The sequence below is a fragment of the Hydractinia symbiolongicarpus genome, chromosome 11, assembly GCF_029227915.1.
Source record: "Hydractinia symbiolongicarpus strain clone_291-10 chromosome 11, HSymV2.1, whole genome shotgun sequence".
In the NCBI taxonomy this organism is placed as follows: Eukaryota; Metazoa; Cnidaria; class Hydrozoa; order Anthoathecata; family Hydractiniidae; genus Hydractinia; species Hydractinia symbiolongicarpus.
Genome location: NC_079885.1, coordinates 26904704 through 26965997, shown reverse-complemented (window position 1 = coordinate 26965997; position 61294 = coordinate 26904704). Strand labels below are relative to the sequence as shown.

The 61294-nt window shown below is 34.3% G+C and overlaps 5 protein-coding genes across 6 annotated transcripts; 4 read left to right on the top strand and 1 right to left on the bottom strand.

Annotated features, from left to right (window-relative positions):
- Positions 1-31287: 31287 nt before the first annotated feature.
- LOC130614447 (thioredoxin-like protein 4A) lies at positions 31288-34416 on the top strand. Its single transcript, XM_057435878.1, has 2 exons — positions 31288-31311; positions 33836-34416. The coding sequence occupies exon 2, from the start codon at positions 33858-33860 to the stop codon at positions 34284-34286; it is 429 nt and encodes a 142-aa protein (XP_057291861.1). The 5' UTR covers positions 31288-31311; positions 33836-33857; the 3' UTR covers positions 34287-34416.
- A 474-nt stretch (positions 34417-34890) lies between these two features.
- LOC130614446 (cytochrome b-245 light chain-like) lies at positions 34891-40074 on the top strand. Its single transcript, XM_057435877.1, has 5 exons — positions 34891-35179; positions 36446-36536; positions 38230-38304; positions 38387-38470; positions 39388-40074. The coding sequence occupies exons 1-5, from the start codon at positions 35122-35124 to the stop codon at positions 39650-39652; spliced, it is 573 nt and encodes a 190-aa protein (XP_057291860.1). The 5' UTR covers positions 34891-35121; the 3' UTR covers positions 39653-40074.
- Positions 40075-40567: 493 nt separating this feature from the next.
- Positions 40568-42427, top strand: LOC130614445 (uncharacterized). The gene is made up of 3 exons (XM_057435876.1): positions 40568-40769; positions 41011-41263; positions 42019-42427. Exons 1-3 carry the CDS (start codon positions 40611-40613, stop codon positions 42288-42290), a joined length of 684 nt encoding a protein of 227 aa, XP_057291859.1. The 5' UTR covers positions 40568-40610; the 3' UTR covers positions 42291-42427.
- Positions 42428-46548: 4121 nt separating this feature from the next.
- LOC130614442 (zinc metalloproteinase nas-14-like) lies at positions 46549-51401 on the top strand. The gene is made up of 15 exons (XM_057435873.1): positions 46549-46632; positions 46717-46786; positions 46860-47048; positions 47417-47540; positions 47818-47914; positions 48189-48257; positions 48336-48549; positions 48707-48781; positions 48868-48981; positions 49160-49276; positions 49349-49438; positions 49607-49846; positions 50659-50829; positions 50933-51030; positions 51234-51401. Exons 2-15 carry the CDS (start codon positions 46717-46719, stop codon positions 51366-51368), a joined length of 1803 nt encoding a protein of 600 aa, XP_057291856.1. The 5' UTR covers positions 46549-46632; the 3' UTR covers positions 51369-51401.
- Positions 51402-52220: 819 nt separating this feature from the next.
- On the bottom strand, positions 52221-60997 carry LOC130613884 (myb-like protein AA). 2 transcript variants are annotated; one of them, XM_057435238.1, is made up of 8 exons: positions 59713-60996; positions 57578-59124; positions 56584-56650; positions 56306-56374; positions 55747-55824; positions 55036-55665; positions 54273-54382; positions 52221-53109 (listed from the first exon to the last, which is right to left on the bottom strand). In XM_057435238.1, exons 2-8 carry the CDS (start codon positions 59122-59124, stop codon positions 53055-53057), a joined length of 2556 nt encoding a protein of 851 aa, XP_057291221.1. In that variant the 5' UTR covers positions 59713-60996; the 3' UTR covers positions 52221-53054. The 2 variants fall into 2 exon arrangements, with proteins under 2 accessions (XP_057291221.1, XP_057291222.1); XM_057435239.1 differs by lacking the exon at positions 55747-55824 and having other exon boundaries at positions 59713-60997.
- Between the last annotated feature and the right edge of the window lie 297 nt (positions 60998-61294).

Here is a 61294-nt window from a genome sequence, read left to right as displayed (position 1 = left end):
AGCTTGACAGTAAGAGTATGAGTCTTTTCTCAGAGCATGGAGTTAATGTAATGTTAGATCATCCTGATTCAACCGTTTTATCAAGTATTTTGATGATAATAAATAGATCACAGAAAGAATGATATTTTGCTTTACTACCTATTGCTGCTCGTCTTGTCTTGACACAGGTCAGTCTTTAGAATCAAAGCTAACGAAGTAAGTAAGTAATCATCTATTTCGTAGCTTGTTTAAAACTATTTTATGTATTGGTAAGGACAAAAAAAAATTTAACAATTAAAATCTCTTTAATAGTGAAAGTATAAAATGCAGTTTGGCTACAACAATGATATTCTTAAGCAATAATTTTTATGCTAAATGCAGTTACTAGGTAGCTAGCTAGCTACATATTTTATTATTTTTCTGCAAACTTTTTCTGACAAATGAAATGACCGAGCAATTTTTTTTGGTGGACGAATAGTGACAGCTGTTCCCTGTGTTTTTATTTAAACCGAAGTTGCAATGAAGATTTTAGGGTATTATGGCTCTATGCACCTGTTCAACTAGGTATGTTTAACTGTACTAAGCACTTAGCCCAGTGTTAACAACAGATTGTTTTTTAGAAAAGGCTGTCACGCCTTTCGCATGTGCAATGTGCCCACTGTAACAATTATTTTTTAAACTGTAATCCACCCTGTACGGATGCGCAACACTGTTTACCTGGACTAACCGCTCAGCCCTGTGTTAGCAATGGACTGTTTATTGTTTTTTTATTAAACAGAGTCTCTGTACAACACCGTTTTAATGTACTAAGTGCTTAGCCCAGCCCAGCCTTGATTTATGACATACTGTATACCAGTACTAAAGCACTTCACCTGACCGTGTGGCACAGTTTGCGGCTCTTATTAAGCGCTCCACAGAGTCTTCGATGTCGGGTCGCACCTTGACAATTTAGGGATTTGGTATGTAAAAAAGGTACATAGCTATATAAAAAACAAAAAAAAACAAAAAGAGGCAGAAACGAATTAGCACACACAAATACACAACATAATCATACAACAAACAGTAACACAAAACAAACAGTAATATGGTACAGATGAATCCAAAAGTACTTAATATAATGTAGCAAGGTTTTAACAATTAACACATTAAACAGGGTGGAAATAAAACTTTCACAAATGCTGCCTTTAAAACGTAAGAACCATTTAAGATTTCTGAACAAAGTGGAAAGATTCATAAACAACTTTCCAAGTTCCTTTATATGAAATCAACTTGTTTTTAAGTAGGAGGTACGCTTGGAGGTAATGTGGAATTAATGGAAACTCTGGAACTTACCACGGGCCACCGACTAATATATATTCATTGTCGTATTTACACCACTTATCGACAATTTATCACATACACTCCCTGCATTTAGCATGCAGAATAATAATTATATATACCAGATGATAAAATGATTTTTTTCCACAAGTAAGAATTACTAGTCGTTAACCTGTGGAAAAATCCACGGGTTCGCCCGTCCTTTTATACCGTATTGCGTGCTTCTCGCTACTTACGCAGCTAAGCTACCATTTTGCGTGACAGACTGACGGACAGACGTATACAGGTATTATATAATAGATTAGATTTTTTGATAATTTGTTAATTTGTCATTCTAAATATATATAGCTCTACTGTCAGGAATCCTGTAGTAATATTTTAGCAATTCTGAGGTGTAGTATGTCAATAAATGTGGTATACAATTATTGAGATACTACATATGATTGCTATAATTGTTCTTTTACGGGTGTATATGTAGTGTATATATATTTAGTCATCTTCAGTTTAACATAAACATTTGACTTTTCGTCTACCATAGTGTCAAAGATTGGTGGTGGTACAAAATGGTCTTCATGTTAGGTTAATGTGTTTTTTAAAGGTTATGATTGTTTTTCTTGACAATATAAAATAAATTTTAAAAAATGATCATGTGCTTATAGTAAAGCTAAGAGGGCTAGACTGATATTTTCATGTGCGTGCTATGCAACATTGCTCCATTGCACACAAATGGCTCATGTCTTATATCTACTTTTTACTGCAATAGAGGAAAAAAAATGTTGCATGGAGCAAAAATTAGATCTGATGATATTTTTGTGCCTGTGCTCCGGTGACAAAATTTGATGAACATTTTGTTGCATAGCAAATATTGCTTGTGTCGCCACCCTCTGCAACATGTCCCAGGACAAAATTATTGTTCTACACATTTGTGCCTCGTGTCCCCATATCATGCAACAAATATTTTGCAACATCTTTTGAGGCAGTCAATTACACTATGTAATGTAATCGACCAATGGAAATGCAAGAAACATTGCTTTTCTTACGTCGAACATCAAGTGAAAAGAGAAAATAGGAAAAAAAGCAAAAATGTCGGATGAAAAGACAAAGCTATCTGATGAGAAAAGACAATTTTAATCAACTTTTATAAAACAAACCCTGTGTTACGGGATAGTTAGGATATACATTTGTAGTATACCACAAAAGTAATAATATCTGGTTAGTAACTTCAATGGTGCATACAGCTCCGATAACCTAGAAATACTTTCCACTCTCTCCACATCCATCCTTCAGGAGGTAGAAACAATTAAATTAAAGTTTTTCATGAGACCATGCTAAAGGACATGTTGCATAGCATGCGCATGAAAATGTCCCTCGTGTCGTACCTTAATGAGCTATAAGCACATTTTCAAATGCATTCTAATTAAAAATTGATGTCATTGATGTAAGAATTTTAAAGTAAAGTATGATACTTGCTTAGAAAAAAACACTAGCTACATAGTAACTAGTGTAGATATGTAACTAGTTATTAAGCTGCATTTTGTTTTAGGTTGGAGCTATTTAGCAAATTCAGGACTCTGGGATATTTGATCCATGTTATTTTCTTCTTTTTAGATCCCGATTTTCTAGATTAAGCAGCACACCCAAAAACACACCTAAAATACTTGAGGCGTGCTTTTTGGCACACACGTATTAAAATTTTCCTGAAAAGGCCTGAGGATATAATTCAATCGCGATAGCGTGATGGTTTGGTTTTGTTTCGGCGCATCATCAATTCGACGTTTTTAAGGTAGTTTAAAATAATAATTTTTATAACCATTTCCTTCACAAAGTGCAGAAAAAAGGTGCAAATTGATCTCTTATTTTAACTGTTCTTTAATAAATCATGAAATATACTAATAAAGTTTGTTTCTAAACAAAAGCATTGTTTTTCCTTCGCGATTGTTAATATGCACACCATTTTCTTCTTTATACATTTCGTTTCGTTTCCAGAATGTGTGTTTTTACATAGTTCGTACTCTAGGAAACTGTATCAGTAACACTACCAGTAAACAAAGCACTCCAATTTAGTGTGTGTGTGTGTGTTTCATGTACTTTTTGGTACAAAAAAATAAATTGTGCCAATCTCTGTTGCAAACAAAGCTGGGGGAGAAGTCATTTGCTATTTTGTGTTTTAAAATGTATGGAATCACCCATAAAGGATGTCTGAATCTTTGAGAGTAAGGTGTCTTGATTGTATTTTTACTGATTTTGTTGTCGTCTTTGGAGGGAAGAGTATTGTATACTATTTTGTTTGTTGGGTGAGGATGTTATTTCAGAAGCCCTGGTTACAAAGTTTTTCTCTAATTAAAGAAGCACGATTATCAGGAACAAATACCAAGAATATATTTCCCTGTCAATAAATGCCCAGAATACATTCAAGCTTTTTTCCAATGGGAAGAAATCCTTATAGCCTTTTTAAAATGAAAATAAAGTATACAATTTATGGAGTACTCAAAGTTGCTATTTTTGACATATTTAGAAACAGTTTTTAATTTTATGCTCACAACAAGGTAAGCATTTGCAAAAATCTTGCATTGATTTTCGGTCTTTAATTTTGCATTGTTTCCTCAGAGAATTATTTTTTTATTTCCATTGTTTCTCTAGAAAATAATTTTTATTATTTTTCAGATTTTTTTTTTTTAATTTGGCTCTTTCCTCAGAAACTTATTTTTAATTTAGCTTTTTTTCCACACAGGTTAAAATTGTCTATCTTGCTGTTATAGAAAATGATTGCGGAAGTAACATATCACTGTGGCAGAAAAACTACCAAAGACAATGACCAAAAGCACTGAAAAGCTTTTATATTTTTTAATTTTTAAAAATTAAAAAATATATATTATCGAAGTGGGCAGTGGGAGGTTTTTTGTCATTGTGATGGGATCTAGAAGTATGAAAAATGTGAATATATATTCATAAAAAGAGGGAAACTACAACAGTCAACAATCATGTTCATGCTTCGGCAATATTTTTGCCTTATAGCCATATAACCTTATAACTGCCAATACTTCTGCATTTGCCGAAGAAAAAGGCTGAAACAATTAAAATTTGTAGGTAATGATCTGTACTTACATTTTTACACTATATCAAATTAAAATTATGATAATAGAGAAAAGAAAAATTTAATGTAATGACCCCATTATTTGCCAATAATGGGGTCATTATGATTTCACTTTCAAGTAATTAACTTTGTAAAAAAAATCTGAAAAAAATTATGAGGGGATCCATAGAAAAGACCAGACTCTAACTGAAAGCTAACTTTACAAATTGTGTGATCAAAAAAAAAAGTTTATTTAGATATATTACTATAGGTACAATGCAGGAGTAGACCATGAAAACCATTAAGCTTTTAGTAGCAAGCAAAACTTATCTTCACCAAGTAGCACCATAATTCTAAATTTAGAGGAATATGCAATGTAAATTTGACATAAGGGTTGTGTAATTTAACAAGTGTGAGTAAAATTAGTTACAGAAAGACAAGCTATATTGTGTCAGTGCCTGAAGATTTTTTTATATTTTATAAAATTGTAATATCAAAAAAAGCATATTCAAGGCATGGTCAGCGTTTTTTTCGGGGCGTTTTTACTACCTTTAAACAGTAATAAAAAAATAGTCTTGAAATTGGGTTTTAACTCAATCTTATAAAATGAAAAATATTTGAGGTAACAAAAAAATTAATTTTTAAATTAAAAAGTCTGTAAAGACAGAAAAATAAAACATCCAGATGCGAAAAAGATTGAATGATGGATAAACACAAAATAAAAACATCAACACGTGTACCAATGTACAGCTTTTTAAAAAAGACGCTCCAACCTTCTCTACCATTTTCCTTACGGTAAATTTATTTTTAAAGAAAAGAGCTTAGGCAAAAGGTATGTTACAGAAGAATGTTAGTTGTTCCCTAATTTAGCTACATAACTTGTTTTAGTGCTTTTTTTTTAGATGGATAAACTAACTAATTCAAAAATGCCTCTTTCCTGACTAAATTTATAGCAAATTTAATGATCACAACTAAAGCCATTCCAAAAAAATATGCTAGGCTAGCTATTGTCCATTTTTTGTTTTAAAACACTGTTTTGCACTTGTTTCCTGTGTAATTAGTTGTGAAATTTACGTATCAGCAATATAGCGCTGTTGCCGATATTGGCAGAGAAAACAAATCAACTAATTGATAAATATTGCTTAGCATTGCTTATAGCGATGTAGCAAATCAAGTGGCCATACAGTGGTTAATTTTTATTAAGCAATAAATTCATTATTTTGTATCTAATTATCGCTAAATAGTTATCGTTAATTATTGCTTGTTATCAAATTCCCTGCAATTATCGCATAGCTGCAATCATCGCATTTTCCTTCTTTAAAGGTCCTTGTGCTAATCACAGATAAAATTGATCTACATTGTATATCAATGACAAAATCCAATTGTGTTGGCAGTTTTCCTCAAATAATTATTTTTATTTAACTTTGCATGCAACTCACTTATTATTTCAAATTAAGAAACAATTCAGGTTAACAGACGAGAAAATATTTATATATAATGGATTTTACAAAATATGTTTTCATACAAATATTCTATCCACTTTACTGAGATAGGGCCATAATGATAATAACAAAGAAATTTATTTTTTAGAAACACTATCTACAGAGTCGATATCATCAAAATACCAGCATTTGACAAACTTGTTAAAAATTTGTTTGTTCCACGGTTGCAGTTTTTATCCATATTTATACTAGATTTGCACAATTTAAACTTGTCAAAGCTCATTTGCCATAGTTGGAGTAAAGATATTAAGTAATTTAGCTACACTCGTAAAATGTGCTAATTGTTGCTGAATCAGCATGGTCATGTATTTACATGTACTGATGAATTAGTGTGATAAATGCTTTTTAAATTCTGCTTTCCTAAACTATCATCATCATCATTCTTGGCTTAATGTCGGTTTTCTGCTGGCGTTAGATCTAAACTCACCATTTCTCTTCGTTTAGTCTCTCCTTATTACCTCCTGCCAAGACTTTCCTGGTCTACCTGTCGGCTTTGTCCCAAGAACTATTAAATTTCCACACTTTCTTACCCAATTATCCTACTCCATTCTTTCCTAATGCCCCATCCAACTCAATCTTCTTATTTGGATAATATCTAATAGCTATGGATACCTAGCCTTTTTCTTGGCTCATCTGAACTCTTTCTGTCTCTAAAACTGGTGTTACACACCCATGCAACTAATTTCATATCATTCCTTGCTAAACAATCTTACATGTCGAACTACCGTACAACATGTACCATGCTTCCATTATCAAAAGTATCAATTTTGTGCCCTTTACTGCAGCCTACATGTAATGTAGAATTTTGCAAGTTGATGTGTTTTACCAAATTGTAAGCTATTAAAGGTGAATAACTGCTATGACTTTGAAAAGAATACCTTATGAACTTTTATAAAAACATTAATTGTATTACTTCTTTTTTCATTTCGAATTCAAATTTTTAAAATTTAGCAGCTCCGCAATTTTTCGATAGAATTCTACAAAACGCACGATGGTTTCTGATATGTGGAGGTTATTTTCTGTTCGGTTCCAATTTGTTAAGGGTGACCTAAAATTTATATTTCCCAGCGTCCTTCCAGATTATAATTTGAATGTCTATTCCATGTAGTTTAAAAGCTGTTTCTGTTGTTGCAAAACCATGAAAGCTATTGGTTCGAATCCAATCCATCTTTACAAGGTGGTAGTTCAAGTGGAAGAACAACATGGTGTGCAAAATTAAAACTGTTTCATGCTGAACTACAACTTTCAATATTGTGAATCAATCCTAAACCAATTGCAAAGAAAATGGGTTGGGTTAAAAGGTAGATCCAGCGATGGGAAAATAAAATAAAGATAGATCCTTAATTTGATATACATAGAATTTTTTTTACATTTTTCTCCTGGGTTGTAGCTGGGTTGTAACTCAGACGGTTTTGTTAAAACTTAAAATTAGGGAAATGCCACCCTTTGTACGTGGAACATTGTTAAAACTAACACTTTTTGTTATTTTTAGGAAGTTATTCTCTTAAAAGAGGTTTGATTAAAGAAATCATATTGTTTTGCGCCTTTGCAATCCTTTCACAGCTTTCCTCATTGTGTAACAGCAAGGATATTGCTTGATATGTCAAGGAAAAGGCATTTACATGATAAAATTTGAAATAACCGTTTTCTAAATGAAAATTTGCAGTAAAGTAATAAGAGTGAAATGAATATAATGTATGCTGATGTCCGAATTTATCCGGGACAAATGAAGCTGTCGGCTTTAGAGGATGTCTGTTTTAAAGAGGTCTCTTAGCATGCTGTTGTGTTTTATGAAGCTGCGCTCTCCGTATTTGAACGATGAACGAAATTAGAACAATGAAGGAAACAATGCGATAAATATTTTGTAAAAAGTCTAATAACGTAACAAAATCTTTCTAATAATACATACAATTTAATTATATTCCCACCGGATTTACGCATTTTTTTTCACAGTTTCTTAAATTTTAGAAGTAGTTTACCACTGTACGTTTGATAATCGTCCAGCGTGAAACTGACAGTTATGTACTTTTAACTTATTTTCAAATGCATTGACTTTTAACACTGCTCTACTTCATCTTTGTTGCACTTTCTCAACAGAAATAACTTTTAAAAACTAATAATATATACATAAAAATATTCTCTCCCGGGGTCTTCTCATACTACTGAGAATAAACAAGACAGAACAGAATTACACTTCTTTTAAGATTACTTCAATTTAGAGTTTTGGAACGTTGGCAAATCTTAGATACTAAATGTTCCGCATAAAGCTGAAGTGTTTTTGACTTCTGTAGTAAAAAGCACTTTCTTCTAAATTTAAATATGTGCTATTTATTTTATCCAAATTGAAAATATATCTTGGTTTAGGGATGTGTGTTGAATGCCTCAGTTAAAAAAGAATAATCTCTTGCGTGTTGGGTTACTAGTATGGGACGCTTGTGCTACCATTACTTCCCCGAAACTGACCATGCTGAGGTTTTAGTATTAGAGGATGGCTGGATCCCTCAGTGGTATGTAGAAAAGAACTGAATACGGTATGTCCGTTTGAGCCCTGATGATTTAAATTTGGGTTGCCTTTGCAGATAGCGATGTTGTAATCGTGCCGATAGAACACCTGGTATTGTGAAACTAATTTTAGATTAGTTGTTTCTGATGATGGAAGTAGAAGGACACTAACTCTGACTTTTTAACTTTTTTTTCTTCTGGAAGAGCCAGTGTCATGTCCACAGAATCTATAACTACCCCTAGAAACGTTATCTGTTGCGTTGGTTGCAATTGAGATTTCTTTTGGTTTATCACAAACCCCAAATTTTGTAAAACATAAATCGTCCCATGTTTCCCTATTACAACGTATTGTCCAAAAACATTTTTACTTTCAAATTTATCGTTCTTAGTACAGATATTGAAATTTTGCAAAACTTAGTGAGCCTGACCTATTCAAAGGCAACTTTACCCGATAAGATTGCTGTGGGAAAGGTATTTTGTATCCTCCCACAGTTGATAAACGTTTAGATCCTTGGTCAGATGTTCCCAGCTGTATAGAAAATATTTTATTCTGCCAGACAGGGTGCATGAGTCCTCTTTTGTCCCAATACACTGGATAAACTGCTCCTATCCACAAATCTATGCGGATTCCTACTTTCGCCGGAGCCAGAATTTCATCGTCTGACACTGGAATAGAACTCCGCATGACCATTTTTGACGCATTTGACCGTTACGCAAACAGCCTGGATGTCTTAGTATCTTCGCTATTGAGCGTTATCACAATAATTTTGCTTGCACCAATAAAGGGGTGTCATATAATTCAGATACGGAGGCCTGAAATATGTGGCACCCCTTTCGGTGTTGAGAGGTTATGTGTCTGTTAGGAGGTATTGGTCAACGGCCTAGGTGTAGGCATATCATTCAGTACCGTGTTATTTGTCTATTCGCATTATATTTTAACATGTTGTATTCTGACCAGTCGTTAGCGGAAAAAATAAAACCATCCAGCTTTAGCCTTCAAGATTTAAATTTAACAATCGTATTTTTATCACAAGTCGCTTTGCTAATTCAAATTAAAGTGCAGGAAAAAATAGTCAATAAACAAATAATCAACTTAAATTCTAAAAAGTATTCTCCCTCTGTTCTCTATCCGGCGAATTAAAAGGCGCGAACAATTAAAATTATTGAATTAGGAAAAGGTGTGCTTGCTATGAAACTATAATTAAACAACAAAATAAATTAGATCTAGGAGGATGGAAAGAGAGATTAGATATTGCATTTCGTGTTCTGCAACACAGCTCTTTCTTCGCACACAAACAGACAGACACGACGGCTACTATTATAGAGACTAGTCGTCAGCCTGTGGAATATGCACGGAGTCGCCCGTCAACCGGGTGGGGGATGCAGACAAAACACAGCTATTATTAAAGAGACTAGTCGCTTACCCGTAAAAAAATCCACGGAGTCGCCCGTCCTTAATATGTCACGTGTTTTCGTGGCACGCCTGTTTTCTCGCGCACGAACAGACAAACAGACGGACGACGGCTATTGTTATAGTGATGTCCATTACCTATCTTTTTTATACATTTTATGTCGTTACCTCGTGTTAACGGGTAGAAAAAAATGCACGAAATATCGATGCAGGAAATACAGTAGACTCTCGGCAACTCGAACACCGGTTAACTCAAACTTTTATTAGGTCGAACTGTTTTTTACGGTCCCTTGGACATTTCCTAATATTTGAAATAAAAACTACTCGTTAACTCCAACCCCGCATAACCCGGCAATTCGTTTTCTCGAACTATTTCTTGGTCCTCCTTAAATTAATTTCTTCGGATAACTCAAAATTTTTAGTGTCTAAGTAGAAAATGTTCGAAAAATGAATACTGGTATGTAATGTAGCCAGAAATTTCGAAAACGCTATTCCAAAATGGTTCTCTTTACAAAGAAGGCAAAATGTTCCTTTTGATGTCAATATGATAAAAGATAAGGCTCTTCAATTTACTGAAAGTTTTTATTCTACAAATTTTAAAGCGTCGGATGGATGGCTGAAGAACCTTTTATTTTCTAACCTTTGTTTCCACACAAAGGTTAGAAAATAAATACATTCTTGCACGTAACAAAAGTTACTTCCTTACAAGTTACAGTCCTCTTTTAAATTACAAGTTCCATTTTTTAAATGTCCACCATACACTTTTGTCCTGACAGTTGGATAATGCAAGGCACTTGCATGCCATCGCCATCCCTAAGATTTACTGCTTATGCAGTAATAGTGATAACGCATTTTCTATAGGCATCGGCACGTAGAAAATAAAATATCGTTTTAGCAAACTTTCAGTTTTTCCCTAATGGTAAATGGCTAATAAAGTGCTGAACAAGAACTATTAACAAGGTTAAGTCAAACCATCATACGCAGTTTTTTTCAGTGAATACTTAGTAGATTGTAACATTTGTAAAGAAAAAGAAAGAATCACCTTAACTCGAACTACTATCTCAGTTTTGTCTAAGTTCGAATTAACGGGAACTTCGCTTAAGTCGAACATTCGTTAAGTCAAACTGCTTTCCTGGTCCCTTGGAGGTTCAAATTACCGGGAGTTAACTGTATTCAGGACGGCAAATTCCCAAGGCTAACGAGTATTATGATTTTGTGCTAAAGATGCACAAAATAAAGATGTGTGGAATATGAACGACTGGCGGAAATTTAATCCTTAAAGTCATGAGCTAACAACTAGTGCTATAATAATATCTCTAAATATAATACTGTAGCCGCCGCTTAACGCAAACCTCCAGGACAAATAAGGTCAATTTGTAGGATTGCGAGGGATGATCTTGTTCTTATCTTATTGTAAGAAACAGATAAGAAAAACTGTTCGGAAGTAATTTTTTCTTGGTAAGTTTAGACTCATATTATTTTGTTCTTATAATATGTGAAGGAATTCATGCTAAGTGCGTTCTAATATGACCTTAATTTTTAGCAAAATCTCAGCCTCATTGTTTTTATAAAGTAGGTTGCAAAAAATTGTAGACGTTTTACAGCTTGTTTTTTGACATACGTCTAACAGAACAGCAATAATTACCTCAATTTAACAGTTTTTTAAAGTATTTAAAATTTATTCACTTAACCTTCATTCTTTCAAAAAAAAAAAGAAGAAGTACATTCATCCTAGGCCAGACGTTTCTATAAACAGGCTTAATTCCCCAGATCATCAATTCTCCCGATTATGGACATCATTTCACATAATTTGACGCCTTAATTTGCACACCGTTTTGATTTCCATAACCTTCGCACTTTTACACAAATTTTAACGCAACGCATTACGTCTTTATTGACCTGCCTTGATCTTTATACACCTTTATGTGAATAACTAACGATGGCCAGGTGTGTTTCTGTATCTAAAAAGAAAGGGGATTTTTAGTGTACGTGAAAAATCTCAAAACGTTAATTTAAGCTGAAACATGGATTTCGAGAAAAAGGTTGACTATTTGATACAGTATTTAAAGGAAGGAATATATCCAAAACAATTCACTAAGAAACAAAAAAATGCAATGCGTAAAATATCTAAGCATTACTGCATTCTAGAAGGTAAGAAGTCATTTAATTATACATAAAGAGTATTTCTTAGAGTAGGGATAAATATTTACACACTTTTCAATAAAAAACATACTTTAGGTTGAGCCTGATTGTTTAAGTGAGAGCAACAAGATAATTAAATCGTAGCAACAGTTGCTACGAGTTTTTTTTATTAGAAACCACTTTTATTCGGAATATTATTTTATCTTTTCTTTTTTTAATTTACCTCGCAAAAATTGACAAATTGTTAAGAAATCTTTGCTACTAAAATGACCTCAGACTTTAAGAACTTTTACCAGTTGACCTTAGCTTAGTTTTTTTTTAAAAAAAACAAATTAATTACAGCAAAATAAAGGCTGTAGTCATGCTACGCATGTTATTAAGAATATATGAGTTTGATATTGGTTAAAAAAATATTGCAACTGAGACAAAAAGCATTATTCGCGTAAAATGTTCTTTTAAACTTCAACAAGATCAAGCTATGACGAAAATAAGGAACAACTTAAAACCTTTTAAGGCTTTAAAGAACATTTAAAGGTTTCCTCAAATTGACTGATCTTACAAAAAAACATGTTAGCGAGGAAAATAATGCGTTTAACTTAATTTCAATATTAGAAACATATATCAAAACATGGACATTTTTTTCAATAATGAAATTTCAAATTTCAAAAATTCGAAATAAAAAAGGAAATAACATTAGATGACGCGCTTGACATGTGGAAGGTTTCCGTTTACCACTCTTTCGCAATCAAACCATTACACGCACAATAAATCCACAGTAGGTAACAAGATTTTTACAACTAGCATTTTCATAATTTTAATTTTTATAGCCTTTTTTTACTATGAGAAAATCTTAAGAGATTTTCGGATGGAAATAATCTTTTTGTTATTAATAGCGCTACAACTATTAGCTGTTGTTGAATGCGCATTATTTTTGGACTTCTTGCTTTCAAAATGTCCTGGAAAAAACCTTTAGAAGTCATATGACAGTCCAGAATAGAACAACATCGAGTCGTTAGTTTCTCACCCAAGTGTATTTCACAATATGCTCTAACAAAACGGTAAAATATGTTTGACATCAACCTTGTACCCAGGGATTCTTATTTCTATATTGATAATATTTTTTACAAAAACCTTTAAGAAGCCCCGATACGAGGTTAATTATTATTTGTTTTTTTTTATTATTAATTTTTGATTTTCAATTTCACAATTTATTTGTTATTATTACTAACTTATTTTTACTTTTGATTTTCAAATTAAATTGAAAACACAAAACATCAACCGATTTTAATTTTTGATTTTTAATCTAAAAGTCAAAAATCAAACTTAATCAAAATTAGTTTAGTGACGATTTTGATTTTCATTTTATACGAAAAACAAAATATGAAAATTCAAATTGTGCTTTCAAATTAAATTCTATTACGAAAGTGATTCATGGGGTTAAACGTCAAACCAGTTTAATCCTCAGGCGTCTTCGCTTCGATTCTCTGGCAACGAGATTTATGTCAAATCTAATTTTCTAGGTTAAACTTAATTAAACCCCGATCTAAAATATTAAGCCAAAAATAACGCCTTTTAATTCGACGTCAACGTTTTTTCTGAACCAAAGAGAAGACTATGACCAAATAATTTCACTTTTGATTGATGCAATTAAATTTATTTCATTTATCTTATGAAATTAAGGGACTCTGGATTATTATGCATTTATATTATTCTTGTTCTTATCTTATTGTAAGAAAGAGATAAGAAAAACTGTTCGGAAGGGATTTAGTAATTATGCATGATGTCATAAGTATGCTCTGCGAGGGTGTTATATTAAACAATTTTAACAAGCCATATAGGGTTAAAATGTTTTCTGGCCGTTCACTTTGACGCGTTTTAAACATTTTACATAAATTTCAATATTAAGTCACCATAATTATGCTCAATGCTAACTCATGACGTCATAATTTTGCACAATTAGCGCAACTTCTAAGAGAAATATCTCGAGAACGAAAAAAGATTTTTCAAAAAAAAAAAAAAAAATTTCTAGAGAACTTTCAAAGATCTTTCATATGTGCTCAACTTTATTTATCGTAGGAGGTAACCTTTAATGTAATCATGTGTACTCATTGTTGATGCTCAACTCAAAAAAAACTCAATTTTTGGCGGGAAACTAGTCAGTTTTTTATAAAAAACACTGTGTATCACATTTTTTGAACAGTTATCGATAAATATCGATTATTTTAAAAACACGGAATTATCACCCGATTTTTCTGGATGCACGCAATTAGAGAAATATGTGCAAAAGATATTTTTCTAATTTAATAGAGAGCGTTCAATCAAGAATGTACAATATATATTTTCACCTTTTCTAATTGTGCTTTATTAAACAGGAAGGCTTGTTCGACAAGTTATGGTGTGTCGACAAAGATGTTTCGCGGAAATTGTGACATCAAAAGAAAAAAAGGGGCAAATTTTTAGAGAATCTCACAACAGCCCGATAGGTGGGCATTCGGGTGAAATAAAAACGGTCGACAAAATCAGAGAAAAATATTACTGGCCTGGGATGTGCGCTGATATCAAATCTTGGGTAAGTTTTAATTTTACAAAGGAGCGTGGGATATTGTGATCAAAATTATAAATTAACCCTTTTTGTAAAAGTGAATTAACCTTGCAAAGGTTATACTTTCCCTACTTATCAGTACTTGTGACTGAGTAATATATCCTTTTCTTTCGTAGGTTAAACGATGTGCCACTTGCCAACAACATGGGTCATTGCCATCATTAAGAAAGGAAATGACACCTGTTCAGGTTCGATTTTTTCTTTTAGTTTTTTCTACAAAAAGAAATTGAGGTTCGTCACGCTTTGTGTATTAATGTTATTATTTAGACGAGCCAAGTGTGGGAATTGGTGGGTATAGACTTTGTTGGGCCATTGCAAGAAACCAAACGAGGAAACAAGTACATACTTACTTGCACAGATTTGTTTTCCAAATGGCCTCTTGCATACGCATTGCCAAATAAGAATGCTGAAACAGTGGCTATTAGCATGCTAAAAGTTTTAACCACATTTGGTATACCAAAAGCCATACTCTCAGATAATGGGAGTGAATTTAATAACAAGGTAAGAAGTTATAAAAATCAAGTTAGTGTTGTTTAGAAAGTTTGCTCTGGTGTTTCCATGATCATCATATTCACTCCTTATTTAGTTAAACGACGAAATTTATATACGAATGGGCATTCAAAGAAGGAAAACAGCGGTATATCACCCTCAGTCGAACGGACAGGACGAAAACACAAATAAAACTCTAAAAATGTAGACTCTTTGTTTCCCATTTGTTACCCCTTGCATTTAAGTGCCGTAAATTAATTTCACATGCTATTTAGAAAATTGAAAAAAATGGTCAGTGAAACAGGAGCAGAGTGGGATGATTATCTTGACGTCTGTCTTTTCTCCATGAGAACGGAACGGCAAACCTCTACGAAGGTTTCGCCGTTTGAAATTATGTTTGGTGGGCGACCACCAAAATTTGAGGAAGATTTCAATGAGGCATGAATATTTGTATACGCGCCGCCTTTATAAGCGCGATAGGCTCAAATATAAGGAGGAGATTGGTGTGACGTAAACAAAAAGAAGTATTGTAGCTATTTAGAGAAACATATACCCTCTACACCTATATATACCTTCGGTCTTCGCAAGCTAAATTTAATTGTGTGTTACTTTTAAATATACTAGAGTATAGTTTTGGATGGATTACCTTCTGCTGAAGCTGTCGAAACTGCAATGAGTTTAGCTGTTGCCAATATCGAGAAAGCTACTAAACTTGTTAAAAGAGTAAGTATATCGTTTTTATAGCATGTTAATGCTACAATTCGTGTAGTGGGTACGTTTTTTTTTACTTTACTTTTGTAGGTCATGTTAATCTTAACGTCACACATTTGTTATTTTAGACGCTAAAAACGACGAACTTTTGTAATTTGTAAGACTAGATAGAAACAATGGCAGATGATCTTTGTTCGAACCGCGAATAATTTAATCATTTTGCTAATAGAACGATTTTTCAATCCTCAAACCCTAATCCGTATTTTTTTCACGGATAAGCCCAGCTGCATATTAACCCACCTGTGTTTAAGCACATGTGGGTTAATAAGCACATTATTTTCAGTAAAGAAACCAATTTTCATACGCTTATTATCCTACAATTTTTTTCCTATTCGCGTATAATCTCAACCGTGTGTAGTCACAGTCGTTTTAAGCCCATTTTTGAGATTTGCCAGGAGATAAGCGCATAAATTATCTGCAAAAAAGGTGTGTCTGTTAAATATAAATATAAATTTTTTATTATCAAAGACACAATGCGTTAATAAAAAAAGGCGCTTGCAAAGTAGACATTTGAAAGCTTTCCCTATCGCCAAGGTTTATCGGCCCTGTAACTATAGCTTAACTCAAGTTCTGTTTATTTTATTTGTTTAAATTAGTTAACATCCACTAATTCATGCAAAGAGTTCGTTTTTTTGCTAAATATTTAATAAATATTACTAATTATTCCATATTTAGAACATAGAAGTTGCTCAAGAAAAGCAAAAAAACGCTTATGATAAGCGTATGAGAGCAACCGCTGTCAAAGGGGATTTTAACGAAGGTGAAATGGTTCTTTTGGCCAATCAATCAAAAAGAAAAGGTCTCAAACCCAGATTTAAAGGTCCGTTTATTGTTGAGTCAGTGACACCACATGGAAACATCAAACTAAGAGATGACAAACACAAAAATTTGTTGAAGGTAGGCTTGTAACGCAACACATATTTTAAAGTAAAAAAAGGAAAGGAGGGAGGGAGGGAGGGAGGGAGGGAGGGGAAACTTGTGGTTCTCCTTTGTAAGGTCATTTCACATTACGAATAACACATTTGTTGTCAGAACGAGACTCTTACATATATTAACAGTACTCAGTTATTGCGACTGGACTATAAGTAACTATAAAATGTTAGTAATTATGTTATCATTGTATTCTTCTCAATCTTAGCACCTGAACCAACCATCATACCCACCGAAGATATACGACTTGATGATATTGATAACGGTACTATTAAATCAGTAGTTCATTCTCTAAAGCAACTTAAACACTTTTGGAAATCACTGTATAGTTATGTTATCATTGTATTCTTTTCAATCGTAGCTCCTAAAACAACCATCATAACCACCGAAGAGATACGACTTGATGATATTGATAACGGTACTATTAAATCAGTAGTTCATTCTCTAAAGCAACTTAAACACTTTTGGAAATCACTGTGTAGTTATGTTATCATTGTATTCTTTTCAATCGTAGCTCCTGAACCAACCATCATACCCACCGAAGATATACGACTTGATGATATTGATAACGGTACTATTAAATCAGTAGTTCATTCTCTAAAGCAACTTAAACACTTTTGGAAATCACTGTATAGTTATGTTATCATTGTATTCTTTTCAATCTTAGCTCCTGAACCAACCATCATACCCACCGAAGAGATAAGACTTGATGATATTGATAACGGTACTATTAAATCAGTAGTTCATTCTCTAAAGCAACTTAAACACTTTTGGAAATCACTGTATAGTTATGTTATCATTGTATTCTTTTTAATCTAAGCTCCCAAATTAACCATTAAAAGCAGAATTTTTCACATAATCAATTGTTGAGAATTTGTAAAACTTGTATAAATACTTTGGTTTTAAATGCGCACAAGTAATTGGAACAGACAGACGTGTAGTATTCGTATTATATAAAAGACATTATTAAAAATTGCCGAAAGTTAGTTTAACATGTCAAAACTGCAACACACAAGCAGCAGAATATGTAAAGAAATACAAAAAGTACATGAACCCGGAAATATAGTTATCAAATACATTTTCTATCGAAATAACATTCACCTGCATACAATATTTTAGCTAATATTCTTGACCATGACTACGCTTGCAAATATCAAGGTACAAAAAATATACAAAAAGGTGAAATGTTTACTTGATTTTTTTGTCTTCAGTATATATGGTTGAAATTCCATATATATACTTTTATATTATATATGCTATTGGTTTTATCCAATAGGTTTTTAAATAAATTGTTGGAACGCCAATATTTATTTGTCACTATCTTGTTTAAAGAACTAATTTAGCCAACTTTCATTTCTTTTCTAATAGAAGTCTTCTTAATTGATGAAGTTACAGAAGGAATATCTGACACAGACATACTAAAATATTGTGGTTAGTGTGACAAATTTTCCATCAAGAGATTCATTATAAATTAACTGTGCAATTTCAATTGTTTTCTTTTTAATCTTAGTTCCTGAAACAACAACTAGAGTTTCTAAGACGAAGAAGGCTGATGGTATTAATGACGTTATTACGCTGTTATTAGTTCTTGATCTGTAAAAACAATGCACTGTCTAGAGATATTTTTATTTGGGCTGGAGAGGCCAGGCGTAAAGCATCTCCCTCACACGTTTTGTTAGAAGTTGTAGTTGTGCGCTGTTTTTGCAATTTGCAAGAATAAAGATAAGGCAACCTTAGGGTATTATAGACAGCCTGGAATCAAACACTTTTTAAGAAACCTATTATGGAAGGATCCATTTTGCGCCACCCTTTCTTGCGTTTTCACCGTGTTTTTTGTATTGCAGTGCCTGAATCAATTATCAAAACAAATTGGGAAGAGACCAATAGCACTGATAACGGTAGCCTACTTCTTTTTCTATAGCAACTTTCGATTGTTAGGAGTAGTTGACATCGTGTTTTGTATTTCTTTATTAGCTTCTGATACAACTATCAAGATGGGCAGGGAACAGACAAACGACATTGAAGACGGTACTGCTCAATTAAGAGCTTTGTATTTATAGCAAATATAAATCCTTTTTGGAATAGTTTTTTTTATTTTATTTTCTAATCAATTATTGGTCCGTCATCCATAGCCATTATAAACTATGCAATGTTTGGTTTGGTTCCTGATACGTAAAATCTTAATAATATGTAAATGTGCTAAAAACTAACGCAAAGCACGTCATATCGACAATCTATAAAGGGGATGCTACAAAAAACTGTTTCACATGGACTTTGAGAAGTAAAACGTATAAAGAAGATAAGTGGATCTAGATAAAAATTAGTGCGTTAAAATGAAGTTTTCAAATCTTTTTCGAGACAGATATAAGTCATCTGTATATTTCTAGATATAAACACAAAAAAAAGATAAATGATACAATTGTGTTTAGAAACAACTCAAAACCAGCACCACGTCGGGAAATTTTCAGATGTTGTGCAGAAAGGTAAAGTGTTTTGACTTGTTTATTAAAAAAAACTCTTGCATCTCTCTTTTATATTATATATTCTATTGATTTTATTCTATAGGTTTTTGAATTGTTGGAACGCCAATATTTATTTGTCACTATCTTGTTTAAAGAACTAATCTAGCCAACTTTCATTTTTTTGATAGAATTCTTCTTAATTGATGAAGTTACAGAAGGAATATCTGACACAGACATACTAAAATATTGTGGTTAGTGTGACAAATTTTCCATCAAGAGATTCATTATAAATTAACTGTGCAATTTCAATTGTTTTCTTTTTAATCTTAGTTCCTGAAACAACAACTAGAGTTTCTAAGACGAAGAAGGCTGATGGTATTAATGACGTTATTACGCTGTTATTAGTTCTTGATCTGTAAAAACAATGCACTGTCTAGAGATATTTTAGCCGTGCCTGTGATCCTGGGGGAGCCTCTACTTATTGTCAATGCCTGAAACAATTCTAGGGTGTTACAGGCGCTTTAGAATCAAAACACTCAATGGCCTTATTTTGCACCATCCTTCATCCGCCAGCAAAACTCTATCACAGTTCCTGAATCAACTATCAAATAGCATGGTGGCACTATAGCAACTTTCGATTGTTAAGAGTAATTGACATCGTGTTTTGTATTTCTTTATTAGCTCCTGACACAACTATCAAGATAGACGAGGAACAGACAAACAACATTGAAGACGGTACTACTCAATTAAGAGTTTTGTATTTATAGCAAATATAAACTCTGTTAAGATGAGAAGTTATCACTAAGATTGTGAAAGTACTATCTGACATTAGATACTGTCTGTTGTAGACGAAATGAAAATTGATTCAAACAAATCCATCCAAACAGTGTGTTTTTGTGGTGGAACAGCTTATGAACGTAAGTGTGCATTACTTATAATGTTCCAGTTTATAAAATAAAGAGAAAATTATGATTTGATGTATTTATATATTGAGAATATTGTCTTAATCCACTGCGTTAATAAGTATGTTTATTTTACACAGAACATTTTAACAAAGCCAATGTCATATATGTTCGTTTTACTGTCATATAATGTCATATAATTTGCGTTTAGAAATGCTTGCGTTAAAGTCTTCTATTGAGAGCAAGAAAATTATCATAAGTCGATTTCCTGAATTTGCAAGCCTGCCATTGACCGATGTGTTGCTAAAGGACGCTTTGCACAGCAGTGTAAATGACGAAGTCATTTACATATATTTGCAAATACTTGCCCGGGAAAGCAAAAATAAGGTAGCGATTTGGAAATCCTTCTTTTTAACTTGCAAACTTTCTTAAATGAATTGACTAAATAATTTTTTTTCACAGAGTGTAAAGATTATTACTCCAGGAGAGATGACTTATATATTTGACACATCCGTATCAAAAATTAAACAGGTGAGTGGTAGATATTGTTTACGCATTATTTGGGCTAAGTTTCATTTTACCCTTTCCACATATAAATTTGTCTTAGTTAGAAGTTAAACTTTGTTTTTCATGCAGAGAGTTTTTAAATAGACAATTTTAAATTATCACATTACTCTGATATTGCAAAGTAAAAACGAGCGTGAGAAAGAAGTTGCATGTACCAATAAGCATATCTTATTTAGCATGTTAGAATAACTTTAACATAAACATTTAACAAAAATCATTGCGACTATGTATTCTTCTTTCTAATGGCATAGCGGCTTAAGGGGTAGGGGTAGAGGCGCACACTTGTGCAGAGGATGCGTCTTTACCCATAATAAGAGGTAAAAATCTTAAAAAATTCCCCTAATTTTTGTATCCGCTACGGCCTTGATTTACAATGTCATATTATCTCTTGTGTATGACAACAACCAATTGGAGCCAAATTGTTAGAGTGGATGGATAAAAATTTGTGCAAAAAAAATTTTTTTTCTACTTTGTCCTACTAAGTAGTCCATAAATTTACAAACAGCATAAATCCAACATGTGATGATGATAAGATATCTGTTTGTGTTTTGTAGCGTGACATATCAAAATATGATTTAATAGTTGGCTGCCGCTGTGCGGGGTATCACTGGACGCTGTCGGTACCAAACCTTTACTTATTTATTAACGATTTATTTGTACAATGTATTAATTTGTTTTAACATACTTCTAACAGCTGGTACCTTTCATCCAGGTTGTTATTCCATCTGCAGCAACAATAATTTATATCAATCCAATGGGAGAATTGTCTAAAGAAATCGTTAAGGTGAAACAACAATGGAAGTAAGTAGACAATGGATTACAAATTAAAAAGTATTTTTCTATATTTTTACTCTAAAAGGCCGTCCTACAATTATATATTTTATACTTTTTTAGTTTGTATCTTTCTGCTAAATATGGAATTGCCGAAAGCTTTCGTGTCGAAATTGTGCCACATGCACGACAACAGGATAGCGTTTCGTGTGGCATATTTTGTCTAAAAGTAAGTATACTTCTGTTTTTCAAATAACTACATATTCAAATAAATTTTAAACAACAATGCTTTCATTTAGTTTGCAGAATGCCTGATATTAGAAAATGAAGAAGTGCCCAAAGTATGGAAAATAGAAAACGTCCAAGTTTACAGACAACATATTGTAAAAAGATTGGTCGAAGAAGGAGGTACGATGAGTTTATTTTCACCTCACGTGTTGTTTTAGAAAATGAATTTTAAGACATTAATATGCTTAGGTCAAGAACAATGGTGCGGTGAAATCTGCAGAGCATGTGGCAAAGCAGAAGGGCCGAAGGTTCAAGGAAAGCCTACTGACTCTTGGGTATGGCGTTTGTAACTCTGTGTTGTCGGTACCTGGTAAATATCGTTTTTTATTTTATCGAAAATTGTGTAAAAGTGTGTCGCTTTATTTAATAGGTTTGCTGTGATACTTGCTCACCTGCAAGATGGTATCATAAGCAGTGTTTAAACCATTCTTTGAGGAAGGAGTACAGGCATTTGCCGTTTAATTGTTCTATGCTCAAAGTAGCACCTGCTGAATTTAACCAAGAATTGTGGACTGTTGAAGGTATTGGAGAAGAGGAAGTTGTTGTAGTAAAAGAAACTAATGTACGTCTTTTTAAAACTTACCTTAAGGTTGCTTTACATTTGCTTTCTATTCACCTATTGCACCAATTTAAGTTAGCTGAAACCTTTTTTGCTGACCGTGAAAGTGCTGACGTCATTTGAGGACCACGCCCATAATAGAAACAAATGCCGCCTAGTTTTTTTCACTCTTAACCTATCAATTAACTCATTTCAATCATAAAATTGCTTCCAGCAAGTCTGTGCACACGAGGGACATAGTGGCCCCCACTACCAAATTATATAAGGAAAAATCACTAGCTGACATTCAGTTACAAATAAGACAAGTTTGGATGCCAGAATTAAGGGCTATATAAAGCAAAAGGTATATCTTTCATCCCCGTTGCAACACACAATAAGGGTGTTATTAAATTCTCCTAACGAAAGAAATCAGCCTTATAATATTCACACAGTCCTTGTAACAAATCCTAATCATTAAAACTTTTGCTGTAAACACTTATTAAAGACTCTGCGTCAAGCCGGGAAACAAATCTATTGGCTCGTTTAGTTCAGTTGTTCTTATAAAAACTTGCACCGTATCAACCTTGACAACTTTGATTTTACTTTTGGTTTTAAGAGATTTTCCCCGTTACGGAAAGGGAAAATATTATTGAACACCTAAAAATACAACAAAACATATTTTCTGAATTATATTTAGAATGAAAAAGTCGCAGCAGTCAAGGTATGTATGAAAGACATAATTGACAAATATTTTTTACGATTGCCCAGGTTCATTAACATCACATCTTGAGTAAAGAAGCAAATTTCTTCTGGATCAAATTTGTGCGTATATGAGGTTGCCGTTTAACTTTATAATGTTATCTTTAGAAGAATGACATAAAAGTTGACGATGGATGGTTTATAATAAAACCAACAAACAATTACATGCGCAAATGTACAGGTTGTGGTGGTAGCTTTGCAAACACTGACATGTGTTTAATGACGAAGAAGCTACGATTAATTAGAGGGGAAAAGGCGCCGCATGGAAAAAAGAAAGAAACAAACATCCATTGTCATATTGATAAAAAATGCTTGGGCAGGGGATTTTGTATAACCAAAGTAATCAATCCAATGAGGGTGTACATTTCTCAAGCCCAGTTCGAAAGTTTCAAACAAAAAGGCGTAGATTTAAAAAACAACAAAAATTTGTAAAATCATTAACTCTTTGTACATATTTTGTGACTACATTATCACTACAAATCTTTTTAAAAAGGTGGCTGGTTTTGTGTAAAGTAACCACAATTTAAACGAAATACTACTATAAAGCGAATACAGGAAGTGGATTAATTAACTTCAAATGTTTATGCCTGAAATATAACGTACCTCCCCTTGTTTGGAAAGCATAAGTAAAATTCAAAGTAACATATTTGGTATTTTTATTGCACAATTAAAATTAATTATGTTGAAGATTTATGCAACAGACAATATTTAACTTCTTTTGTTTTATTGGAAAGAGTTGGGTGTGTTGAAGTTATGTAACTTTACGGCATAATCTATTATTTAATATTTAGTAGTAGAAATTTTTAATTTTGAAAAGTTTTCTCCATTCTGTTTATGAACTACAATAAATCTCACTTTTCTCCTTGTTTTTGTTATCTAACAAAGCTCTGAAAGAATGTAAGTTAAATAAGGAAGTTGTTCAATTTGAGTTCAAATTCACATATCAAATAGTGATTAACGCAAACTTAAGAAATAATTTTTTGAGGAAAAAGCCAAACTTATATTGTCGCTTAAAAATTAAAATCTTTATTTAAATTAAAAGACTTTACAAAACAAAAATTGGCAAAAAATTAAAATAAACAACCCAAGAGTTAATTTTCCATTTCAAAAATTTTATTCACGCTATTTAAAAAGCAACAAACAATTGGAATCCTACAATTATCTTATAAAGAAAGTGAAGATAAACAGATTTTAATTTCACGCAGATGATGTGAATACCAAACGCAAAAATCAATCAGGTTATACAGAATTATAAGACAACCCTCATAATTTATAAGAACGACAGTGTGCAAACGTCTTGTGGGTGCCATATATTTCAGGACGGAAACCTTAGTTAATTGGCACACGGGACAGAGGCAGGGGGTGCTCTTTACCAATTCATTGTCCGTCAACACCTTAAGAGTAACGTAAAAATTGGGTATGGATCTATGCATTACACTGACCACATGCGAATTGCAAAGACAAGCATCATACATAAAATACAGGCACGAAAGGCTGAATTATCTGGCACACTCTCCAATTTTAGGACATAAACTGTCTCTTAACGCGTTCGGAGTGTCATATAAATCGCGTTTCGATGCATCAATTAAGAAGCACTTATCCAATTTTTATGAATTTCTTCAATTGCAAAAGATCTTAGGGGCTGCCATATAATTCAGGTACGAAAGGCTGAATTATTTGGCACCCCCTCCCATATTGAGACATTAACTGTCTCTTAACGCTTTAAAAGCAAATTATAAATTGGGCATAGATGCATGAATTAACTGGCACTCATCAAGTTTTTGTGAACTTCATCATTTTTCAAAAATCTTGGGGGGTGCCCAATAATTCAGTTACGAAAGGCTGAATTTTTTGGCACCCCCTCCCATATTGAGACATTAACTGTCTCTAAACGCTTTAAAAGCCACTTATAAATTGGGCATAGATGCATGAATAAACTGGCACTCATCAAATTTTTATGAACTTCATCGTTTACCGAAAGTCTTGGGGGGTGCCATATAATTCAGGTTCGAAAGGCTGAATTATTTGGCACCCCCTCCCATTTTGAGACATTAACTGTCTCTTAACGCTTTAAAAGTGGCTTATAAATTGGGCATAGATGCATGAATAAACTGGCACTCATCAAGATTTTGTGAACTTCATCATTTTCCGAAAATCTTGGGGGGTGCCAAATAATTCAGGTTCGAAAGGCTGAATTATTTGGCACCCCCTCCCATATTGAGACATTAACTGTCTCTTAACGCTCTAAGAGCGACTTTTAAATCGGGCATAGATGCATGAATTAAGTGGCGCTCATCCAATTTTTATGAACTTCATCGTTTACCGAAAGTCTTGGGGGGTGCCATATAATTCAGGTACGAAATGCTGAATTATTTGGCACCCCCTACCATTTTGAGACATTAACTGTCTCTTAACGCTCTAAGAGCGACTTTCAAATCGGGCATAGATGCATGAATTAAGTGGCGCTCATCCAATTTTTATGACTTCATCAATATGCCGAAAATCTTGGGGGTGCCAAATAATTCAGGTTCGAAAGGCTGAATTATTTGGCACCCCCTCCCATATTGAGACATTAACTGTCTTTTAACGCTCTAAGAGCGACTTTTAAATCGGGCATAGATGCATGAATTAAGTGGCGCTCATCCAATTTTTATGCCTTCATCATTTGCCGAAAATCTTGGGGGGTGCCAAATAATTCAGGTGCGAAAGGCTGAATTATTTGGCACCCCCCTCCCATTTTGAGACTTTAACTGTCTCTTAACGCTTTAAAAGTGGCTTATAAATCGGGCATGGAAGCATGAATAGTGGCGCTCATCCAATTTTTATGACTTCATCATTTGCCGAAAATCTTGGGGGGTGCCAAATAATTCAGTTACGAAAGGCTGAATTATTTGGCACCCCCTCCCATATTGAGACATTAACTGTCCCTTAACGCTTTAAAAGCGACTTATAAATTGGGCATAGATGCATGAATAAACTGGCACTCATCAAGTTTTTGTGAACGTCATCATTTGCCGAAAATCTTGGGGGGTGCCAAATAATTCAGGTGCGAAAGGCTGAATTATTTGGCACCCCCTCCCATATTGAGACATTAACTGTCTCTTAGCGCTTTAAAAGCGACTTATAAATTTGGCATAGATGCATGAATAAACTGGCACTCATCAAATTTTTGTGAACTTCATCATTTTCCGAAAATCTTGGGGGGTGCCAAATAATTCAGGTTCGAAAGGCTGAATTATTTGGCACCCCCTCCCATATTGAGACATTAACTGTCTCTTAACGCTCTAAGAGCGACTTTTAAATCGGGCATAGATGCATGAATTAAGTGGCGCTCATCCAATTTTTATGAACTTCATCGTTTACCGAAAGTCTTGGGGGGTGCCATATAATTCAGGTACGAAATGCTGAATTATTTGGCACCCCCTACCATTTTGAGACATTAACTGTCTCTTAACGCTCTAAGAGCGACTTTCAAATCGGGCATAGATGCATGAATTAAGTGGCGCTCATCCAATTTTTATGACTTCATCAATATGCCGAAAATCTTGGGGGTGCCAAATAATTCAGGTTCGAAAGGCTGAATTATTTGGCACCCCCTCCCATATTGAGACATTAACTGTCTTTTAACGCTCTAAGAGCGACTTTTAAATCGGGCATAGATGCATGAATTAAGTGGCGCTCATCCAATTTTTATGCCTTCATCATTTGCCGAAAATCTTGGGGGGTGCCAAATAATTCAGGTGCGAAAGGCTGAATTATTTGGCACCCCCCTCCCATTTTGAGACTTTAACTGTCTCTTAACGCTTTAAAAGTGGCTTATAAATCGGGCATGGAAGCATGAATAGTGGCGCTCATCCAATTTTTATGACTTCATCATTTGCCGAAAATCTTGGGGGGTGCCAAATAATTCAGTTACGAAAGGCTGAATTATTTGGCACCCCCTCCCATGTTGAGACATTAACTGTCCCTTAACGCTTTAAAAGCGACTTATCAATTGGGCATAGATGCATGAATAAACTGGCACTCATCAAGTTTTTGTGAACGTCATCATTTGCCGAAAATCTTGGGGGGTGCCAAATAATTCAGGTGCGAAAGGCTGAATTATTTGGCACCCCCTCCCATATTGAGACATTAACTGTCTCTTAGCGCTTTAAAAGCGACTTATAAATTGGGCATAGATGCATGAATAAACTGGCACTCATCAAATTTTTGTGAACTTCATCATTTGCCAAAAATCTTGGGGGGTGCCAAATAATTCAGGTGCGAAAGGCTGAATTATTTGGCACCCCCCTCCCATTTTGAGACATTAACTGTCTCTTAACGCTTTAAAAGTGGCTTATAAATCGGGCATAGATGCATGAATTAAGTGGCGCTCATCCAATTTTTATGACTTCATCAATATGCCGAAAATTTTGGGGGTGCCAAATAATTCAGGTTCGAAAGGCTGAATTATTTGGCACCCCCTCCCATATTGAGACATTAACTGTCTTTTAACGCTCTAAGAGCGACTTTTAAATCGGGCATAGATGCATGAATTAAGTGGCGCTCATCCAATTTTTATGACTTCATCATTTGCCGAAAATCTTGGGGGGTGCCAAATAATTCAGTTACGAAAGGCTGAATTATTTGGCACCCCCTCCCATATTGAGACATTAACTGTCCCTTAACGCTTTAAAAGCGACTTATAAATTGGGCATAGATGCATGAATAAACTGGCACTCATCAAGTTTTTGTGAACGTCATCATTTGCCGAAAATCTTGGGGGGTGCCAAATAATTCAGGTGCGAAAGGCTGAATTATTTGGCACCCCCCTCCCATTTTGAGACATTAACTGTCTCTTAACGCTTTAAAAGTGGCTTATAAATCGGGCATAGATGCATGAATTAAGTGGCGCTCATCCAATTTTTATGACTTCATCAATATGCCGAAAATCTTGGGGTTGCCAAATAATTCAGGTTCGAAAGGCTGAATTATTTGGCACCCCCTCCCATATTGAGACATTAACTGTCTTTTAACGCTCTAAGAGCGACTTTTAAATCGGGCATAGATGCATGAATTAAGTGGCGCTCATCCACTTTTTATGACTTCATCATTTGCCGAAAATCTTGGGGGGTGCCAAATAATTCAGTTACGAAAGGCTGAATTATTTGGCACCCCCTCCCATATTGAGACATTAACTGTCTCTTAACGCTTTAAAAGCGACTTATAAATTGGGCATAGATGCATGAATAAACTGGCACTCATCAAGTTTTTGTGAACTTCATCATTTTCCGAAAATCTTGGGGGGTGCCAAATAATTCAGTTACTAAAGGCTAAATTATTTGGCACCCCCTCCCATATCGAGACATTAACTGTCTCTACGCTTCAAAAGTGGCTTATAAATCGGGCATGGATGCATGAATTAACTGGCGGTCATCAAATTTTTATGAACTTCATCGTTTACCGAAAGTCTTGGGGGGTGCCATATAATTCAGGTACGAAATGCTGAATTATTTGGCACCCCCTACCATTTTGAGACATTAACTGTCTCTTAACGCTCTAAGAGCGACTTTTAAATCGGGCATAGATGCATGAATTAAGTGGCGCTCATCCAATTTTTATGACTTCATCAATATGCCGAAAATCTTGGGGGTGCCAAATAATTCAGGTTCGAAAGGTTGAATTATTTGGCACTCCCTCCCATATTGAGACATTAACTGTCTTTTAACGCTCTAAGAGCGACTTTTAAATCGGGCATAGATGCATGAATTAAGTGGCGCTTATCCAATTTTTATGCCTTCATCATTTGCCGAAAATCTTGGGGGGTGCCAAATAATTCAGGTGCGAAAGGCTGAATTATTTGGCACCCCCCTCCCATTTTGAGACATTAACTGTCTCTTAACGCTTTAAAAGTGGCTTATAAATCGGGAATGGAAGCATGAATAGTGGCGCTCATCCAATTTTTATGACTTCATCATTTGCCGAAAATCTTGGGGGGTGCCAAATAATTCAGTTACGAATGGCTGAATTATTTGGCACCCCCTCCCATATTGAGACATTAACTGTCTCTTAGCGCTTTAAAAGCGACTTATAAATTGGGCATAGATGCATGAATAAACTGGCACTCATCAAGTTTTTGTGAACTTCATCATTTGCCAAAATCTTGGGGGGTGCCAAATAATTCAGGTGCGAAAGGCTGAATTATTTGGCACCCCCCTCCCATTTTGAGACATTAACTGTCTCTTAACGCTTTAAAAGTGGCTTATAAATCGGGCATGGAAGCATGAATAGTGGCGCTCATCCATTTTTTATGACTTCATCATTTGCCGAAAATCTTGGGGGGTGCCAAATAATTCAGTTACGAAAGGCTGAATTATTTGGCACCCCCTCCCATAATGAGACATTAACTGTCTCTTAACGCTTTAAAAGCGACTTATAAATTGGGCATAGATGCATGAATAAACTGGCACTCATCAAGTTTTTGTGAACTTCATCATTTTCCGAAAATCTTGGGGGGTGCCAAATAATTCAGTTACTAAAGGCTGAATTATTTGGCACCCCCTCCCATATCGAGACATTAACTGTCTCTACGCTTCAAAAGTGGCTTATAAATCGGGCATGGATGCATGAATTAACTGGCGGTCATCAAATTTTTATGAACTTCATCGTTTACCGAAAGTCTTGGGGGGTGCCATATAATTCAGGTACGAAATGCTGAATTATTTAGCACCCCCTACCATTTTGAGACATTAACTGTCTCTTAACGCTCTAAGAGCGACTTTTAAATCGGGCATAGATGCATGAATTAAGTGGCGCTCATCCAATTTTTATGACTTCATCAATATGCCAAAAATCTTGGGGGTGCCAAATAATTCAGGTTCGAAAGGCTGAATTATTTGGCACCCCCTCCCATAATGAGACATTAACTGTCTCTTAACGCTTTAAAAGCGACTTATAAATTGGGCATAGATGCATGAATAAACTGGCACTCATCAAGTTTTTGTGAACTTCATCATTTTCCGAAAATCTTGGGGGGTGCCAAATAATTCAGTTACTAAAGGCTGAATTATTTGGCACCCCCTCCCATATCGAGACATTAACTGTCTCTACGCTTCAAAAGTGGCTTATAAATCGGGCATGGATGCATGAATTAACTGGCGGTCATCAAATTTTTATGAACTTCATCGTTTACCGAAAGTCTTGGGGGGTGCCATATAATTCAGGTTCGAAAGGCTGAATTATTTGGCACCCCCTCCCATATTGAGACATTAACTGTCTCTTAACGCTCTAAGAGCGACTTTTAAATCGGGCATAGATGCATGAATTAAGTGGCGCTCATCCAATTTTTATGACTTCATCAATATGCCAAAAATCTTGGGGGTGCCAAATAATTCAGTTACTAAAGGCTGAATTATTTGGCACCCCCTCCCATATCGAGACATTAACTGTCTCTATGCTTCAAAAGTGGCTTATAAATCGGGCATGGATGCATGAATTAACTGGCGCTCATCAAATTTTTATGAACTTCATCGTTTACCGAAAGTCTTGGGGGGTGCCATATAATTCAGGTACGAAATGCTGAATTATTTGGCACCCCCTACCATTTTGAGACATTAACTGTCTCTTAACACTTTAAGAGTGACTTAAGTCGGGTATGAATGGAGAAGTTATGTCCCACCACTTCCCAAATTGCAAAGACAAGCACCAGACAGCGCCTTTAAGGGTGCTGCCTAGTGATCCAAGTAAGAGTAAGAGAGAAATAACGGAGAAATAGCCGGTTCTAAAAGACATACTTTAAAACCCAAGGGGGTGCCGAATAATTCGGGGGTGCTGAATATTTCACTACAGGTTGCTTCTGTTTTCTTAATTTTTCATGATGATGTCATAGGATCAACATTTATGAATATTTTTTTAGCTAAATCTTAAAAGATATTTTTTTATTTAGTAATTTAATACCATGATATTTAACTACTTTGAGATATAGCTATCTATAACTGCTTTATTATAAGGCCACCGTCGAAAATATGTTTGGTGGTTAGCGTCATTTCTAATTACAAAAGTGAGTTGGTCGGTCGGATAAAAATTTTTCCCGAAAAATTACTATATTTCGCAGCCATATTTTGTTATTCTTTTTAAATGTACGCCAGCTGTATTTTTAGCCTCCGTTTCAAGTTCAATTTTTGTCAGTCAACGCTGTTCCCATGGTTTTTGCTTGCATTGCCGTATAAATGCGAAACAGGAAAATATAGTACTGAGTAGCGCAGCGCAGTCCCCTATCGAAATAACATTCAGACGCAACAGCCGTAATTCGTAGGACCGCTGAAAAGGTAAATGGTGGATTTTGTTGCGTGTCGAAGATTGTTCACTTTATTTTTTACAAGTTTACCGACTCCCCAACTTGACTTTCGCTTTCAAAGTGAGTCGGTCGGATGACGCTAACCAATTATATTTTTTGAGGCCTAAGTCAGAATCTCTAAAACAAATAATTCGAGTTATCACACACCACAGACAGGTTCTTTCTAATATTAGAAGAAGTGTCTGTGTATGTGTGTAATATAGGCAAAGTAGATGTCTTAGAGAGATGTGCATATTTTACATGGCTTGCCTCACAAATATCGATGGATATACCCTGTCTATTATTTCCAGGAGGGGCCATGGCTTAGATGGAGAGTCCTAGAGTATTTAATGCTCATTTTGAGATACGCAGACCCAATTAGTGCCCGTGCTCTATTAGACAACTCCCTGCAACATCCAACGGCCCACACAGTGTGCCATCTTCCCAATTTCCCTCACATGGCTTGGGTTAACCTGGAGCTATGGTAACATTCACTCGCCCATGTTGAATCGCCATCAAGAGGAATCGAATCCCGGTCTCCCGCACAGAGCAAGACAGCTATAACCACTAATCTACACCGCCGACGTCCATTTTCTATGGACGGGTTGATGACTACACCCCAATTTGCGATTCGGTTCAGCTTTGCTGCAGACTCGCCGGAAACGCCTCAAAAACCATGGGGCTATCGGATGACTTCCAGCGTTTTAAAAAAGAATGTTAAATTTCGCCTGCGTAGAAACCTGAATCAACCTGAAACAACATTTTTTAAACATTTATTACCATGTATAGCTAATTTATTCCTTTAAATGTCAAGCGAAATGACAACAAACTATTTTTTTATCCTTTATTCCATAAATAGCTGTAATAAAATCCCACAAATAATAAACTGCGAGTACAACGACAAAATAGGACCTTCCTTCTTCTCGAAAAAATTTAAATGAGAACAATGGGCTCGCCCCCGTTGCATTTCGGGTTCAATTCAGGCGGTTTCAGACGGGCCCAGGCTTTCCTGGGTGGTTACAGAAAAAAACCTTGAAAAAATTACGAAAGTACGCCTGCAACAGCCATCACATATACGGCGCTTTAGGCGAGGCGGCACCCTCCTTGTTGCGCCATAGTGATGATTGACATTTTGCTTAATTGACAAATTGCATTTGTGCTACATCTGGCATTAAAATTTCACTGCGTGAGAACAAACCTAGTTCGTAGGGGGATGCTAAAATATGTGGAAATGGAAGAATAATTTAGTAAAGTCACAATAAAAATCTGTCTGGAAATGATACTTTGCTATCTAGATTTTGTTCTAAATAATTTTCTTTGCTCAAACTTCTTAACATTGTTCTTAAAACTCCAACACTAGCTCTGCACTCTTAAATTGTTATGACGTCAAACCGAATGCAACGGGGGTGAGCCCATTGTTCCGAATTGCCAAATGTCTCTGTAGCTGTTTGTAGCATTTAGGCTCTAGCTTCACAATAACAACAATGGGTTAAGAAATTTTGAAAAGAGTCAACAAAATTTTTAAACCTTAGCATATACTGGCCTACTTATGTGATTATCTAAACAAACAGCTCTAACAAGAAGTCTATTTTATGATTAAAATGGTTGCAATACTTGGCAACATCGCCATCTACCTTTCTCTGATGCTCAAAAAACAGATGTAAAATTAGGAAGACTTGTTGAAGCAAATACTTAAAAATACTTGCAAATACAAGCAAATTTTACTAGAATGCTTACACATTTTTAAAAACTTGTAAAAGTTTTAAAAAAATTGGCAACAGTTCTGAGTTCAGGCAACTTTTGGAATAAAATTTACAGAGGTTTATTTCAAAACTTCTTGCGCAATCTTAAACTTGTTGAAATTAGTCATGTAAGGTTAAACAGCTTTTAAGTCCAACGACCTGGCAACAATAATGATCATTAATTTATTGTCTGCTTAGCTCTAACAGATAGATAGATAGATAGATGTGCATATTTTACATGGCTAGCCTCACAAATATCGAGGGATATACCCTGTCTATTATTTCCAGGAGGGGCCATGGCGTAGATGGAGAGTCCTAGAGTATTTAATGCTCATTTTGACCTACGCAGACCCAATTAGGGCCTGTGCTCTACTAGACAACTCCCGGCAACATCCAACGGCCCACACAGTGTGCCATCTTCCCAATTTCCCTCACATGGCTTGGGTTAACCCGGGGCTATGGTAACATTCACTCGCCCATGTTGAATCGCCGTCAAGAGGAATCGAACCCCGGTCTCCCGCACAGAGTACGAGAGCTATAACCACTAATCTACGGCGCCACAAAGTAAAACAGTAAAATGGGGTTGATATTCCAGAACATCATACCCCATATATAAGACAGGCCAGCATTGGTGATTATCGCACAAATTTAAATTTTCATAAAAAATAACTTATAATAATTCATTGGTCTTTTATTATTAGAATAGTAATTGGCACTCAATTGGTGCAACGAATACAAGACTATTAATATACTTTGTTTTCATTGTATATGTAGAAAAACTAAAATAATATTAAAAATGTCTTATATGTTATCACATTTGCATAATGGCTACCAAGTTGACCAGGCAATCATATCAGAAGAAGACAGGGTTGTGGTTATCAGATTTGGACATGATTGGGATCCTACTTGCATGAAAATGGATGAAATAATGTATAGTATTGCTGACAAGGTGAAAAATTTTGCAGTGATATATTTGGTTGATGTTACAGAAGTTCCAGATTTTAATAAAATGTACGAGTTATACGATCCATGCACTGTCATGTTTTTTTACAGAAATAAACATATCATGATTGATTTGGGGACTGGTAACAACAACAAGATTAATTGGTCGTTAGAAGATAAACAAGAGATGATAGATATTGTAGAAACAATTTATCGAGGGGCGCGGAAAGGCCGTGGTTTGGTTATTTCACCTAAAGATTATTCTACAAAATATAGATATTAATGCACTGTTTTTATTAACTTTATTTATCAACATGTGTATGTATACATTCCCTGGTTAGGTGAATGGTATTATTGAATTGGAAGCATGTATTTTTATTGTTTTTGAGAAGAAAATAAAAAGTTTTAAAATATATTGCAGTATAACATTGTTAAATTTACTTTAAGAAGACTTGTTGCAGTATAGATTTTAAGAAAGATTTCTAATTTTTAGAGAACAAGAAATTTCTTTCTTGTGACAGAGTAATCAAAAGGCTTTATGAACAAACAAAATTTTCATCTGTTTTTACACTAAATTTACTTATTGATTTTAAATTTTGAAGAGTTTTCGTATTTATTGTTGCACATTAACTTACCTTACACTAATTTGCAGATATAATATATATTCTGTTTTTTGTGTATTTTGTTTTTTGTATTTTTTTCAAATTAGTGTGCATCATAATGTGTATACTAACAAGGTCAGCATGGTGGATAACAAAAAAGTATTTGAAAACGTTCTAGCTTTTTTTTAAATTAGTGTGCATTATTTTATGTATACTAGGTCAGCATGGTGGATAACAAAAAACTATTTGAAAACTTTTAAACACAAAGTTTTTATTGTTATTGAAGTGGGATAAAATTTAAGCAACCTTTGAAAGGATTATATTGATAATCTGCTATTCTGTTTATAAACAAAAACTTAATCTCTGCTGATTCCACTCTTTTAATTTTGGCTTATGTAAATTTCAATGAAAAGTACATAAAGAGATTTTGTTGTCTTAATGAAAGTCTTGAAGAGTAATAAGCTAATTCATTAATTATTAATGCACTAAAGTAGATATTTAGAGAAAAAATACAACATGGGTCAGATTGAATGGGCTATGTGGGCAAATGAACAAGCAGTTATCTCATCTGGATGTACGTATATTTTTTAGTTTTTTTATGTTATGTAAGCCACTTTTTACATTACCATGGTATACAAGTTGTAACCAGCCTACTCGAAACTGTTTATATTTTAGTTGACTTTATAATACTTAATTTAACAAAAAAAAGCGAATACAGTGAAATATCCTTATAGTGGTCATCTTTTATAGCAGATACCTCTACAGTCAAACCTTTCAGAAACAGATAAAATGATGGTGAAACTCTCATAGCACACCTTTAGCAGACACTGTATAGCTAATTTTTGTGTAGACACTGTTTTACATTTTCATTTTGAAAGTTTCACACCTTGCTTCAACCTTTGACATTCTATTTTTGGCTAGTTTACAGTTTTTTCAGGGCTATAAGAATCAAAACATGCTTTATCTCCTTGATTCCCTGTTTTAATTTTTGAAATGAAAGGTAGCATGTTTGCAATGTATTGACTTCAAGCTCTTTCGTCAGTCAAAAGCAGCCTTAAGTCAATTTATTTTACATGGGTAAAAATTTATAACACAAAATGCCATTTCCAGCTTAACTTTGGCAAACGTGTGTTTCACGTCTGCTGTTTATTCTTTTGTTTTGTGATTGCATGCCCCCATACACAAACAACGGTTAAATTAAAAGAAAAAATAAGAGCAGGGCTTTTGTAAGTCCACGTTACATGCAGCTTAAAAAAATATGTTAGCAAATATTTTAGACGTGAAATAAGAAAAAAAAATTTTACACACTTTGCTGCTGATTACACTATATCCCAACACACCCACCAGGTTTTTCAGCCAATTTGAATGTATCTTAGTGTACACCTCTTTAAAGCAGAACTCTATTGGAGTCTTAAGAGGTTTTACTGTATTATTTTGTCAAAAAATAGAAATGTAAAAAATGAATAATATTTTCGCCAGAACCACATACTGTGTAGTTCACCTCATCCTAAGTCACTTACTTGGATGCAGGTTTATTATATAACAAGCAAGCATCTTATGAGCTTTTATATTTTACTAGGGTAGGTTTTGAATCAGTATTTTCCTCTGCATTTGTTGATTGCAACATTAATTGATAGAGCGGAAAGTCATACCTTAAAATACTTAAATTAAATTTTAAATACTGTTACCTAGATATTGGTTTAGAAAGCCTTGATTGTTTACATATGCCTTTGAAATTAATGCATTCAGAATGTATTGACAAGTGAGATTTATTGAAATTAGACTACATAAAAAAGGTAAGGAATATCCTATGTATGTATTATTTGTCCACTTTTTTTAGTGTTATTCTTGGGTGGTTGTTTAGCAGTATCTAGCAATGGATTTAATGAGACTTACAAACATAAAAGATGGGAGATTGGATCATATGCAGTGTATCTTTTACCTTTCCTTGAATAAATGAGAAGATGAATGTAGACTTTAGTAGTCTTTAATAATTATTTCGTCTCATAAAAACTTGGATACCCTTGTCTCCCAGGTCGAGTTAGAACTTTCGCAAGTCGACCTCTGGCTGAATAATAACAAAATGACTATTAATACGGACAAAACTGAAACAATCTTTTTCGGCAACCACAGCCAGTTAAAAAAAGTTGAGAACAAAACTATCAACTATATGGGTATTCCTTTGAAGAGGAGCGAAAAAGTTAAATATCTTGGGGTAACATTTGATCAAAAAATGCAATGGGAAAAGCACATTAATGACATAAATAGAAAAATACTAATTAAATATTCTAAAATTAGAACCATTGCATCCTGTTTAACACCTCACACAAAAAACCTTTTAATTAATGCACTTGTCATGCCATATTTCAACTACTGCTCCTCGGCATGGGCTTGTGCCACCCAAGGTAGATTGGGAAAACTAGAAAAACGATTAAAATGTGTCCGTACCTTTCTTGGGAAAGAGAGGGAATATTCAATGAATAATTTACTCATCAAAAACGATGCCATATTAGTTTTCAAAGCCATGAATCACATTGCTCCTGATTACATGCGCTCAAAATTCCTTTTGACAAAAAACTGTCATAATCATCAAACAAGAGGAGCTTCAAAAAACAGGTTCACACTTCCCTTGGTCAACACGGAATTTGGCAAAAAAGCCTTCCCATTTAGAGCTGCAAAAGTGTGGAATAATCTTCCAGACCAAGTGACCTGTGATGGAAGTCTGCTTTCGTTTAAGACTTCCATCTCTAATGTATTTGGCAAATTCTAATGGAGATCACTTTTGAATTTTTTAATTTTTGTTTTTTATTCTTTTTCTTTTCAATTTTCACAGATTATAAATGTTACTATGTTTGATTGAGCTGAGGCAGTCTAAGGTTTATCATTTTTTGTTTCTTTTTTGTTCTAGTGGCCCCCAGTGGAAACAATCCACTAACTATAGGTTTTTGTGATTTTCTGGGCTAGCCACTTTAAATATTTATTATTATTATTATTATTATTATTATTATTAGTATTAGTTAGACACGTTTCTACTTAAGAGAAAAAGGTCAAATCGATTAATTTATTCTGTATTGATTGTTGATTGTCACTTCGAGGAATTCTGTTTAAATGCAAACTCGTCTTAAGGGGAGTTGGTTTCAAAGATCGTTTTATTTAAAGTTATAAGACCTGTTACAACTACTTTTCTCTAAGTTCTATGAAATGTTTGTGTAGCAGTAAAATGTTTTTGTTAGCAAGTAATTAAATTACACTAAAAACATAATTGACCTAGGGTATTGCGTCTCGCTTTTCTTATATGCTATTCAAAAAGTGCGGAATTCTGGAAAGTGATAACTTTTGTGTGTGGTGATGGTGTGGATTAGCAGTATGTACAAAATACTTAATAGGGGTTTTAATAGTTAATGAATCTTTTACAAATTAAAAGGGATATTAAATTACCAGGATTTGCTGATTTGTCAGGGTTTTTTCATAAAAGAAGGTCAGAAAACTAGTCACAACCTGATTTTTTAAAAATATATTTTGTGGATATCATCACAGCTTCCATTTTTTTAACAAAGAGTGATGTGTTAGACCAGAGAATGCCCAAGTGGTTTTTTTACGCAGCCTTAACATTTTTGCTATCAGAGTGTTGTCAATTCTTTTGCTACTTTTGGAATATCCACGAAGTAAAAGAAGAAAAGGAAACACCTTGCAAAGAAGGTACAGATATTTTTCAATGAAGTACAGTACTTGCTCTTTTTATGTTTTATTTCTTTTGTATACAACTTTTTTCCTGTTTTAGTGGGCAATTTGTATTAACAAACTTCGTTTCATTCTTGAAGATTTTTGGAAGAAATTATTTCGTCAGATTTGTTTTGTATCTGTTGTAAGTTACAATTATTTTATTTATTTATGTATAGTCCAGAAAATACGGGGCGGAGAGGCCAGTCTGAAAGGGTAAATTTTCTCCAGTATTTTTCGGGGGTTCCTATACATTTGGATTTTATGATTTGAGATGGTTCTTAGCCTAATTTGACCAGAATGTATGAAAACCAACAAAATTTTCAATATCTATTAAAAACTACTATTTCGTGGGTAGAGTTCAGGAATAGGATAAAGAGATTGTATTACATATTTATAAAGAAATGGTATCTTGCTGAGTGTCAAAAAATTGTAATTGCATAAGTGCAATCATTTTAAATGTATGGATGCATAGGAAACCAAAAAATGCAACAGAACAGTTTTCCCTTTTAGAATGCATCGCCCTGAGCTTTAAGTTAAGGTATAAAAATCCTTCTTCTGTCGTGATACACAGTCGTTTGTAGTTGATTTTGCAGAAGTTATGTGGGTTACAAATTTTATATGAGAGTATGAGGCGCACACTTGAAATGATCGACGGAAAATCACATTTTTTGTTCTGCAGAGACAAAAAAAAGTATTCTGTAAACGAATGTGTGAAAAACCAAGCTGACAATCCTAATTTCGTGAAATTAATACCAAAGTTTTCTAAATGTGAGAAGCTAGAAACCTTCAATCAACAAATGTACTCACATGTCAAAAAGTTTTGGAATATTCATGGTTTCCTGTTTTCATCAACACCAGTCTAAATCAAGCTTTTCGTCACGTACTCAATTTTTTTTTTTATAATGATGTTTCCAAACAAGGAACGTCTTTCTGTGCTCTGGTGGTATTAATATAGCAGTTTTAACGCGGGCTATTTTATAGGTATAAACTTGTAACATGTTAAGATGACCGTAAAAACGTTTAGAATAGAGCTGTGCGATGAGTTCTATCTCCTTATAGAGCATGCATCCCGTGTCTTCTAAATCTTGGTTGCGTGATGGGCGCCACATCGCTTCTCGTTGCTGCGTTGATTTACCTACGTGCTGCGATTGCTGGCGAGGAGTGGACACCATGTGAACGCATCATAAACAATCAAAGAACATTAACTAGAGACAGACCTCCATCCATGGCGCCTCCCCGATTGAGTCCACCAAGCAATAACTACGTTGTGGACGAAGATGGGGATGATTATGAAAACGTGCCAAAAGCTAAACCTGCTGTCTGACCGTATATAATTTTTTCGTATGTTATATTGATCAAGTTTGTTTTTTTTATATTAATTTTTGGACGTAATATATTTTTGTACATTATTTGATATTTTTCTACACTTTTTATATTTTTTGATATTTTAGTACACCCAATAATAATTTGATTCCAGTTTTTCTCAACTTGCGTTTATTCCATTTCATTCTACTGGTAATAAAAAGACAAACAGCGTTTGATGATCATAGGTTGCGAACCAACTAGAATTTTTATTCCAGAAAATAGCCGTTATCTTTCCATAATTTTTGCTCTATCATTGTGCTTTATCCTAGAGCTTTTTTTCAATCTAGTTTATTCCTATATAATATGGAACGCTATTGTACCACCCGCATGTCTACAGCATGCGTATAGCACGTGTGACATTTTAACAATAATAAAGTATAATTTCGCTGCGTATTTATTTTGGGCGCATCAAGAATGCAGTATAATTTTGACGTTTTGTTTTTTTAATGAAAAGTAATGCTTGCTAAGTTTTGCGTATTAAATTTTGCGCAGTCTCCTCTTGCGCTCAAAAACTATAATTTTCAGAGTTTCCTTTAGATATTTGTGCGAGTGCGCAAAAAAATTCTACAAAAAAAAGAATGTTTAAACTTTTGCATGTGTTTTTCACAAAAGTTTGTTCCTAAATTTTCTTGACTTAAATTTAGTTTTATATTTACTCTCGCCACCGTCGTAGTGTTAAAAAACTTCGTTAAAAAGAAACGTGCGACGTTTGTTTGACGTCAATAATCAATATAGAAAGTGTTGCGGAGAGGTTGCCAAGTCAAAGGCATTAAGCACGGCAAGGAAAGGGCACGGCAAAGGCAGGCAAGGAAACAGTAAGAGGAATCAGCAAGGCAGAGGTAGGCAAGGCAGGGGTGGGCTTCTCTCCAAAAAAAGTATATTCCTTTTAATATAGATATTGTGTAATAAAAAAAAACATGGCGGTTCTCCTAGTGGTAACGAATTGGGATCATATTGCTGACACAGGTATAAAGACTGGATGGTACTTACCGGAAGTGGCACATCCGTATTATGTGTTGAAAGAACATGGTGTGCCGATGACAATATGCAGTCCAAAGGGCGGATTTGCACCTATGGTTTGTTTGTTTGTTTGTTTTTGCGATTTTGAAAGGGACTACGAACCAGTTATAATGCTTACATTCCGTATATCCCACGCACATATTAAAATTCCGGCAAACCCGTTTTGTGAGGAACACTCGAACTACAGAAAAATAACCGTAACGAAACAGGCTTATTAAATTCATTAAGCTTGTTCTGACCTAAAAATATACTCGAATAAAAAGTAATTGGTTTACTTTCATTTATTTTTACTTTTAGGATCCCAGCAGTGGTGAAGCGTTTAAAGATGATCCAGAATGTAAACGTCTTCTCGCCGATGACGACGTACAAAAACAGCTTAAAAACACGGTCGCTGCAAAAGATGTGGATCCTTCAAAGTTTAAAGCAATTGTTTTCACTGGTGGTCATGGACCGATGTTTGATTTTCCGGATAGCGTAGAGTTGAACAAGGCAGCAGCTGACATTTATGAAGCAGGAGGTATTGCTGCTGCAGTGTGTCATGGGACTGCTGGTATGTCAATTTTCTTTTTTTTGTTAGGTCCTGCATTATATGGATGAAACAGTGAATAAAACCATATGGTTGTTTTCGCAACAGCTTTTTCTTTTGGAGGTTATAATTCAGCAAAACGCAATATTTGTTTTTTTTTACGCGAAATAATGGTTATTTTCAAGACGCGTAAGTTTTTTCACCACAAAAAAAAATTAAAAGGGAAATCTCAAAGTTGAGGAGATTTATTATTATGAATCACCAACTACAGTAACACTTGGTGTTCTCATATTTCTTTGGTGTTATGAACATTTCTCAGATATCTCGATTTCTTAAAACAGTAATGAATGCAGAGTTTTAATTACTAATAATAAGAGAAAAGAAAAATAAGAAGAGAATTGTTGTTTTTCGCAAAATATTTTCCCTTGCAACAGATGTGATTTTAGATTTTCGCAAAAGTTTTTTACACGAAATTCGTCCTAAAATTAAAATTTGCAAAACTTGTTTTATTTAAGGTTTCATCAAAGGATTGATCTTGCACCCGCACTTTGTAAAAAACCAAAAACCAAAAAAAAACCGCAATGATTCAGTCTGATTTATTTGGAACTTACTTCCCGCGAGAATTTGTCCCATTGAGAGATTTTTTTTGAGAGATTTTTCTCCCTGTTGTCAGAATCAACATTTGAATTTGAAAACGTTTGTTAAATATGTCGGTGTTAGAAGCAAGATTTTTTTCGCCCGTTGCTTTCTCTAACTATTTTTTGAATACATATTTTAAGGATTGGTTAATACAAAACTTAAAGATGGTACCTATTTAGTCAAGGGCCATAAAGTAACTAGCTTCACGAATTCCGAAGAAATTTCTATCAAATTGATGGATCCAATGCCGTTTGCGTTGGAAACAAGGCTTAAAGAACACGGTGCTGACTTCGTGGATGGGGGTGATTGGCAGAAAAATGTTCAAGTTTCTGGACGTGTTATTACTGGTCAGAATCCTGCTTCTGCTACAGGATTGGGTGAAGCAATTGCAAAGAAACTAAAAGAACTCTGAACGACCAATCAGCTACTTTAGAAAACGCTAATTGACCAATCAAAACACGCACTGATGGATTACACTTGCACATCTACTATTTGCTTATTATTTATTTTTGCTTCGTTATTTTAGTAAGAACACACTTGACATACTGACTGTTGATTTCTTTTTGCGTCAACCCTTTTACATTGTGAATAAAACGGGCTAATTGTTTAAATAAATACGAAGAATGTTTCTTACTTCTTTCAAACTCTTATTCACAGACTAGTCTTTAGCTTGTAAAAATCCACGGGAGTTTGTCCGTCACAGTTGTACTATATGTAACTTTAACATATCGTGCGTGGTTAACACGACACACTTTAGGCCGAAACTAAAAGATTTTACTTATTTCAAATGCCTGTTTTATAAAACTGACCCCTTCTTAAAAGATTATTAGATATTTTTCAACCAATGTCCTAGTGGAACTCGAGAGTTTTCGAATACGCAACTACAAAAAAGTGGTTTCTTACCACTATCCTCCCCCCCCCCCTAAAAAAAAAGAGAATGTCTAAATTGAATTATGTAAATCGTAGGTACATCAGCATAAAATTTAATTTTATGGTCACGCTCAGCAAGAGTTAAATCTATGCAGTAACCGACTGGTAGCCTTGTGTAAATCCTTCGCTTTCAGTGCAGAAGGTTGTGGCTTTAATCCCTGGCCGCTTTTTCTAAAGACTAAAAAGTGTATCCTTTCTGCTTAGTTTAGCACAAGAACTACGATTGATATGTCAGGCGGTTGCTAGTTGAGGAATTGTTGTGCTTACACGGTTTTCGTGCAGCTTAATTGCAGTAGGATCGCATGACCCCTCCTTATTAGCAGTGTCAAAAAAAACTGGGGCTATCCTTAACAACTGTAAAAATGATAGTAATTGTTGCTAACTTGATCTGGATTTGATCGCCAATTTTAAATTTCAGCGTCTTTTAACGAGGCTTTTCATGAATTCTTTGTTGCTTTTGATGATTTTAAGCTTCATGTCGCTTTACATAATTATGGCGGCATTATTTTCGACACTTGCACTGACCAAGGTTAATTTAGATAATTTAGATTGGTGTGGCAATTTTGGGGACATCAAAACTTGGTGAACAATATAAAAAAAATTTTAATATGCTTTAAAAATTCTTAATTTCTTTCCCTTGCGATATTCTCCGGATTTCTTTCCCTTGCGATATTCTCCGGGTTTAGCTTAAAAGAACATATATTTTATGAAAAAATAGTCGCACAAACAAAATAAGACTATTTAATTCAATTTATGTATATTTGCAATTTTTTCAACGACTATATGGAAACAAAATTAAACATGTGTCAACAACACAAGCTCTAATTTATAATTTTAATGCGGGCTGAATGTAAACCCTTGAATTTTCAATCTCGTTAGTTGATTACAAAAATATTACATAATCACAAGCGGACTTAACCCTTTTTTTAATAACTCCTTATTGCTATGTTATATGTCTATGAAACTTACTGAGTTTCAATATTTATCTATTAGACACTTGCATGCCAAATGTTTAGGTTCCAGACCTTTCAGAGGCTTTGATATTAGCCATTACTCGAAACTACCGCTAAAAATCTCTATGAAATCTCTATAATGGGGAAAATTAGATAACTCATGTTAGGATTATCCTTAGAACTTGAAACTTGCAACAAAACTTTGTTTTATTAAGAAGAATCATTTTGCATAATTTAGACACGTGATTAATCCGATTTCCCGATTTTGCAATTTTTGGCAACTTTTTATGCAATCCATGTAAAAACCAGAAAATGTGTTAAATATCTTTTATTTAGCTTTAAGAAAATTCAAACAGAATGCAAAAATTCGCTCTGGAACAAAAGTAATTAAATATTAGGCAGATAGATGTATTATTAACAAATTTCAAGCTTCTGATGACGTCACAGAAAATGTGCTGACGCAAGCAAAAATTTATAACGTACTATAAGTGTGCCAAGTTTGATTCAATTTGAACAATTCTATAAAAAGTTATTGAGGGAGTGGGGGCGGAGTCTCCCCCCCGGTCCCGGTCATAGTATGTTCGAAACACCCCGGACCGAATAGGGTTAAAACAAACCTTTGGCGGGAACAAGAGTTTCTCTATTTGCGCGGATATTTGATAAAAAACATAATGGCGGATATAATGGTGAACTGGGAAAAATATGTATTGTTATTGCTACAATACTTTTTTGAATCTTTATGAGCAGCAATCCCAACCAGTTTTGGCAGCATATTTCATTGAATTTCCGCGCCCGCAGGCGTAGGAAATTCTTTAAAACCGTCGTTTTTTTCTTTCGGAGCATTTTTTGAGAAAAAATCGACCCTTTTCACGTTCCTCCGTCACAGATTCAAACTTCTTACCCAAGCTCCCTAACTACTGGGAAGTCATCTAAATGACGTTTCAGGCCAAAATTGGTATTTGTTTTCGACAAAATTTGGCACAGTTAACAAAAAAAGTGTGCTAAACATAATGGTGACATAATAATTTTGATTTTTGTCACCTAAATGTCATTTTAGGCCAAAATTGGTCCAAAAATTATAACTACTTTATTTTAAACAAAATTTGGCACAGTTAATAAAAAAAGTATGCTGAAAATGATGGTCACATCAAAATTTTGATTTTTTGTCAACTAAATGCTGTTTAAAACCATAAACGTTTCAAGCGCAAGACTTTTAACTATGAATGATCAGAGCTTCATGCACAAAACCTCTTCGAATATCTGGCACGATAACACAACGAATTAGCAGGTTGTCATCAAATATTTTGGTAGCGAGCGGAAATTCTTAGAGCCCCCAGGGCTTCTTGTTTACTTTTTGTAATGGCGTTGAGTACATTTTTAATCATGAAAACAGTTTCATTTTGCATTAAAAATTCACGATGTTTCTTCATTCTATATAGATGCTTTTATAAAGAATAGCAACAAAAATATATGCTTATAAGAACTTATAGTATTCCACCCGCTTTAAAATTACGCGAATGAAATACGGCTTATTACCATTTTAAAGGGGCTTAGGACGGCTAAAAAATTTCCTTGATTAGGTCTTTCTACATATCACATCTTTACGATTTTTGTGACCACCAAAGAACCTTTTTACAACTTCACTTTTCAAGAAAATGACGAATCATTATGAAGTCAAAAAAACGTAATGGCTTTTTGCCAATTAACACATTACATGACTTCCTGTCCGGTCCGCACATCATAGGAGAAGCCTAGGATCGAGATTAGCAGAGAATGAAATTATGAAAGTATTAGTCTGTTTATCTATATTGCACATTGTATTTTATTCGCAAAAAAGTTAAGCTTGCAAAAGTCGACAAATAGTAAACATGTTATTTAGTAACTGTTGTCGTTGGTTCAGCTAACAGTTGTGTCATTAAAAATCATAAAAAATGTTTTTCACATGTACGAAATTAATAATTATTTTCTCTTTTTTTGCCGCCCTACCTCTACATACTGTCGTTGTGTTCGTAGAATGCTTTAACATCCATGTCAATTACCCTTTAAAGTTGACTCTTCTTAGAGGGTAAAATTTTCATTTACAGAGGGTTTTTGTGCTTTATAGTATTTTTCTGGCGCTGTTACGGCTATTAAAATCTAAAATTAAAAGTTTTGAATTTTACATTTCAAAAGCCACACCTGAAATCTTCTAAATAACCTTAAGATAACCAAAAATCTCCCAAAATTGTTTATTCTGTCAGGCATTTAACTTCTTCTTTTTTTTTAGTATTTTTATCTTGTTCAATCGTAAGTAGTTGTTACCACCTTAAGTTTGTTAATCTCTTAAAATATTGAATGGTTTTATCACGTTTTTGAGTGCTTTCCTCCTTACTCGTGACCCTAAAACCTCCCATTTCTCACCTTACAAAAAGCGTAGTATTCTTACCGAGTAATGTGCTGGACGTCACGAAATGCGACACGCTTTTTTTTATTTTTCTTAAGAATATGCTTTATAAAGATATTGGGCTTGGATTGTAGAGTAAAAGCACAGGGATCTATTGTTTGAAACAATAGAAAAATAAGAATATTGGCCAGCCTGGTTAGCTTTCCTTACCAACTCTCCCTATTCCGCCGGTTTTTAGCTCGGATCAAATTCAATAAAAACTTTGAAAACTCACTGATCAAACACCTACACAAACGAACTTTAGGAAGAAAAAAAGCGGAAGGAAGAAATAGGATGTTTGCACTCAAACAAACAAACAAACAAACAAATAAACAAAACATTTGTAGTAACAGATGAAACAATATTAACATTCTGGGTTGGTAAGAAGTTATACTATAAATTCATTAGATGATGTTTCCTCCCTACATTAACTGAAGACTAACGAGAAGGTAAGGCAAACCAGTCTGCCTTCATACTAACTTATGCTTCCCAAACATTACTTATCTTTCTGCTTCCTTATGCTCTGTCTTTAGATGTATTCTCTTTTGTTTTTGTGTGCCGCGCTCACTTGCGTTTGGGGTGGAGACCCAATTCTAGGACAAGGTAAGTATTGTTTCGTCTTAACTTACATGATCTCTGCGTTTAGTTTATTGAATCAAATTTTTTTCTTACTTAGATCCACTTCAGAGTCCACAACAGTCTATAGATCTCACCTTTGGTGATATGATGTTGACTGCTAAACAAAAGGAAGCTTTAAAGTCTGGTAAAGACATGGGTGGAAGTTCAAATGCTTTTGCTGCAGTAACGGGAAATAATCTTCGATGGACCAATGCTGTCATTCCCTATGAGATTGATTGCTCTATCGGTAATGCATTGTTGTCGTTGTTTTTGTAGATGTTTTAGTTCTTGTTGATAATGTTTTTTTAATGTTGTTATCGTCATTTTAATCGTCGTTGTTGTTGGTGTTGACTTTTTTTTGTCGTCGTAGTTGTCGTTGATTTGTTCTAATGTTTTCGCCATTGTTGTTGTTGTTGTCAACGTTGTTTTTGTTGTCGTTGTCGCTGTCGTCGTTGTTGTCTTCATCGTAGCTGTTGTTGTTGTTGTTTTTGTTGATGTTTTCGCCATTGTTGTTGTTGTTGTCAACGTTGATTTCGTCGTTGTCGTTGTTGTCGTAGCTGTTGTTGTTGTTGTTTTTGTTGATTTGGTTTTCAGACCACATATTCTGTGATTTAGAGAATCTTGCGGACGCCGTGGATTCAGTTAACAAAGCAATGGCAGAATGGGAAGCGAAAACATGCATACGATTTGTGAAAAGAACGAACGAAAAATATTTTCTCAAATTTTTTAGAGATACCCAGTAAGCAATAACTTTCTTGGTATTAATCCCATCTGTAAAGCTGCAGTAATTTGTTTCTAACTTTTATGTACTTACAACTTGGTCGTTGTAATGATCTCGAATGATCTCGAAAAAACAAGCAAAAAAAGATTTGGATATCGATCCACTTTAAAAATTGTCACCATGTCTAGCTTGCTGTATTTGTTCTCAACAGTACAAATGTTTATCAATAAAATCACCAGCTTCTCTTTCGAGTCGTTTATTTTACAGATTTCTTAAAGTTATGATTGCATTGTAGTTGCTGGGGAAATGTTGGTATGTCGTCATACACAAGAATATCTGTCGGTGACGGTTGTGAGTATCAACATGTCATGACTCATGAGATCGGTCACGTGGTAAGAAAGTACCCACATTTTATCCTTTTTGACTTGTTTTGATGTTTAATCCTGGAATTTTTTAGCCTTAATTTTCGGTTATGTTCGTGAAATGCAATTTCATCCGTTTAAAGTAACATTACACGTATTCTTTAAAAAAACTTGTTCCTAGATCTTTTTTTGTTCTCTGATGTGGGTGCTTGCGCTATCCACATATGAAAGAACGAAAAAAGTCCTGGGTACGAGATGGTTCTTTTAGTATTCTCTTTCTTTAGTGCACTCTCTTTTTTTGCAGGTTGGTTTTTATCATGAACAAAATCGAAAGGACAGAGACCAGTTTATTAAAGTTCACTGGGAAAACATAGTAAGCTTGTATATCCCTCTCATGTTTTAAAAAGCTCTAATGAATGTACCGGATATATACAAGTCACTGCTTTTTCAGGGTCGTTTCAAAGATGCATTCGATATTGTGAAAAACACAGACTCGCTTGGAGTCCCTTATGATTACGAATCCATCATGCACTATCCCTGGAATGCTTTCTCATCGAATGGTAAAGACACTATAAGTCCGCTTAAACCTTTAAACGGAAAGACTCCATATATTGCTCTTAGCAAGGCGGACGCTCAGCAAACATCTCTCATGTACAACTGTCCAGGTAAGAATATGGTGGAATTTACATGGTGGAGTCATAACTCATCACGTTTATATAAACTTCCACTTTTCTGTCGAAGACAAGAAAATAAGAGGTATATGATATACTGTAATTCCTAACCAATAAATACTTCTATTGACGCCGCCATGTTCCTTTTTAGCTATCGAGCGAAAACGCAAACAATCAAGAATGAGGCGCCATATCGGTGATCTTAAAAACAAACGTGATATTAACGGTAAGATGAATAAATAAAAATCTTGTTTGTGCTCGCATTTGAGAAGAAATTGGCTTTTATATTTTGAAATATTTTTTTATTTTTAGATTGTGTTGACAAAAACAAATACTGCGCAGATTGGGCTAAGCACGGACAATGCTCAACAAGTACATATGTTCAAGAGAACTGCAAACTAAGTTGTGCATCTCCATCATGCAAAGGTGAAGTTTAAAAAAAATAGGAAATATGAATTATAGTAGAGAATTATTGAAGTTTCTTATAGCTACTCGTTCAGATCTGATTATGTCAAAGAATAACAAAATATAAGCAAAAAATGAAACAATAGTGATTTGTAACTTTACCCTGGAAATACATTTGTTATTTTTGTTTACTTCTCAGGAAGCAATTGTATTGACAGGAAACAGTTCTGTCCAGACTGGAAGAGAAGTGGTCACTGTAGCACCAATCCGACTGTTGCCAGATTGTGTCAAAAAAGCTGCAACCCAACTTGTGCAGGTAAAAGTTATTTTAACTTTTATCCCAGGTCTCATAACAAGATTACAAAATAAACTAAATCTTTATACATAGGAACTACACCAACCCAACCTCCTACCCAAGCCCCACCAACACAAGGACCTGTACCAACAAGCAGACCGAAAGGAAAATTTTTAGGAACAGGTAATTTTGTAATGGTTGGATGCATTTTTAATCTCTTTTTTTACTATTCTCTTTTCAATGTTTAAACTTATTAACACTAGACTGGATGTCATCGTTCTTAGGCTGGACATATCAGCCTACGCCGTCTCTTTTTAGCTTAATCTTAATTTTACACATATCTCTTTGCAGGAAAGTTGTGTGTTGACAATAATGCACAATGTTCAACTTGGGCTACACAAGGCGAGTGTCAATCTAATCCTGGTTGGATGAACAAAAATTGTATGAAATCCTGCAAGGTGCAAGACTGTGACAATGGAATTCAACGACCACCAGGCCGATGTACAAATCCTCTTGGTTTGGCATGGGATGGAACCAATAATTTCAAAATTCCTGACTCAGCATTTTACTCACCATCGCACCTTATTCCAGGTTTGCTCATTTTAAAAACTTTATCAAGAGTGTGGCGTCAAAACTGTTAAGATTTGGTACTATCCAACGCATTCACGCAAAACGTTTGCTTGTGCGCAAACTTTAGTACAGAAATTACGCGCAAAACATTTACCGCAAAGATTATCAGGGTCTGAATATAAAAAACTGCGTAAATTTTGGTCAGCATTTGTTTTCGACATTTTAAGGTCAAAGGTGGTAGCACTGCCGTTGTTATGACAGTGTAGATAAGGATATTTAGTTCAGTAAATTATTTTGTAGAATGTGATGCAGAGAATAGGTAAATTCAGAGTTTGAGAATAAAGCCCGCCTTTTACGCCGTGAATTTTGTTTTCAGAAAGTCCAGCTTATCATTGATTAGTTCTTTTTTCAGGAGATAGTAACAATTTCAGGTCGATAAGTATTAAATTTCGTTACATTGTTTTTTGTTACCAATAAAAATGAATATCGATAATTAAGCGTGTAAACAATAGTAACGCAAAAAGTTTTGTTTTGTTGTGATAAAAATAATATTTGATGACATGTTTACATGAACTCAACAAATTTTAATTTGTTACTATCGCTTGAAATTAATTATATAAATAAGGGGAGGGAGAAACTTGTGGGCAAGTTAATATGCGCCAAATACATTCATATTGTTTTTGCGCAAAAATTAATACACTTAATTATTTTTCGCGGGACAAAAATTAATGCTCGCAAATATTAGTACGAAAAAGGTAGTAAATACACAAGCCTGTTGTTTAAAATGGCAAACTAAAAGTAAGCAAGTCATTTGTTTTATTTCTCTGCTTCAGGTACATGGCAAGCACATGCGAAAAACGCTCGTCTATATTACAAAGACGATCACACAAACAAAAGAATCGGAGCCTGGTGTGCAGAGTCTCATGATTCCGCTAAATCAGCAAATGGCTATGTGCAGGTTGATTTGGGTCAAAGGAAAACTATAACATATATAGCAACTCAGGGTAGGCTTTTGTGCAACTTAGTTCCCATTGCTCCTTTAAATATTTCACTTCCTAGATTTCACACAGTACCAGAGGGAATAGTGTGCTTTTTATATATTTTTAGGACGAGACAAGTATTTCGAGAGAGTTTCAAAGTTTAAAATTCAATACAGCGACAATGGATCAAACTTCCAAACATACCAGCATAACGGCGCCGATAAGGTAATCAAATAGTCACGAATAAATCTCCTGTCCTGTTCCTTAAAAGTTTTTTTTTGTCATTCCCCGTTGCTAGAGATCTTTCGCACAAACCTTGGTGTTTCTCAAAGACCTACGGGGACAAGAATGAGCCCCTCTACCTCGCGGAAATAACCTCGTTTATCTGTATGGACCTATAAAATTTTGAAATATGTTTTATTTTGAAGGTATTCGATGGTAATTGCGATCACGTGACTCCAGTTCTAAACAAGTTCACCAATCCTATACAAGCAAGATATGTTCGTTATATCCCAATCGAATGGAACTTTCCGTGCGTGAGAATGGAATTGTACGGTTGTTAATGTGACGAAAAAATAAACTATAATGAATAAAAATTTGTCATTGCTGCAAGTTGTATAAAAAATATAGTTAAAAATACGTATGGGTTCGAGCATAGATTGTTAATCTCTGCAGCGATTAACTAAGCTCTGAAAACGTTCCTTCAAAGCACGCAAAATACAAGACTAGTATTATTTCTGTCACTGATTCATTGATATACAACCCAGTGGTCATTTATTGCGTTTTGACAAAAAGGGGTCGGTAGTTCATGCAACGGCTATACCTGCGGATCAACAAATCCCATGTAAAGAAAGTAGGGCATGCCATGATAGTGAAGAAATGGGATTCTATAACATTTATAACCAGAAAATGATCGCCACATTATTTTTACAGTTTGAGTCGGTTAGTTATTGTGGCGTATTATTATTTTCTTAAGCACACATGGCGTTGGCCCATGGTCCCCAAACTTTATCTTATATTCATCAAATTTCAAAGCACTATGGTGCGTTGAATTTGATGAATCGAATAGAGTCTACTAGATATCCAAGTTATCGCCGCTTTTGTTTAATTGTTATACCCATCGCCTCTCGCATTTTCGGCTTAACGACTAAAAATGACGGCTGAAATGTCGCAATGTACTTCGACATTTTAGACTAATTACAAATTTGTCCCCTGGAATTCCTTTAATCATGAGGTAATTTGATGACAAGGGTCCTAAGAATTAGGCTGTAAATTCTGTTGTCATGGTTATATTATTCAGCTAAGTGGTCTATTAAGTAAAACCACATTTGCAAATGGGAAATAAACAGCTTAAACGAGATGGGTCGTCACAGGTTAAGTCCGGGGGTACAAGCTGCAAAACAAAACAATATAAATACCTATATATATTTTTATTATGCTGTCTCACCTTGTAACAGATCATTACAAATGAAAATATAAGAACACAATTTGAAATTATACAACCATTTCGTCCCACATATTTTACTAATCGAGTTTCGCAACAAGGCTCGCTGATCAATCAAACGGTGAACTGATATAGTTTGACAGAAATTTTATCTTTTTATGCGAATTAAAAAACCACAAAAACGTACGTTGTCACAGCCTGCTTTCCTTCGTATCACGAAACACACAGAAACAAAAAGTATGCTCTTTTAACAGCTACTGAAACGATCATGAAATCGTAAAAATATCGCCACTTACGGGATAGTCTTCAAGCAACTTTGACAGAAAATAATGGAGTAGTAGGGTAGTTCTAGGAGAATGTTTTTGATGTTCAAATAAATATCTTTCTTGTAGTATTTCGCAAAAATATGTCATTGACAAACTGGTTGTATAAAATCTGTACATTTTTACAAACTATAAATTTTCCTCGCGTATAAAATACATTCAAATACTGTGTTTTTTTATCAAGTTACTAATAGCAACCATAAACGCACGTTGTTTCAAGAATGACGAAATCCGGTGAACTGAATTACAAATTTTCCTGCAACAACAGAAAAAATCAACCGACCCATGTTTAGGTAAGTTGTGTATGTTTTAACACCGCTATTGAGTTAAGAAATAACTTCAAAACGGGTCTATTTAATAATTGTCTTTCTGAGCTGTGCAGCTCTTTAGTCTCTTTTTTGTACTCGATTTCGAGTCAACTTTATACATTTTGGACTTCATTCGTAGGTTGTGAATTGCAATGTTTTTTCGTTCTTTAGTTGTCACGTGACTGCTTCTTCAGCTTGTCTTTCTATCACCCAAGAATCAAAGACCTCCCTAAAAAAACAAAGATACAACACATTAATATATCCAGTAAAAAACCACAATGCAAGTAAAACATAAAGGACGCTGTTGTTTAGCATACACTCTTTATAACAACCAGGAAATTTGGCTTCAGCCTTAGGTGTTCTTATTTTTTTAATTGTTCTTATTTTGTTCTTAAATTTTTAAAAATATTCAGTTTATAGTACATGGCAAATTCTTGCGACCTTATATCATAACTTTCGCTAATCACAATAAACGATTCTGTGAAAAATATTGCCTTCAAATAATTTTTCCAGGTTTTCAGTGAAATTTTAGACTTTTTCGGCCTCATTGTTCTTATAAAAATGCAACTTAACAGATTAAATCAAGTTTATGCCTACGACTTATAAACAAGTCACATTAAAACATTCGGAGAAAATAAATTCATGTAACCAATTGTCTAAGGGAATCAATTTTCGCGAATTTTGCGCCTTTTTTTAAATTTCGCAAAGATTAGCTCCGGCGAAAATCATCGGGGAATTCGCAAAAATTAGCTCCGGCGAAAATCATCGGGGAATTCGCAAAAATTAATTCCTGCGAAATTTATATTTTTTTCCCTTTTTTTCTTCTAATTTACCAAGAACTACATGAAACTATGTATGTGAATTTCGTTATTTTACGTCTCCTACATTTAAAAACCCCTAAAAACGGTATAAATCGAGAAACAGTATGTTCGACGTCATTAAATTAAAGAAAAATGTCATTAAATTCGTTTTCGCGAAATTGATTTTTGGCTATGTAATTTTAAAAACAAAACAGAAAACATTTAATCTAAATCCCGGGTGAGATTCAGTTTCATGGCGCTTGTTTTGATATCATCAAACAGTTTAATGACAATTGTTTGTTAAAAGTGATCAAATTTTGGTGTGAAAAATGTTTTTACTTTTTTCTCATTCCTTTGGGAAATAAAATGCCCTCCAATTAATAAACATTTTTAGTTGCAATTTAGAAGTTGTAATAAAAAGTATTCGGTAATTTATTTAGTTTATATATTTTTGTTATAAATTCAACAACAATTGTGTCAAAAAACTGTTTACAAAATTTATTAAAAAAATCAAAGACACATTAACGTTGTTAATAAAAGGTAATGCGTATTCACTATCTTCGTTAAGAGAGAGAACACAAAAGTTACATACCTGCAATACAAAACCAAACACTCGTTACTGCAATACTGTCCTCCTCTTTCGCGAGTTATTTTAGCTGGCTTGTTACATGAAGTACGAGCACACAAACGTGGACCACTCGGCTAAATGAACAGAAATATAAAGTTGAGTAATCTTACTTGCATTCGCGCATTAAGAATTCGCGCGCGCTGAGGTTAGGTGCGCAAATTAAAAACTGAACGAAATGCGCGCAGATAGCTCGGTTAAAACAACAGCGCAAAATAATATGTTGGTGGCCAGCAAACTTAGTCCGTAATTTGAGAACTTGAGCATAGTGCTCACCATTGTAGAGTTTTTACTATTGTAAAAATTTCTTAGGGAAGTCCAAACCTTCTTAACCACTAATATTGCCATCTCCACGATCAATTTCCCGGCTCTGCTTTTAAAATATTTTTTTTGGGAATTGATGACTGAACTTGACACGCTTAAAGTCTCTTGAAACGAACAAACCAAAAAAATTATTTTGATTTTAATTTCTCCAAGTTATTTTTTTCATCTTACTTAACCTGACTATTCAAATCTTCTGGAAATGTTTTTAAGTTACTTCTTATTTTTAAATGATTCTGCGCCTCAATATCTTTTTAAATCGTGTTCTTAAAAGTCTCATATCATTTGTTACGGACAATATTTTGGAGTAAACTCAACTTTATTAAAAATATAAAAGACTACAATATTTTACAAAAAATAAATAAATAACTCGAGCAAGTGCTGAATAGAACATTGCGCGCAGACTAACCTGTCCATTCTCTGTTGTTGATTTTTTTGGAATTTTAAAAGAACTTTTACTGACTGTTGGAGGTGGCGACGCAACGGGTTCCGGAGCAACTTTTTTTGGTACGGGCTTCTTCACTTCTTTCACTGGTTCAATTTCTTCAATCATAGAGATCGTCGTCACCTCCATTTTAGTTTGTCGTCCACGTTTCGTATTCTCCTTAGTTTTATTCTTCTGCACAGCTTTCTTCTCCTCGGATATCTTCTTTTTCAATTCCGCTGCTCTTTGGCGCATGCGTATTATCGCGCTTTCACTATCCTCGTCCTCCGACGAACTGTCTGACGAAGGAAGAGAAGGAGACTTTGGATAATCTTCTGTCGCGAAACTTTTCGGTTTTCCGCTTCTCGGTTCTCGGCTTACCGGACTGTCAAGTATAGTTTCAATTGGAATCTCGTCACTCGCCATCACTTCAGCAATCATATCACGATCGATTGTTGTTTCTATAGTTTCTATGGTAACAGGTGGTTTCTTGCGCACGGGCGATTTTTTCTTCTTCTTCGTGTTTGTCTTCTTTGTTTTTTTGGGAGATGCGGGTTCCTGAGTTTGCTCATCATTAAAAGGTGGGGAGTGCATAGACGTATTCTCTGCAACTTCCTATAAAGAAAATATGAACAATGTTGAATTAGAAGTGTTCACTAAAGGCTTCTAGAGACTGCTTCATATTTCGAAAGTTACCTTAGCAATTAAATCTTTGTAATTTTTTATCTTAACATCGTATTCAGCTTTTGCAGTGCTGTATGTATCTTGGTACACCTACAAGAACATAATTTTTAAACTCAGTTAACCTGGTACCGCACTTTCTAGGGGTAAAAAAAGTGTCACATGCGGCATATCTCGGGTAACAAACGTCTATGCTAAGCCCCTTAAATAACACCAACGGGAAACACTAGAAAACCAAATAGAAACCATAAAAAATGAACACCTGTTTTGAAAAATACATAAATGAAAGCCAATTTCAATAAAACATATTTCAGCAGCTCCATTATAAGGCTAAATTGCTCTTAATTCAACGGGTTAAAAAAGCATTGAATCTGCTCTTAAAACAGCTACTTTTGCATGGTTTGATCCTCCTCTTGGATCTGCCAGACCTACTTGATCAGAATGTCAGCTGTAATAATTTGTATTACTTGAGTGTAAATTAAACATTGGTAATTTTCATATCAAGTTAAGAAAAACAACTCAAGGGTTTTCAGAAAACTTCGAATCATAGCAGACTTTACCTAAAAGATCCTACCTTTTTCTCACTTTCATCCAGCACTTCCCACATATGTGCCACAATCTTCGACAGTTCACCAAAAGTCAGCTGGAGAAAAAAACATCGGAAATCTTTATTCTCAATAAGGAGAGGCAAATGAAGCAACTGTCAATCAAAGTGGTTCAAGTAAAAATGCACAAACGATAAAAGCAACTGCTCCATCAAAGGGGGTTTTAGTAAAAGTCACACACGATAAAAACAATTTGTTATGCAAAGCGGTTTTAAGTAAAAATACAAAAACGATAACATAAAGGTACCTGTGGCTGCTTCACTCTCACTTCACGTTGCCTGTCTCGGAAAAATACTTGATACGCTAACAGTGGTCTAAAAAAAAGTTTAGCACAAAGATGTAAACCCTGGCAAGTCTTTTCTTAAATATTTTATAAAGTAAGTATCTTTTGTAGAAGTTTTGCAAGCAGCCAATGAAATTTGATAAAAATTTTTTTTGCATGAATGCATCTTTGAATTCATTTTATTAAGACGAAAGTAATGGAAGCAGAGCTTGAAAGAATTATTGATTTTTCGTGAAGTCATCAAATTTATATTTGAATGCACCACACTGGATAAATATTTCAAGGTAAAATCTTAAATTTTTGCAAATTACAGAGATTTTCACAACATTACTTTTTATCTTTATTTACCCAGAGTAGCCTCTTCAATTAGTGTTGGTACTTGTTAGCCGCATGGATTTTGCAAGCGGGCAATATGGGTTTTTAGACATTCTGATTGGCTTAGCGCTCTTAACGACGGGCCGATATGGAGTGGTATTACCCGTCGTCGAGAAAAATGGTAGATTAAAATGTAAACAGGCACGAAAAACAAGTTTTAAGAAGCATCGGGAAAGATTATATATGTAACTCCCACAATACATTTATAGAAAAGAACATTTTCATAGGATAGAAACAACAACAATGTCAAATAGTTTAACAGATAAAATAACCAGATTCAGCCACATTCTGTCTGATCACATTCTATCTTTATCTAACTTGACGGTTAGCAAATACAATAATAAACTGAAAATATCGCCCTCAGTCATTGCACTGGAGGTCGGCACTTAGACCTTCAGCGATTTTTGCGGTACAGCCTGGGGTAATCGGTTATTATTGTATTATGACCAACAAGGATCATGCAGAGAGGTTTCTAGTGCATTTAAAGGATCCTTATGGACTAGGAAATACTATGTAGACTAACAAAATTTTCTGTAAATTACCTTAATGATTTATAATTCCCATTACCAAGAGATAAACTTACTTTACAGGTTCTCGTTCGTCTTTCTTCTTCTTTTTAGATTTACTTTTCTTCTTCCCTTTTGGTTCAGCTTTATTTGAAGAAGCTTTTCCAGTATTTGCTTTCCCCTTCTTTGAATTTTTGAAAACAGTCTCAGGTTCAATACTCAGTCCTGGCACTGCATTTTCTGACTCATGCTTTAATTGTGATAAAGGCAAAGAATCTTCATCATCATCAGTACTAATAGTTCTTCTCCTTGGAATGAAGTTAGTAATATCCTCATCATTATTTTGTGACATATTCTCATCAACTGGACTTTTTAAAGAATCATTTGAGTTCTCGTTAAATTCTCCTGTCAAATCATTTTCACTAAATTCAATTTCTTGGCCCTCTTCATCGTCATTTTGTTCAACGTCCATTTCTTGTTCATCTTTCATAATTGTATCAAAATCGTTGATAACACTACTCACTGACGTGTTAACAATTTGCGATACAGGGTGAACTTGAATTTTCTTTTCACTATCGTAAACACCAGTGTTAATAATTTTTTCTCCTAATGTTTTATTTAACGAAGGCAAAAACTTAAAATTTTGGGTTTTGGTAGGATTTCGTAAATTTTGGAGTTTTTCTTTTAAGGCTTTTGTATATTCTTTTTTTGTTACAACTGGATTAATAATACTTACAGCATCTGGTGAAGATTGTCCATTGTTATTTAAATTTTGTTGATGCAAGTTTGTATCAAGTGAAAGTGTTTCAGATTTTGTTGGGAGCATAGCAGATTGAAAGACGTTATTTGATATAGTTGTTGATTGTGATATATTAATCTTTTCAACAGATGGTTGTGCAGTTTGTTGAGTGGCATTCGGTGGTTTTGCCTGCTGAATTATATAACCCACACGTTTACCATTCACTTCTGTCACAAACATCAAACGTTGATCAGCAGTTTTAACTATTTGTCCTTTGAGTTGTGAGTTTTGTGGCATTTTTAACATGACAGACTGTTTTGAATTGCCATCCATGTTACTACTCACAGCTTGTTGCTTAACTGATTGAAGTTCAGGATTTATTTGCTTAGCAGACATGTTTGTGTTTGTGGAGTTAACCACATTAAGATTTGGGATATTTTCGTTTTGACTTTGTTGCGGAGGAATTTGAATTCGTTGTCCACCAACAACTAAACATTGCGTATTGGCTGCGCTTGAAATATGATTTGATGTATTTAACAAGTTACTGTTATTATTTAACAAAGTATTTTGTATATTGTTTCCCAAAAATTGGTTTGGTGAAGAATTATTCTGCAAGTGACTGAAATTCAATTGATCATTAGCGTTACTGTTTAAAGGTTGGTCAAGTGTAGCTGCTAGCTGTTCTGTTTGCTTCATAAGTTGACTGATGGGAGTATAAGGTGTGCGATCTTCACTTGGAGATATAATAGGTGGTACCAATTGAGGAATATTTAAAAGTTCAGACTGTGGAAAAGCGGGATTAATATCAGTTGATAAAACATCATCATTGAGATCACCCACCAAAGGGAAAGGATCATTGGGCGGGAAAATCAAATCATCGGCCATCTAAAATATTTAATTCATATATTAGAATCCAATTTTTATGCAAAAAGCCTTTTTTCAAGAAGCTTACTAACTGACCAAAATTTAAGAAACTTTTGAAATCAGAAAAAAATGTTAATTTTATATAAGAATCTGTACAGAAAAAACAAGACAGTTCATAATTAAGGGCTGCTACTGGTTTAGTCTTTTGTTAAATATATTTAAGAAAACAATGGCAACCCTTTTTAACACATTGTATTGACAAACATGCAAAGTGTATAACAGCCTATGTAAAACCTTAATCATTTTCATGCGAAAAAGAAAAAGAATATCCTTCTACATTAAATAAAAATAGAACATGTTGCTGAACCATTTTCATTCTCAAAGCAACACAACTGATATTCGTTGCATGTTTAGTTAGCGTCATTTGTTTGCATGTTTAGTTAGCGTCATTTGTTTGCATGTTTAGTTCGCGTCATTAGTTTGCATGTTTAGTCAGCGTCATTTGTTTGGATGTTTAGTTAGTGTCATTAGTCTGGATGTTTAGTTAGCGTCATTAGATTGGAAAGGTTTGATACCTGTAAAAACACAATCAAATATTTTAACACTCACCTGGCTTTGCTATTTTTTCCAACTAGATGCCACATTTATAATTTTATGTTCTAATAATATATTTATGTTCTTAAACAAAATAGAAAAAAGCATTTACAAAACAAGTTTTAATAAAATATTTTTACTAAATGTCATGAATGGTCATGTTATCTATTTTCACTCACCACCAAATAGAGTGGGTGATTTATGCTAATTTATGAGCATATCAAGGTTGTCCTTAAAATAATTGTTTGACATAACCTGACCTACCTAACATAACATTGCTGAAAATTATACTTAAGTAATATGGGAAATAGGGAAAAATTTGACCAACTTTAGTGTTTTATGCCAACCATATCAATATGCAACAAACTGATTACTGTACAACCACTCTTGAATAGGGGAAAGGATCAGCAGTGCCAGGGAAAGGATCGGCAGTATTATCAGTCTAGGTTTTTAAACATGCCCAGTATGGCGAATTGATGGTAACAACATGTGTTTATTTCGTTGTTGGCATAGTGTTTGGTAACGCAAAGAGTTTACATATGTTGACATGATTTTCTTTTTTGTTTGTTTTTTTATGATAAACTAAAACTATTTTGTCCATCAACTGGACTGAGTTCTTTTCCGTCACCCAGGGTTATGTCAATCAATTGTTTACTTAAGTAGAGCAAAATGTTAAAATAACATTGTGGCAATATATATTTGTGTAATAAAGCATATAGATAGATGTGCATATCTTACATGGCTAGCCCCACAAATTTTAAGGGGTATACCTTATCTATTATGTCCAGGAGGGGATACGGCTTAGATGGGGAGTCCTACACTATTTAATGCTCATTTTGAGCTATACGCAGACCCAATTAGGTTCCCGCGCTCTACCAGAAAACTCCCTGCAACATCCAACTGCCCACACAGTGTGCCATATCCCCAATTTCCCTCACATCATCATCATCATTCTCGGCTTAACGTCCGTTTTCCATGCTAGCATGGGTTGGACGGGGTATATTAATGACCCTCTTCACATGACTTGGGTTAACCCGGGGCTATGGTAACTTCTTTTTTTCAATACAGTAAATGAGCGAACAACTTAAACCGTGAAGAGATGTATTACTGTTTCGTCATGTCACAAGTCAAAGTCGTTTCTCATTTTCTAACTCTGTGCAACAAAAAAGCTCTAAGAATGAAAGATTCTCAAAGGACATTATATTACTCCTTAAAATAACACAGAAAACTTTGAAGAGGGGAGTAATTATTCCCTGCCCTTACATAAATGAAAATTGATGTTTACTTTTACACAATTATGTAAAGTCACTTTTAAGGGGCATGCTTAGGGTGTTGGGTTAAATCTAGGCCACATATTGATATTTATTGTAAAAATAATATGGGACAAAAGAAAAGATTAAGATGTATACAGAGAATTCTATCTCGTTATTGTAAAGAGATCTGAGATGAAGGACGAAAACTGCAAAAACAGATGTTTAACTTATTCTAAAAGGAATGCATGTGACTCTTTAAGGGGTTTGAAAAGACTAAAAAAGGCATCACTTCACCTAGCATCTGCATCTTTTGCCTGCCACACAGGGCCTACTGCAAAAAATGT

What these genes read in the sequence shown, in the direction of transcription:
- LOC130614442 (XM_057435873.1), top strand. Translation starts at nt 46,717, where the DNA reads ATGTATTCTCTTTTGTTTTTGTGTGCCGCGCTCACTTGCGTTTGGGGT. An exon ending in TGAGATTGATTGCTCTATCG is followed by an intron (nt 47,049 to 47,416) that starts GTAATGCATTGT and finishes TCTGTGATTTAG; the next exon opens with AGAATCTTGCGGACGCCGTG. An exon ending in TCTCATGTACAACTGTCCAG is followed by an intron (nt 48,550 to 48,706) that starts GTAAGAATATGG and finishes GTTCCTTTTTAG; the next exon opens with CTATCGAGCGAAAACGCAAA.
- LOC130614445 (XM_057435876.1), top strand. Translation starts at nt 40,611, where the DNA reads ATGGCGGTTCTCCTAGTGGTAACGAATTGGGATCATATTGCTGACACA. An exon ending in AGGGCGGATTTGCACCTATG is followed by an intron (nt 40,770 to 41,010) that starts GTTTGTTTGTTT and finishes TTTTACTTTTAG; the next exon opens with GATCCCAGCAGTGGTGAAGC. An exon ending in AGTGTGTCATGGGACTGCTG is followed by an intron (nt 41,264 to 42,018) that starts GTATGTCAATTT and finishes ACATATTTTAAG; the next exon opens with GATTGGTTAATACAAAACTT.
- LOC130614447 (XM_057435878.1), top strand. Translation starts at nt 33,858, where the DNA reads ATGTCTTATATGTTATCACATTTGCATAATGGCTACCAAGTTGACCAG.
- LOC130613884 (XM_057435238.1), bottom strand. Translation starts at nt 59,124, where the DNA reads ATGGCCGATGATTTGATTTTCCCGCCCAATGATCCTTTCCCTTTGGTG. An exon ending in GACGAACGAGAACCTGTAAA is followed by an intron (nt 56,651 to 57,577) that starts GTAAGTTTATCT and finishes ACTTTTTTTTAG; the next exon opens with ACCACTGTTAGCGTATCAAG. An exon ending in ACAAAGATTTAATTGCTAAG is followed by an intron (nt 55,666 to 55,746) that starts GTAACTTTCGAA and finishes TTTTCTTTATAG; the next exon opens with GAAGTTGCAGAGAATACGTC.
- LOC130614446 (XM_057435877.1), top strand. Translation starts at nt 35,122, where the DNA reads ATGGGTCAGATTGAATGGGCTATGTGGGCAAATGAACAAGCAGTTATC. An exon ending in AGCAGTTATCTCATCTGGAT is followed by an intron (nt 35,180 to 36,445) that starts GTACGTATATTT and finishes CACTTTTTTTAG; the next exon opens with TGTTATTCTTGGGTGGTTGT. An exon ending in AGATTTGTTTTGTATCTGTT is followed by an intron (nt 38,471 to 39,387) that starts GTAAGTTACAAT and finishes ATCTCCTTATAG; the next exon opens with AGCATGCATCCCGTGTCTTC.